Below are 72,089 nucleotides of genomic sequence, written 5' to 3'. Positions count from 1 at the left end.
CAACACCATTTATGTTAGCATATGGGGTAGAAGCGGTCATTTCAGTGGAGATATCACATTCATCTCCAAGAATCCAAGCGTATAATGCTGAAGAGAATGAAGAGGGACAAAGTTTTGCCCTGGAGTTGATAGATGAAGTGCGGGACAAAGCACACGCAAGGATTGAGGAACATCAAAAAAGGCTTCTTTCTACTATAAATTAAAGGTAAAAGAAAGGTTTTTTAAACAAGGTGACTTGGTTCTAAGGAAGGTGGAAGCTTCCGGTGTGGGGTAAAAGGGAAAACTCGCCCAAATTGGGAAGGACCATACAAGATTAAAAGTGTTCAAGGAAGAGGATCCTAGAAGCAAGAAACTATGGACCGTTTTGATGTCCAAAGAACTTGGCACACTCAAAACCCGAAAGTCTATTTTGTATTAGTCTGATTGGAAAGATCTTCATTTGTCAAAGTGGCAAATAGGTTGAAAAGCACCTTAAAGCTTTGATTGCTTAGAATTTTATGTTTTATAAGACTATTATTTTCAAGTTTTAGTTTTAGCAAGACTTGTGTAAGGGATGAATCCCAAGAGATTATGGAATTTATAAAATTTCCAATATGTGGTATTGAGTTCCTACAATACACAAAGTTATAATAAATAAAACTAAGTGCATAAATTCGGATATAAAAATGTAGTGTTCGATAAATAAAGAGACTATTACAAGTTCTAATCATAAATAACAAAGCCACGCAGGGCCAATAAAAACTTTTAGGAGCAGAGGTGCCATCGGCATCCATGTTATCGCCTCCTTCTCTCTCATCAGAAGTCTCTATAGTAGCGGTCTTACTAGAAGAAGGGGCGACATCGTCCTATGCGGGTCGATAAAAGGACTTAGGGGGAGGAAGAAGCTAGTCCTGAGGGATATCATCTAAGATGACTACGCAAGTACGGAACCTCTGTAGTAAGGTGTCATCATCGGGGCACATGTAATCCATCGGGTTAACATCAGGACAAGTCTCGTTCACGGTCCCGAGGGCCGTGTCCCATCCAGTCCTGAAAAATCCAGGGAACACCATGTTCTTCCTAACCTCTCATGGACTGAGCAAACTCATCCGTGTCCAAGTAAGCATCAATGATTCTGTCCTTCACAGCCTTCAGAGTAACTAGCTCAGCATTGGCATCCCCTAACTCTTATGCCTTGTGCTTCATCTTGTTCTCCAGCGCAACATACTTCCTCTGTTTCCTTCTGAGGGCATTAGTCGCGTTATCCGAGGCCTTCTTCCAGGACTCAGCTTGTCTCACAACTGCTTGGAAATAAGCATTAGACTGAAAGGAAGAAGAAAAATAAAAGGACGTAAGGAAAGGGGATAAAGTAGCCATAAGAACAAAGAAATTTTAAAAATATATATATAAAATGGTTAAAAGGGGAAGACCCTTACCGAGGCTAGAGAATGGGCACCCATAAGCTTTACCCTCTCCAAGTCTGGACCATCCACAATATCAGTGAAGTCCTTAGGGGTCACATAGTGATAAGACCAATCTCATGCGCGCTTCCTGGAACCAACCACGGAATCCCCTCGATGGAATCCCCGGAGAGACTGGAAAACACTAGTAGCTATAGTAGCAGGAGCATCTGGGGTTTCAGTTCCCCCCAGAAGGAGCCTCCACTATGGGCTCTTTATGCTTCTTCAGAAAGATAGGCTCCGTTGAATTACCACAGGGATCCAACCCCGTAAGCCGGGCCTTTTTCATTCTTGGTGTTTTCTCAATGACAGGAAAGTTCTTATTATTGATTTCCTTGGCGGCTGCAAATACAAGGGAAAAAAAATAATTGGTGTCAATAATGCATGAAGAAAATAAAAATAAGAAGGGAAGAAAAAATACCCTACAACGAGATTGAGGAAAGCCCACTTGGATGAAAGAAAACTCCTCTAAGAGAGTCCAGCTGGGAGTTTCACCATTATTATTTATAAAATCATTATATATGGCATTCTCTTCGGGAGTTAGGTGAATGGATTTGGGGCTATCATCACTGACCTTCCCCAAGGGGGATCTAAAAACTGTGCCCCGGTCTTCATTCTCCCAATTAATCCCGACAAAACTGTCTCTTCAGTGTTGGTTATTATCAGGAATTGAAGCACTGTTAAAAATTTGTTTACACTTGGGCCTTTGCATAATATAAACTCAACCATAAGAGTTTTGGGCACTGTTATAGCACTGGAAAATTTTCCTAAACACAGCAACTGAAAGAGGGAAACCACACAAAACCATGAAATAAAGAATATTTTTATAGGCATTGGGAGGAAGCTAACAAAGTGTAAATAAACTCGTGGAAAGGAAACCTAAGCTCCGCAGTAAGGGCGTCTGTATAAACAAACAAATTATCGGGCTTTCAATGGCATGTACGGTCACCACTTTCTGCAGGAACTATTCTAAGAGGGGGACGAACGTTCTAGATTTCGTTGAGTTTGTTAATAGCATTTGAATTATACCACTTATTACAATAATCAAAGGAGTCTAAATGAGTTTCGAATGGATATTCATCCCCCTTAATATTAATTATATCTATCAACGACATATAAGAATAGCGAATTTTAATGTCCTTACCTATCTTAGAAGCTGGAGCAATCTTCGTTGCCATTTCTGAACCTTTTCCAGCCATTAATGGAGGTTGGAGTAGAGCTTGAAGTGGAGGAAGGAGGAAGAAGGTGGCCGGAAAAGGCTGATTTCCCCGGAAAAAGCTTTAAGGATGGGGAAGGAGATTTTGAAAGGAGAGTTTAGAAATGAAAAAGTGAAGTGTGAGAAACCACTTCACTCCCCCCACTCTTATATAGGACTCCCAACAGGTCATTGGGCCAGTAAAAAGGGCAGACCAGCCAGTCATAACAGGTTAAAAGCCCAGCCCAAAATCAAGAAAGTTCCAGAAATTTCCTGGATAAATCAAATATAATAATAATAAATATATATTTATAGTTTCCAGAATATTCTGGAATAGTGGGCCAAAAGAAAAGTCCAGATAAATAATGAGCCAAAAGGAAATCCCAGGTAGAGATGGGCCAAAAGGAAAGCCCCTTAACAACGCCCATAGACGCATCCTGATTGAAGATGAAAAAATTTAATCAAAAATCTCGACCTAAAAAATTATGGTCAAAAATCAAAAAAATCATGACCTAATTTCGGTTAGGAGTTCTGATCGAATGATCCTAGTCGAAATAACCCATGATCAGGAATTTTTGGCCAATAATTCGGTTAGGATTCTGTTAAAAATAAGAAATTCTGACCTAAATTAATACCAGGATCGTGATCGAAAGGTACTGGTCGAATAAACTTTCGATGAAGAATTAAAGACCCTTAATTTGATCAGAAAGCCCAAAGTCAACGTTAAATCCTGACCAAATTCGGTCAGGATTCCTGGTCGAATGATCCTGGTCGAATTACTCCATGAGCAAGGCAAAAAGGGAGCATAATTCGGTCATATTTGAATTGTTCCTGACCGAATTCGGTCAGGATTCTGATCGAACCAACCTGACCGAAAGTAGCTTCGACCAGGGCTTTTGGGACCATAATTCGACTAGGATCCCGATCGAATGGATTCCTCGTCGAAATTATATATTAAAAAAAAAGAAAAAAGAAATAGAAAATTCTTGAAAATTATAAATATTTTCTGGAAATTAAGGAATATTCCTAAAAATTCCTTAAAATTATAAATATTTCCTGGAAATTAAGGAAAATTTCTAGAAAATTCCTGAAAATTAAATGAACTTAAATTCAGCAAAATCCAATACGATTTCCCAAAAGTTAGGGGGCAAATGATAGGGGATAAAATAAACCTCGATTATGTCTTTAATACATAATTAATTACACCTGACTTGGGCTGCTTACAAGGCCCATTTATGAATGCCCAAAATACGCTGAATATTAATTAATTTAATAATTAATTAATATGGGAAAAATCAACTGATAACTAAAGCCTAAATAAGGACACAACTTCTTGGAGATATGCTTTCAAGAAATCTCATAGGATAAGGATTTAATTTCATTCATCATAGGACTCCAAAGTTCACTCTAAATTTGAGACTTGTTCACCAAGTCTCCTAACCTTAATCTAATTTTAAGGCATCTCATGCCTATATAAGGGGTCTCCCCTCATAAATTAGAACTACGTTTTTACTTGATCCTTGGCATACAAAAAGGTACGTAGGTATCTTGTTAAGGCAGATCGAGTCAAGAAGCACAACTGCAGTCAAATCGAGCCTCAAAGCTCACGAACACTAGCAATAATTACATCCTAAATTTTTATCTAAAACAATATGGTTATAATTATATATTAATTTAATTTTAGTATTTATTATTTATATCAAAACTATAAATAATATAAAATTTAAAATTTATTAAATATTAATTAAATTCTAAAGTCAGTACCATTAAAAAGGGTTGGTAGGTACCAAACTAAACCACACCCGTATAGACGGACAACGTATTGCACGACAACATCGTAAGTGACAGATGCATATACAAATTGTACATTGGAAATTTAAGAATTTAAGAATCCAGAAAAATCATGAATTTAAAAATATTTACCTTTCACCGTAGAAAAATCTAGTACATGTATACAATATTGACAAATGATTAGAAATTTACAAAATTTCCATAGAAGTCTTCATGCAAGAACTTGACCATTTCAAATTTTGATAACTTTGATGGATTGCAAGGTTAAATACGTAAAGAAAAGAGATACATCTATAGTGAATTAAAGTTTTCAAATATTGAAATCCCTATCATGATGACAACTGCTTTTCCATGCGTGTACTAAAATAGAGAAGATGGATGGGTTTCCTCAACAAGTCTTTGATATTGATGGGTATCGACGAAACGAAGAGTATTATCATTCTTAAGATGACAAGCCGCAGATATATCATTTACCCGCTGTGTATAATGTAACCAGAAGCGTACAAAGCATTCTTTTACACATCCTCGCTTCACTCCCTTTTCTTAGTTAGTTTGCTTTCTATCAATTATATTTGTTCGAACATATTAATGATTCGCTAAGTTCTCCCTTCTATGGCATGTTTCGCAAATTTCTTCCCTTTGTGGAATTTATTAACCGATAAAATTGATCGTCGTTCGTCCTCGTTTGATATGTTAACATAAATCATTTTTGCAGCCGTCCGCTATGTAAAATGCGTACAAGACTAATAACGTCTTTGTCTTATAGAATTATTAGCTTTTGTCTAATAAACAAACTGAAGTCTATAAGTCCTATTAGATTCTCGTAAATATAAGGAATATAATAATGATCGGAGATTAAGAATAGTAATAATAATATTTTGAAAAATGAGAGGGTTGTGATGGATCGTTCAAAATATATTGGCTTAAACTCTGGTATATATATAAACACAAAACTCAGAAAGTAAATTTTGTATATACAGAAGAAGAGAAGATATAGTAATGCAAAATATTGCATTACTTCTTTAACGAAAAGCTGAATACAAATTACTCTATAATGGAAATAGTAGCTAGCTAGAAATAAGCATCAGACTCATAAAATGATACCACTTACTAAAACTAAGTCCTGAAAAACTTAACTATGCTAAGACTTATTCTCATGTGCTCTAGTGAATATTCTACAAATAACAATTATTAATTGAACCTAAGCTTAAATTATATTTTCAACAGACAACCCCGTAATCTGAACTCCAGACTGCAGATTTTTAATGCTAAGCAAATCTCTCATTCTCTCAACTTTACAGTAGCCACGTGGATTTGCTTAGAATATCTGCACGCTGTCTCCTAAACTAATATGTCTGATTATAATTTTTCCATGTTCCATACAATATCACATAAAGATATATTGAATATCGATATGCTCACTCCTCCAATGGAACACATGATTTTTGGTCAATTATTTCAACGATTTATTGTCTATATTAATTACCAATCCAACGAAGTAAATTACTAAGCTACACCTTATGACACACAACACCTGTAGCGGCCATAAACTCAGCTTCGCACAAACTCAAAGACACACATTAACATTTCTGAGATACCCAAGTGATCAGACTATCTTTCAAAAAAAATGCCATTTCACCAAGGCTCTTTTAATCCTTAGTGTTACATGTTAAGTCACTATCTTAGTATCTTGAAAGTAAGTAATTTCCGGTCCCCTTTGCGTAGCACAAACCACAATCGACATTTCCCTTCATGTATCTTAAAACTCAATTTAGTAGATTCATGTGGAGAGTCGTGGAACGCTTTATGTACCTACTAACGATACTAACATGGAACGCTATATTATATTTGGGATGAACAAAATACCTAAGACTATGAAGCTCTTAAAAATAATAAACTTTACCGCCTTCCCCACGTTTGCTCAGTTGAATATTAATTTCCATTGGATATTTGATAATTTTGCATTCACTAAGTAAAGCCTTATTGAGAAGAATTTTTTATTTATGTTGCTTGCTTTAACTCTATAAATATCTTTTATAGGTCCACTTTAAAACCCAATTAGTACGATAATATTCCAAGGTAATTCGTTTCAAAATTCTAGTTCATATGCCTCTTGAATTTGTTGATGTTACTAACATTATTACCCGTAATCATCAGATCAACATCTCCCTTGACATTTAGTATAAACTGTATGCTCATATGAACATTTTGCTAGTTTCAAGCAAAATCTTATAAGGTCTACTAGTTTATCGTCTTTTTTACCTTCATAAGTAACCTTCCTACTCTATCATATACCTACAAATAGCTGACATTTAACACCGTTGTTCCCATTTTGTAGTAATTGACTAAGACTTACAATGTTTCTAAAATGTTTCTAAATTTCTTCTCCATTTATGCTGGTACTGAATGAAGGAGGTCTTCACCACATATTTTTCCTCGATTGTCTCCCAAAGTTTTGATATTAGTCACAAATCCATTCAATTTGAACCAGAAAATTTATGGGTGCACACCTGTTTAAGGAGAATATCAAGGAATTAAGGAAGCGATAGTTGATCCTAAAATCAAAATTAATTTCATCCTACTATGAATTTTGCTATTGATCAAAAATCGGGGCTCATGAATTTTAGTTGCAACGCATGAATTGGTACATGGATTTCTAGTTGTAACTTGCACGATAGTTTATGATTATAGACTACGTCATAGATGGCCATATGCTATATTTTTATAATGCAAAGATAACTTTCTGTTATAATTGCCCAAATTTTTAAGTAACTGCAATACTATAAAAATGATGTTACAATAGACACAAATCTTGTGTTACAGCTCAGTTGTAGTGTTGCAATGTGCAACACTATTGAACAAGGCTGATGGAGTAGAAGTAGGAGTAGTTCCATGTTTTTAGGTGCCACCTCTATAGCTTTAGGTGTTTAAATTCAGGCAAGTAGTAAGTATTTTTTTTATTTTTTACGAAAAATATTTAGCATTCCGGGGGCTGAGTTGTTTTATATTTTTTTATAGTTAACGAAAAATCGATAAAATTCCATTTTTTTTAGTTTTCCACATTTTCAATTTTTAGCATTATATCCGTTTACTATAAATTAAAAATTGATAAACTAAATTGGACAAGTACAAGAAAAATAATAAAACATAACACTCACAATACTAAAAAAAACTTAAAACTCAAAATAATCCCTTATAATAAAAATTCGAAAATACAGTTTCGAACAAATAATTAAAAAATACATTTTCACTCAAAAATTTTAAATTCAATATTAAATTTAAATATTTTAGTTTAAAATATTAATTCAAAAATATCAAAATATAACTTCGAAAAAATATTTAAAAATTCATTTTTAAAAAAAAAATTAGAAAAATAAAACGAGGAAGAACTGTTACATTTAAAACAACGTCCTCCAGTTTCATTGCACTAGTCGCAATGAAACAATGTTGTAGGTGGCAGAAAGTATTTTTTTTATTTGTTACGTAAAATATTTAGCATTCCGGGGCTGAGTTGTTTTATATTTTTTTATAGCTAACGAAAAATTGATAAAATTTCATTTTTTTTAGTTTTCTACATTTTCAATTTTTAGCATTATATTCGTTTACTATAAATTAAAAATTGATAAGCTAAATTGGACAAGTACAAGAAAAATAAAAAAACATAAAACTTACAATATTAAAAAAAACATAAAACTCAAAATATTCCCTTATAATAAAAATTCGAAAATACTATTTCGAACAAATAATTAAAAAATATATTTTCACTCAAAAATTTTAAATTCAATATTTAAATTTAAATATTTTAGTTTAAAATATTAATTCAAAAATATCAAAATATAAGTTCGAAAAAATATTTAAAAATTTATTTTTAACAGAAAAAATAAAATTAAAAAAATAAAGCGAGGAATAACCGTTACATTTAAAACAACGTCCTACAGCAATGTTTCATTGCACTAGCCGCAATGAAACAATGTTGTAGGTGGCAAAGGATATTTTTTTAATTTTTTACGAAAAATATTTAGTATTCCGGGGGCTGAGTTGTTTTATATTTTTTATAGTTAACGAAAAATCGATAAAATTCTATTTTTTTTAGTTTTCCACATTTTCAATTTTTAGCATTATATCCGTTTACTATAAATTAAAAATTGATAAACTAAATTGGACAAGTACAAGAAAAATAAAAAAACATAACACTCACAATATTAAAAAAACATAAAACTCAAAATAATCCCTTATATTAAAAATTCGAAAATACTATTTCGAACAAATAATTAAAAAATACATTTTCACTCAAAAATTTTAAATTCAGTATTTAAATTTAAATATTTTAATTTAAAATATTAATTCAAAAATATCAAAATATAAGTTCGAAAAAATATTTAAAAATTCATTTTTAACAAAAAAAATAAAATTAAAAAAATAAAGCGAGGAAGAACCATTACATTTAAAACAACGTCCTACAACAATGTTTCATTGCACTAGCCGCAATGAAACAATGCTTTTTTTATTTGTTACGAAAAATATTTAGCATTCCGGGGCTAAGTTGTTTTATATTTTTTTATAGTTAACGAAAAATCGATAAAATCCCATTTTTTTTAGTTTTCCATATTTTCAATTTTTAGCATTATATTCGTTTACTATAAATTAAAAATTGATAAACTAAATTGGTCAAGTACAAGAAAAATAAAAAAACATAAAATTCACAATATTAAAAAAAATATAAAACTCACAATATTTCGTTATAATAAAAATTCGAAAATACAGTTTCGAACAAATAATTAAAAAATACATTTTCACTCAAAAATTTTAAATTCAATATTAAATTTAAATATTTTAGTTTAAAATATTAATTCAAAAATATCAAAATATAACTTCGAAAAAATATTTAAAAATTCATTTTTAAAAAAAAAATTAGAAAAATAAAACGAGGAAGAACTGTTACATTTAAAACAACGTCCTCCAGTTTCATTGCACTAGTCGCAATGAAACAATGTTGTAGGTGGCAGAAAGTATTTTTTTTATTTGTTACGTAAAATATTTAGCATTCCGGGGCTGAGTTGTTTTATATTTTTTTATAGCTAACGAAAAATTGATAAAATTTCATTTTTTTTAGTTTTCTACATTTTCAATTTTTAGCATTATATTCGTTTACTATAAATTAAAAATTGATAAGCTAAATTGGACAAGTACAAGAAAAATAAAAAAACATAAAACTTACAATATTAAAAAAAACATAAAACTCAAAATATTCCCTTATAATAAAAATTCGAAAATACTATTTCGAACAAATAATTAAAAAATATATTTTCACTCAAAAATTTTAAATTCAATATTTAAATTTAAATATTTTAGTTTAAAATATTAATTCAAAAATATCAAAATATAAGTTCGAAAAAATATTTAAAAATTTATTTTTAACAGAAAAAATAAAATTAAAAAAATAAAGCGAGGAATAACCGTTACATTTAAAACAACGTCCTACAGCAATGTTTCATTGCACTAGCCGCAATGAAACAATGTTGTAGGTGGCAAAGGATATTTTTTTAATTTTTTACGAAAAATATTTAGTATTCCGGGGGCTGAGTTGTTTTATATTTTTTATAGTTAACGAAAAATCGATAAAATTCTATTTTTTTTAGTTTTCCACATTTTCAATTTTTAGCATTATATCCGTTTACTATAAATTAAAAATTGATAAACTAAATTGGACAAGTACAAGAAAAATAAAAAAACATAACACTCACAATATTAAAAAAACATAAAACTCAAAATAATCCCTTATATTAAAAATTCGAAAATACTATTTCGAACAAATAATTAAAAAATACATTTTCACTCAAAAATTTTAAATTCAGTATTTAAATTTAAATATTTTAATTTAAAATATTAATTCAAAAATATCAAAATATAAGTTCGAAAAAATATTTAAAAATTCATTTTTAACAAAAAAAATAAAATTAAAAAAATAAAGCGAGGAAGAACCATTACATTTAAAACAACGTCCTACAACAATGTTTCATTGCACTAGCCGCAATGAAACAATGCTTTTTTTATTTGTTACGAAAAATATTTAGCATTCCGGGGCTAAGTTGTTTTATATTTTTTTATAGTTAACGAAAAATCGATAAAATCCCATTTTTTTTAGTTTTCCATATTTTCAATTTTTAGCATTATATTCGTTTACTATAAATTAAAAATTGATAAACTAAATTGGTCAAGTACAAGAAAAATAAAAAAACATAAAATTCACAATATTAAAAAAAATATAAAACTCACAATATTTCGTTATAATAAAAATTCGAATATACTATTTCGAACAAATAATTAAAAAATACTTTTTCACTCAAAAATTTTAAATTCAATATTAAATTTAAATATTTTAGTTTAAAATATTAATTCAAAAATATCAAAATATAAGTTCAAAAAATTATTTAAAAATTCATTTTTTAAAAAAAATAAAATTAGAAAAATAAAGCGAGGAAGAAACGTTACATTTAAAACAACGTCCTCCGGCAATGTTTCATTGCACTAGCCGCAATTAAACAATGCTTTTTTTATTTTTTACGAAAAATATTTAGCATTCCGGGGTCTGAGTTGTTTTATATTTTTTATAGTTAACGAAAAATCGATAAAATTCCATCTTTTTTAGTTTTTCATATTTTCAATTTTTAGCATTATATTCGTTTACTATAAATTTAAAATTGATAAACTAAATTGGACAAGTACTAGAAAAATAAAAAAACATAAAACTCACAATATTAAAAAAAACATAAAACTCAAAATATTCCCTTATAATAAAAATTCGAAAATACTATTTCGAACAAATATTTAAAAAATACATTTTCACTCAAAATTTTTAAATTCAATATTTAAATTTAAATATTTTAGTTTAAAATATTAATTCAAAAATATCAAAATATAAGTTCGAAAAAATATTTAAAAATTCATTTTAAACAAAAAAAATAAAATTAGAAAAACAAAGCGAGGAAGAACCGTTACAATTAAAACAACATCATACTGCAATGTTTCATTGCACTATCTCCAATGAAACAATGTTGTAGGTGACAATGGATATTTTTTTATTTTTTACGAAAAAGATTTAGCATTCCGGGGGCTGAGTTGTTTTATATTTTTTTATAGTTAACGAAAAATCGAAAAAATTCCATTTTTTTTAGTTTTCCATATTTTCAAATTTTAGCATTATATCCGTTTACTATAAATTAAAAATTGATAAACTAAATTGGACAAGTACAAGAAAAATAAAAAAACATAAAACTCACAATATTAAAAAAAATATAAAACTCAAAATATTCCGTTATAATAAAAATTCGAATATACTATTTCGAACAAATAATTAAAAAATACTTTTTCACTCAAAAATTTTAAATCCAATATTAAATTTAAATATTTTAGTTTAAAATATTAATTCAAAAATATCAAAATATAAGTTCAAAAAATTATTTAAAAATTCATTTAAAAAAAAATAAAATTAGAAAAATAAAGCGAGGAAGAAACGTTACATTTAAAACAACGTCCTCCGGCAATGTTTCATTGCACTAGCCACAATGAAACAAAGTTGTAGGTGGCACAGGGTATTTTTTTTATTTGTTACGAAAAATATTTAGTATTTCGGGGCTAAGTTGTTTTATATTTTTTTATAGTTAACGAAAAATCGATAAAATTCCATTTTTTTTAGTTTTTCACATTTTCAATTTTTAGCATTATATTCGTTTACTATAAATTAAAAATTGATAAACTAAATTGGTCAAGTACAAGAAAAATAAAAAAACATAAAACTCACAATATTAAAAAAAATATAAAACTCACAATATTTGGTTATAGTAAAAATTCGAATATACTATTTCGAACAAATAATTAAAAAATATTTTTTCACTCAAAAATTTTAAATTCAATATTAAATTTAAATATTTTAGTTTAAAATATTAATTCAAAAATATCAAAATATAAGTTCAAAAAATTATTTAAAAATTCATTTAAAAAAAAATTAGAAAAATAAAGCGAGGAAGAAACGTTACATTTAAAACAATGTCCTACAGCAATGTTTCATTGCACTAGCCGCAATGAAACAATGCTCTAGGTAGCAAAGGATATTTTTTTTTATTTTTTACGAAAAATATTTAGCATTCCGGGGGCGGAGTTGTTTTATATTTTTTTATAGTTAACGAAAAATCGATAAAATTCCATTTTTTTTAGTTTTCCACATTTTCAATTTTTAGCATTATATTCGTTTACTATAAATTAAAAATTGATAAACTAAATTGGACAAGTACGCGAAAAATAAAAAAACATAACACTCACAATATTAAAAAAAAACAAAAACTCAAAATAATCCCTTATAATAAAAATTCGAAAATACTGTTTCGAACAAATAATTAAAAAATATATTTTCACTAAAAAATTTTAAATTCAATATTAAATTTAAATATTTTAGTTTAAAATATTAATTCAAAAATATCAAAATATAACTTCGAAAAAATATTTAAAAATTCATTTTTTAAAAAAAAAATTAGAAAAATAAAACGAGGAAGAACCTTTACAATTAAAACAACGTCCTACAGCAATGTTTCATTGCACTAGCCGCAATGAAACAATGGTGTAGGTGGCAAAGGATATTTTTTTTATTTTTTACGAAAAATATTTAGAATTCCGGGGGCTAAGTTGTTTTATATTTTTTTATAGTTAACGAAAAATCGATAAAATTCCATTTTTTTTAGTTTTCCACATTTTCAATTTTCAGCATTATATCCGTTTACTATAAATTAAAAATTGATAAACTAAATTGGACAAGTAGAAGAAAAATAAAAAAACATAAAACTCACAATATTAAAAAAAATATAAAACTCACAATATTCAGTTATAATAAAAATTTGAATATACTATTTCGAACAAATAATTAAAAAATACTTTTTCACTCAAAAATTTTAAATTCAATATTAAATTTAAATATTTTAGTTTAAAATATTAATTCAAAAATATCAAAATATATGTTCAAAAAATTATTAAAAAATTAATTTTTGACAAAAAAAATAAAGTACAAAAAATAAAGCGAGGAGAAACTGTAAATTTAAAACAATGTCCTACAACAATGTTTCATTGCACTAGCCGCAATGAAACAATGTTGTAGGTGGCAAAAGATATTTTTTTTTATTTTTTACGAAAAATATTTAGCATTCCGGGGGCTGAGTTGTTTTATATTTTTTTAATAGTTAACGAAAAATTGATAAAATTCCATTTTTTTTTAGTTTTACATATTTTCAATTTTTAGCATTATATCCGTTTACTATAAATTAAAAATTGATAAACTAAATTGGACAAGTACAAGAAAAATAAAAAAACATAACACTCACAATATTAAAAAAAAAATAAAACTCAAAATAATCCCTTATATTAAAAATTCGAAAATACTATTTCGAACAAATAATTAAAAAATATATTTTCACTCAAAAATTTTAAATTCAATATTAAATTTAAATATTTTAGTTTAAAATATTAATTAAAAAATATAAAAACATAAGTTCGAAAAAATATTTAAAAATTCATTTTTAACAAAAAAAATAAAGTAGAAAAAATAAAGCGAGGAGGAACCGTTACATTTAAAACAACGTCCCCCGGCAATGTTTCATTGCACTAGCGGCAATGAAACAGTGGTGTAGGTGGCACAGGGTATTTTTTTTATTTGTTACGAAAAATATTTAGTATTCCGGGGCTAAGTTGTTTTATATTTTTTTATAGTTAACGAAAAATCGATAAAATTTCATTTTTTTTAGTTTTGCACATTTTCAATTTTTAGCATTATATCCGTTTACTATAAATTAAAAATTGATAAACTAAATTGGACAAGTACAAGAAAAATAAAAAAACATTAAACTCACAATATTAAAAAAATATAAAACTCACAATATTCCGTTATAATAAAAATTTGAATATACTATTTCGAACAAATAATTAAAAAATACTTTTTCACTCAAAAATTTTAAATTCAATATTAAATTTAAATATTTTAGTTTAAAATATTAATTCAAAAATATCAAAATATAAGTTCAAAAAATTATTAAAAAATTAATTTTTGACAAAAAAAATAATGTAGAAAAAATAAAGCGAGGAGGAACCGTTACATTTAAAACAACGTCCTACACCAATGTTTCATTGCACTAGCCGCAATGAGCACTAGCCGCAATGAAACAATTTTGTAGGTGGCAAAGGATATTTTTTTTATTTTTTACGAAAAATATTTAGCATTCCGGGGGCTGAGTTCTTTTATATTTTTTTATAGTTAACGAAAAATCGATAAAATTCCATTTTTTTTAGTTTTACACATTTTCAATTTTTAGCATTATATCCGTTTACTATAAATTAAAAATTGATAAACTAAATTGGACAAGTACAAGAAAAATAAAAAAACATAACACTCACAATATTAAAAAAACCATAAAACTCAAAATAATCCCTTATATTAAAAATTCGAAAATACTATTTCGAACAAATAATTAAAAAATACATTTTCACTCAAAAATTTTAAATTCAATATTAAATTTAAATATTTTAGTTTAAAATATTAATATAAAAAATATCAAAACATAAGTTCGAAAAAATATTTAAAAATTCATTTTTAACAAAAAAAATAAAGTAGAAAAAATAAAGCGAGGAGGAACCGTTACATTTAAAACAACTTCCCCCCACAATGTTTCATTGCACTAGCCGCAATGAAACAATGCTGTAGGTGGCAGGGTATTTTTTTTATTTGTTACGAAAAATATTTAGCATTCTGGGGCTAAGTTGTTTTATATTTTTTTATAGTTAACGAACAATCGATAAAATTCCATTTTTTTTAGTTTTCCACATTTTCAATTTTTAGCATTATATTCGTTTACTATAAATTAAAAATTGATAAACTAAATTGGACAAGTACAAGAAAAATAAAAAAACATAAAACTCACAATATTAAAAAAAAATATAAAACTCACAATATTCCGTTATAATAAAAATTTGAATATACTATTTCAAACAAATAATTAAAAAATACTTTTTCACTCAAAAATTTTAAATTCAATATTAAATTTAAATATTTTAGTTTAAAATATTAATTCAAAAATATCAAAATATAAGTTCAAAAAATTATTAAAAAATTAATTTTTGACAAAATAAATAAAGTAGAAAAAATAAAGCGAGGAGGAACCGTTACATTTAAAACAACGTCCTACACCAATGTTTCATTGCACTAGCCGCAATGAAACAATGTTGTAGGTGGCAAAAGATATTTTTTTTTATGTTGTACGAAAAATATTTAGCATTCCGGGGGCTGAGTTATTTTATATTTTTTTATAGTTAACGAAAAATCGATAAAATTCCATTTTTTTTAGTTTTACACATTTTCAATTTTTAGCATTATATCCTTTTACTATAAATTAAAAATTGATAAACTAAATTGGACAAGTACAAGAAAAATAAAAAGACATAACACTCACAATATTAAAAAAAACATAAAACTCAAAATAATCCCTTATATTAAAAATTCGAAAATACTATTTCGAACAAATAATTAAAAAATACATTTTCACTCAAAAATTTTAAATTCAATATTAAATTTAAATATTTTAGTTTAAAATATTAATTCAAAAATATCAAAACATAAGTTCGAAAAAATATTTAAAAATTTGTTTTTAACAAAACAAATAAAGTAGAAAAACTAAAGCGAGGAGGAACGTCCCCCGGCAATGTTTCATTGCCGCAATGAAACAATGCTGTAGGTGGCAGGGTATTTTTTTTATTTGTTACGAAATATATTTATCATTCCGGGGCTAGTTGTTTTATATTTTTTTATAGTTAACGAAAAATCGATAAAATTCCAATTTTTTTTGTTTTCCACATTTTCAATTTTTAGCATTATATTCGTTTACTATAAATTAAAAATTGATAAACTAAATTGGACAAGTACAAGAAAAATAAAAAAAACATAAAACTCAAAATATTAAAAAAAAATATAAAACTCACAATATTCCGTTATAATAAAAATTCGAATATACTATTTCGAACAAATAATTAAAAAATACTTTTTCACTCAAAAATTTTAAATTCAATATTAAATTTAAATATTTTAGTTTAAAATATTAATTCAAAAATATCAAAATATAAGTTCAAAAAATTATTTAAAAATTCATTTTTAAAAAAAAATAAAATTAAAAAAATAAAGCGAGCAACCGTTACATTTAAAACAACCTCCTACAACAATGTTTCATTCCACTAGCCGCAATGAAACAATGCTCTAGGTGGCAAATGATATATTTTTTTATTTTTTACGAAAAATATTTAGCATTCCGGGGGCTGAGTTGTTTTATATTTTTTTATAGTTAAAGAAAAATCGATAAAATTTCATTTTTTTTAGTTTTCCACATTTTCAATTTTTAGCATTATATTCGTTTACTATAAATTACAAATTGATAAACTAAATTGGACAAGTACAAGAAAAATAAAAAAAAACATAAAACTCACAGTATTAAAAAAACCATAAAACTCAAAATATTCCCTTATAATAAAAATTCGAAAATACTATTTCGAACAAATAATTTAAAAATACATTTTCACTCAAAAATTTTAAATTCAATATTTAAATTTAAATATTTTAGTTTAAAATATTAATTCAAAAATATCAAAATATAAGTTCGAAAAAATATTTAAAAATTCATTTTTAACAAAAAAATAAAATTAGAAAAATAAAGCGAGGAAGAACCGTTAAATTTAAAACAACGTCCTACAACAATGTTTCATTCCACTAGCCGCAATGAAACAATGCTGTAGGTGGCAAATGATATTTTTTTTTATTTTTTACGAAAAATATTTAGCATTCCGGGGGCTGAGTTGTTTTATATTTTTTTATAGTTAACGAAAAATCGATAAAATTCCATTTTTTTTAGTTTTCCACATTTTTCAATTTTTAGCATTATATCCGTTTACTATAAATTAAAAATTGATAAACTAAATTGGACAAGTACAAGAAAAATTAAAAAACATAAAACTCACAATATTAAAAAAAATATAAAACTCACAATATTATGTTATAATAAAAATTCGAATATACTATTTCGAACAAATAATTAAAAAATACTTTTTCACTCAAAAATTTTAAATTCAATATTAAATTTAAATATTTTAGTTTAAAATATTAATTCAAAAATATCAAAATATAAGTTCAAAAAATTATTAAAAAATTAATTTTTAAGAAAAAAAATCAAGTAGAAAAAGTAAAGCGAGGACGAACCGTTACATTTAAAACAACGTCCTCCGACAATGTTTCATTGCACTAGCCGCAATGAAACAGTGTTGTAGGTGGCAGATGGTATTTTTTTTATTTTTTACAAAATATATTTAATATTCCAGGGCTGAGTTGTTTTATATTTTTTTATAGCTAACGAAAAATCGATAAAATTCCATTTTTTTTTAGTTTTCCACATTTTCAATTTTTAGCGTTATATTCGTTTACTATAAATTAAAAATTGATAAACTAAATTGGACAAGTACAAGAAAAATAAAAAAAACATAAAACTCACAATATTAAAAAAAAACATAAAACTCAAAATATTCCCTTATAATAAAAATTCGAAAATACTATTTCGAACAAATAATTAAAAAATACATTTTCACTCAAAAATTTTAAATTCAATATTTAAATTTAAATATTTTAGTTTAAAATATTAATTCAAAAATATCAAAATATAAGTTCGAAAAAATATTTAAAAATTCATTTTTAACAAAAAAAAATAAAGTAGAAAAAATAAATCGAGGAGGAACCGTTGTAGGTGGCAGAATGTATTTTTTTATTTGTTACGAAAAATATTTAGCATTCCGGGGCTAAGTTGTTTTATATTTTTTTATAGTTAACGAAAAATCGATAAAATTCCATTTTTTTTAGTTTTCCACATTTTCAATTTTTAGCATTATATTGTACTATAAATTAAAAATTGATAAACTAAATTGGACAAGTACAAGAAAAATAAAAATAACATAAAACTCACAATATTAAAAATACATAAAACTTATAATATTCCCTTATAATAAAAATTCGAAAATACTATTTCAAACAAATAATTAAAAAATACATTTTCACTCAAAAATTTTAAATTCAATATTAAATTTAAACATTTTAGTTTAAAATATTAATTCAAAAATATTAAAATATAAATTCAAAAAAATATTTAAAAATTCATTTTTAACAAAAAAAATAAATTAGAAAAAATAAACAATAAATTAATATTTAATTAATTAGAAAAAAATAAATTAGAAAAAATATTTAATAAATTCATTGTACTAGCTGCAAGCAATGAAACAATGGGTTGCCCCAATGTTTCAATGCGGCAACCACCTGGGGCTGTGGAAGGGCACTCATGTACTAATTACCTGGCAAACCTAGTAACGTGGAATAATTGTTATCAAGTATCATATCAGGTTTTGTTAATCAACAATGAATTTATGACTAAGAATCTACGGATAGAGCACCATTAATGGCCATCACTCCTATGTGGCTTGACTATCTTGAGTGTTTTCCAAATTTGAGTAAAAAAGATGTCCATCCAGTGCCAAGTAAATTTGCAAAAATATTTGTAATAAAAGTCTATATTAATCATACCTATTATATAATATCCAAATAGTTTTTTCAATATATGTTTGGGAATCATCTATGAAATCTTATATAGGGTGCAGGTCAACTATTCGACTTAAAAGGGTGCCAAATACGACATATATGAAGTAGATTTTTTTAATTATTATTTATGATGTGTTGAGCATGATTGGCACCTCTCATGGTGCCTCTATTGTAGACGCTCTTATTGTAGATATATATTCTTAATGAAGGTGACAATTTATGTGTATGTATTTAAATATGAGCCTCAGATGATATGGACTTCATGTCCGATATATGTTGACCTTGTTAGTTGACCGATTCTTTTTTATGATTACTGCTCATGGCGTTGTCTTTGCTCTTTTGATGTCTGGTGTTTGTGTTGCATTTAGCCGAGGTAATCTTTTTTCTTAGATGATCATCATGAGATACATGTTAAAAAAGATGTTAAAAAAGACCTGTTCATTTTAAACTTTTTATGCATGGCATGGCTTCAGAAACCAATCAAAGGATATGTATTCTGAATTTGAGTTCAGAAGAATATATTGGGAGAATATTTTACAATAAGTTCAATGATTCGGTCATCACTGCCTCAGCTTTCAAATCAGATAATTACATCTCCTTGAAATGCAGGACCACAAGAATTGAGTGCGTATATTACTTGTACTCTCAGAAGTTTCCATGTATTTTTAGTTTTTTACTTCCTCAGTAATTTCTTTACTCATGCAATCCCATCAAATGGTGTCAGATACATTCAAAATGGTCACCCAGATACTGGCTTCCTTGTTTTTGAATCAGAGTTACTGAAATGGTGCAGTTCTCTCCAGATTGATAATGTAAATGCTAAAGCAGTAACTTTTTGTGCCCAACATAGGCAAGAATACAACTTATTTTTGTTTATTCTTAAAAAAGGAAAATTAAGACTATAATTCTAAACATAGAATGATCCTTAATTCTGATATGAATTTTTTTTTATTTCCCTTGTCGAGATCAGCATCTACAAGGTCTTTGAACTGAGAAACTACAGCATGTTGTACTCCATTTCTGGTACAGATGTGCAAGGCATAAAGACCAGCTATATTATTAAAGATAGATGATAATCCCTCAGAATATTTATTTAAATTTATTTAAATTAACTATAATACAATCATTGTATCATTTTTTTAATAATTACAACATCATGGTCATTATATATATGTTTAATTTTTTGGTGATTGATTTTAATTTTAGTGATTTTTAGTAAGTTATTTGTTCTGATTTTAATTAAGGGGTGTCACTAAGTAACCCATAAGTAACCCCTAAATATATATCATTTCACATTTTTTATTAAAATGAGTCAATGTACAACGTCTCTGTACTGCAAATATATATCCCTTATATCCAAGTATACTAGGGTATACCTTGGTAAAACTGAAAAAATGTCACACACAACTACATGGAAATAAATTAAATTCAAATAACAAGTTAGGAATATGTAATTAAAATTAATTAAAGAATTTAATCATGAAGGCAACAACTTGTATAATCAATAAAAGTAATATTATACCCCAATAAGAAATAAAGGTTACTTATATGTCTCTAAAATATAAGATAGGGTGATCATATAAGGGACACTGTTGTTATTCAAGAGAAATTTGCTCCCCTACACGTTGTGCTAGGATAGTGCGAATTCACTTCGAGGATAAAACATAAACAAGAAATCTAACATGACCGGAAAACTTGAACGGAGGCCACACCTCAATTCGCACGGAAAATCATGTTGACGTGTATATATAGGCCTAACAAATTGTATGGAGATTCGAAGAACTGATGGAAATTCATAAAACTGAGATCTGAATTTATATTCAATATAGATTATACGATATTGATCCAAAATTCAATCTCATCCACATTCTAAAAATTATCTAAACCAAAAATTTAACAGAAAATAATCGAAAATAATATTATATCTAGTTGTAATCAGAAATCGATCAAAACCAAATAATAAATTGTTTGAACAGAATATTACTCAAAGTATGAAATCGAATATGTATCTATATCTAAAATTTAAAAATTGAATTTTAGTTTAGTTGTTATAATTTCAAAAAGTCATAACTTATATTTCATATTAATTAAACTATATTTAAGTTAATAAATTATATATTCATCATAAACTTTTATATCTAAGATGATGTTTTTGTATAAAATTAACTTAATCCGAATTTTTTCTGATAATTTTGTTTCCCAATTAAACCGGAACTTAACCAAATTCAATATAATATGAACTTGATATAATTATATGATAATCGAAAATTGATCTGATCTTCATGTCTAAGTTTGCATGTGTGAGAAAAACTAGAAAAAGAGGTTATAATCTCGGTTTTTTCACTGAAAACCATAGATTATGTGAATTGTCATGTTTATGTTAGTAAATGGGATAAAAAAATAAAAGAAAAGGTTAGCTAGCTAGGTCTTTTTCACTGACATTCTCTATCTATCTATCTGCGAGTATATATGTAGAGCCTAATTGGCTAGCTTTGGATGGCTTGTGTCTAAGACATGGACTCTGCTGTTCAAGCCCTTTAAAATGCATGACCTTGAACGTCTAACTTAAAGTCCTTGATCTTTATCTATACAGTACACAAGTCATACAAGTCATAGACACCATTAATTTATATAAAAATATAGTAATTGACTCAATAAAATTAATAAATTGTCCAGGTCAAAGATATTAACTTGGTTTAAATGTACTGCCCTACCCTATGTATTCTCACCGTATCAAACAGCTTGTTTAATAACACCTTGGATGAACTTTATAACAACAACTTGCAGTTGTCTAACACCTATTTTCAAGAGATATTTCTTAGAATATAAATGTTTACACTTTTTTGAATAATATTGTGGGGCACTTAAGTTTCATTCAATAGAGGATGGATGTGTTCTTAAATCCTTCAGTTATCCCCTACATCACACAAGAGTGAATTTTATTGAACTGTTCCATGAAAAGGTGCTGGTCAAGCAGGAGAATGAAAATCTTCAAATTCTTGATGTATGTACTTATTTCCTTTATAATAATATGCATGTTCTTTATAATAGTTGAAATTTTTGTTTACAGGTTCTGACGTCTGAGCTGATAGAGGTGAATAGAACTAAATCTATGGTTCTTATTATGTTTTTCTACAAGGCTCATTTAGATGACCTATGGTTGGGACAAAATGGTAAACATCCTTTTCAAAACCTGATGCTAAATATTATTACACCACGTTCGCACGTGCACACACTGTGGATTAATTCTTAACATATGAATTATATATATTGCATTTCATGTGTCTTTGTGCAGCTGGTTCAATAAAGATCAGCAGTATCTTGATCGGTAAATGCCTTGCCAAGATCAATGCTCGTAACACCAGCGTGATAAAAGAATGCAAGTGCAGTGGTAGAAGGTGCAACTTAAGCAAGCCAATCAAAGGTACTAAAATCAAGAGCACTCTTGAAGATGCACTAAAAAACATCACTTCTATCTTTTATGATGAAGAACGCGGTGAGATATACACTGGTCAACGGCTTGGCTTGGTCCATGTTTGGTCGAAATAAAGCAGCTCGATCTCATTGCTTTGAAAACTACATGGCCAAATCTAGACATGTGCAACTAAAGGATCTCATTAGCTTAAAGACTACAATTGGTGTACTATATTTACTTAATTACAAATACATCATGGTAAAATGTAATTGTTGCTAAAACTCAATTATCATGGGTAAGATGATATTAGGCCGGTACTCGGTGTTTTAAACTTGCAGCAGCGTGGCATGTCAAACGGCCTAGTACTCTTACTTCCTAAAATCTTGAATCCACCTGTTCTTATTAATATTCTAATGCTTATCAATATTTTCCCTACAAATTGAGCTAACATAGATAAACTTTTTGAAACATAAGCACTTTCCATTGCATTATGATTCTTATATTTATATTGTTAGAAATATGTACATATATTTTTATGTAAAATTTAACTGGCTCTAGGCCTCATTTCTTTCAACTAAGTAACTTAAAATTCCTTATATTGAAAGTGAGTGTTACTTTTAGATTTGCTCTATGTTAGGTTTGCTGTATTTCATACCCGGTAAACTAACTTCAAGTTCCATACCTTTTCCAGTTAAAAAGGTGTTACCAAACTCCACAGTGATTATTACAAGTTAAGTAGCTATTTAATATAAAAATATTAATTACATACCAAAATTAACAACATAACCTCTAGATGCATATGAATAAACCAAACACATATATTTTTTTTTGCCAAGAACCAAACACATATATTTAGTTATCTTGAAACTTGTAGTTTTAATTGAGGAAGTTAAGTTCTATATAATTATAAAAGTGAAATAGTCTTTTGTGTAATTCACCTAAATACCATATTTCTTCTTTTTTGTTTTATATTATATCCACTACTAGAAAAAGTAGAATAGACACTGCCTCTTTGAGATCGGTTGCTTGTGGAGCCTATGTAAAAGGTGTTTTATACATTGATTTTGGGAAACCGATGTCTTTTGTTGTTATAAACATAAGTGTTTTAGCCCAACCGATTTTATATGTCTTTTTTAAAAAAATTAATCAACGCACCTTCCCCTGTTTTCCCCCTTAACCAAATAATTCATTCCCTCCATGTGTTTCCCCCCTTGTTTTTTGACTTGATAAAATTCTCCCCCCTTTTTTTCACACAAATCTTCCCCCTCTGTTTTATTAAAAAAAAACTAAAATTAAAATCAAAAACAAAACACAAAAAACAAAAAACGTATTCTCTCATCTCTCATAAAAAACTTCATTTCACCAAGAACAGGTTGCTCATTGTGCTCTCATTTCCCTCTCTATGCTCTCATTTCCCTCTCTGTTCTCTCATATTCTCATATTTTTGGGGGTTGCTCTCATCAAGGTTGCTCTCATTTTCTCCTAAATTTGGGGGTTTCATTGCATTAAGTTGAAGTCGAAGTTGAAGTCGGAGTTGGAGTTCAACTCGGAGTTTAAGTTTGGAGTTTAAGTCCGAGATTGAAGTTAAGTTGGAGGTTAACATTTTTATTAGGTAAGTTTTAAACCCTAATTTCAGAATTGGGGGTTTCAATTTGAAACGCTAATTTTTTAATTTTTAATTAGTTTAAGCATTTGCATCTGCTTGTTTGAGTTGCTTGTTACATAATGTAAGTAAATGAGTTGCTTGTCATATAGAAAACCCTAATTTTATTTTATTTTGTTAAATGATAGGATTTTTGTTGAAATGAGTTGCTTGTCTTTTCTCTGTTTTCTCTAGGAAATGCATGTTATTTTGAGTTAAATACTTGGATGATAGACGAAATCCTCTTTTTGTTCTATATATGCCATTACAGCATATAGTTTACATATAATTTTTGTGTAAACATATATAAAATGACAAGAAGATGGTTCTGTGTAGAATTTATAGTATATAGTAAACATCTTTCATCTATTTGCAGTATAATGTAGATATTAAAATGCATGCCCTGTTTTGATCATCCCAAGATTTATGTGGTAATTTCTGATCATCCCAAGATTTAAACAGATGTTTAAATCCCAGCAAAAATTATGTGGTAATTTCTGATCATCCCAAGATTTAAACAGATGTTTAAATCTTCTTTGACAGCTGATTTATTGACATGGCATTCCAACCAAAGAATCCATGATGCCCAGATGCGCCACCCTGCCGACTCTCCTTCTTGGCGGAATATCGATTGCAGGTGGCCTACCTTCGGAAGTGAGCCAAGAAATCTTCGACTAGCTTTGTCAGCTAATGGTATTAACCCAAATAACAATGGGATGACCAAATCAGTATTCTTGTTAGCCGGTAGTATTGGTAATATATAATATTCCTCCGTTGTTATGTTTGAAGAAGAAATTTATGATGTTAACTATATTGGTCTCCGGTCCACATGAACCAGGTAACAACCTTGATGTGTTCTTACAACCGTTAGTTGATGATTTGAAAAAGCTTTAGGAATAAGGTGAACCGAATGTATATGATGCCTTCACAAAAGCATTTTTCACTTTAAGGGCGACTTTGTTATGGACGATTAATGATTTCCCGGCATATGGTAATTTGTCTGGCTCTGTCAACAAGGGTTATTTGGGTTATCTAGTGTGAAGTGATGATACCGTTGCTAACTATTTACCTTATAGTGGGAAAATATGTTACCAAGGTCATCGTCGGTATTTGCCTAGGAATAATCCATACAAGAGGAAGAAGGCAGCCTTTAATGGTGAACAAGAGTTTGGACTGCCAATGCAACCCCTTTCCGGACAAGAGGTGTTAGCACAACAAGAAAACATTAAATTTTCATATGGAAAGGAAGTAAAGAAGTCAAAGAAGATGGACTGTGCTTGGAAGAAGAAGTCGGTATTTTTTGAGTTGGAAAACTGGAAATTCCATCACGTTTGTCACTGCCTCAATATTATGCATGTTGAGAAAAATGTGTGCGATAGTCTAATTGAGATGCTACTAAATTTAAAGTTCAAGATAGTGAGGCATCTCGGCTTGATATGATGGATATGGGGGTTATAACTGATTTAGCTCAAGAAGTAGGAGAAAAATGAACTTATATGCCTCCTTCCAGTTTTACTCTAACAAAAACTGAAAAAAGAAAAGTGTTGAAATCCCTCTAATCAATGAAGTTGCCATATGGGCATTCGTCAAACATACGATATTGTGTATCCATGGAGAATTTAAAGATATTTGGGATGAATTCTCATGATTTCCATGTATTTCTTCAACAATTACTCCCGGTCGTAATTCGTTATGTACTTCCGAAGAATGTTAGAGTTAGCATAATAAGACTCTGCTTCTTTTTCAACACTTTGTGCAACAAGACTGTTGACATATCAAAACTTGATAAATTGCAACCTGGTGTGGTATTAACCTTATGTGAGCTTAAAAAAATATTTTTACTTTTTTTTTGATATAATGATACATCTAATAGTGCACTTGGTCAGGGAATTGCGTTTATATGGACCAGTTTTCTATAGATGGATGTATCCATTTGAGCGTTTTAATAAAGTGTTGAAAGTTACGTGCAAAACCGTTATTTTCCAGAAGGTTGTATAGCCGAAGCATACTTGAAAGAAGAATCTGTAGAATTTTGCATAGAGTTTTCTAGAAATAGTTTCACAACTGCCGGTCTTTCGAAGGACCAAGGCAAACTTTCTGGTCCATTATCGGTTACAACAGTAAAATATGTTGAAGAGAAAGAACGAGATGAGGCGCATCTACACGTCCTCTTAAACAATAGTGAAGTGTTTCCATATATTAAGTAAGTCACTTTTCTTTTCCTTTTCTTGATTAATTTTGTAATAAGCATTATTTTAGTTTGTAACCAAAAAATTTATGCGTTTTCAAAGGATGCATAAGGAGTTGCTTAAAAATAATTATGAAGGAAAAAAACACTATTCAGTGGATGATTAGGGAGCATAATAGGCTATTTGATGATTGGTTTGGGAACAAAGTTATGACTAAATTGAATGACAAAGTCGAAGGTATTTCTGAAACTATAAGTGGCTACCAGGAAAACCATCGTGACTGTTTTGACTTTTGATGGTTATCTAGTTGACGGGATCCGATACTTGACAAATGAGCGAGACGATGCTGGGGTTGTTCAAAATAGTGTAGTCTCTTTAGTTGTTAAGACTGTCCAAGTTTGTAGTGCTAAGGATTTAAATCACGTAGAGAGTGATATGGCATTTTATGGTAGGATTGAAGAACTATGGGAATTGGATTACAACTTATTCAAAGCCCCGTTGTTCTTGTACAAATGGGAAGAATGTGACAGAGGCGTCAAGGCTGATGAACTTGGATTCACACTTGTGGACCTTAATCGACAAGGCCACAAGAATGACAAATATGTGTCTGTTGATCAAGTGAAACAAGTTTTCTATGTCGAAGATCCTGTTGATTCTAACTGGTCAGTCGTATTGACCTCAACAACCAGAGACTATCACGAGATATACAATGATGATGATCTTGGAGATACAATTCTAGAAAACCCTTCATTCTGCTCTAACATCCCCATAGTTGATTCTAGTGTTGATGACGACGAAGAGTCTAATGTTGGCAATAAAAGCAAGGATGGCGAGGAAATCTGGCTGAAGAAGCGATCCAAGGCTTAAAAATCATATTCACTTGATTTATAGTTTTGTTTAAAAATAGGCTTCTCAAATTATATATATTTAAGTGATGTATTGTAGAATTATGGATGTTATCGAAAAAACTTGGAGTATATTTGTCAACTTTTTATGTAGAAATATATGATATAATTACTTGGAGTTTTTTTTTTGCTAAGTGGTTTTAAGTAGTTTTACGGTAATAAATATAAATTTTTGTGATTATCTGATTTAATATCTGATATAATTATTGATGTTGACTTGAGATTATCGATAAGTTTTTGTGAATTTTGATTGTAGATTGTTAAGTAGTTTTATGGGAATAAATATAAAATTGAATCTTTTTGTGTGCCTACATCATTGTCGTGTTTTTCATTGTTAATAGCATTATTCAATTTATATTGATGGTATACATTCTGTATATTCATCGGTAATCTTATCTCTTATTCCTACTCTATTTGGTTAATACAGAAAATATGGTAAAGAAAGGAAAAAAAATCTAAAAAATAGTGTAAAGAATAATTGGATGAGAAGCACATAAATGACTCCCCAGTACCGGAAGATGCACCATGTGTACCAGATCCTGACCCGGTTCCTCCAACGGACAATATTGTTCCCCAACAGACAGCTCCACAACCCACTGAAAGTAGTACACAATCTACCAAAAGCAAGACATCTGGAGCAGCCCGAGGTGTTTTAATTGAGTTGCAGTTCCAGTTGGAGACGAATGACATAAACTACATTTCTACATAGGTATGCTGGCAAGGACAATGGTGCTAATTGACATTCCGACTTGGCCAAAGGTTGACCCTAACTTCAAAGAGGGAATATGGAATGAATTTAAGGTACATCAGTTACAATCGCAATTGACATTAATCTCATGGTTTTTATATAAAAAAAGTTATACTATATGAACTTGTTAAACTTGTGCTTCAAGATACTTACGAACTGATTCCTGAAAGTCGGAAGAGGTTTCTACAGTCGAAAGGCGCAAAATGGAGAAATTTTAAGGCTAAATTGACAGCGGAACATGTGATGCCCTATGTTGGAAAAAAGAAGAAGCTACAGAAGCCACCAAAGTAATATGCTTTTGTCGGCAAGAAAGCGTGGAGACGATTTTTTTTATTTTTTTGAGTAGATTTAATTGTAAAAATTACAGTAATTAACAAGATTTATTTGTATAAAGGAAGAGAATAAAAAATAGAGTGAAAGAGTGGGACAACGAAAATATCCACACCGACTGTCAAGAAAACGATACATTGGATTGGAAGAAGAAGAAGAAGTAAGAGTCGGATCATTTTTCTTGTAGTATTCACATTTTTATTTTTATGAATGTGTCTTAATTTTTTTGTAGATACGCTCGGGGAGGTTGGAGCCTGATGAAAGGCCAGATAGGGCAATTATGTGGAAAAATGCCGGTATGACAAAGGATGGGACTCTTGACCCAGAACTGGCAGAAATAATTCAATAAATTGTAAGACTTATTATAATTTTTTTCTTCTAAAATTTTCCAAATTATACCTAATTACTCTAATGGTTTTAATAGGATTCCTTACTCGAAAAGCAAAGAAATGGTGAATTCAAGCCGGATGGAACTAATGATGTACTCACCACTATATTGGAAACTTCAGAGCATGCGGGAAGGGTTCGAAGAGCTGTTTCATAATCTTGAGTTGCAAATTGGTGAGTTGAAAGCTTTGGTTGCTGGGGAAAAACTACACTCACCAATGTCTGAAAAAGCAAGATGTCCTGCGGTGAAAGAACAAGAACAAAAGAACAGAAGGAAAGTTGGAAAAGATTTGATGATGAATTGATGAACGATGAGGATAAAGAGGGTGTATATTTTGTTGTTATTATTCCTCCTAGTGGTCCACCGGGACAAAAGGTATACAATTACAGTGTATACTTGATTCATTTCTATGATAATGTTGCATGTTATTAAATTGTTTGAGCCGGTAATGTCTATTTGTCCTCACAAATGTGAAATGGCAGTGAAGAGCATTGATAACAAGGTAGCTTTTGGTGTTATTTTTGATGAGGGGGATGGAATGAGTAGATCGGTTCATGGATTGCCTCTAGAACCAGGATTTATTCGTGTTGGGGTGGACGGAAGCATCCAGGATGATACTTTGGTGCCTGTTCCTGTGGTTGGTGAGATAGAGACCGTCCAGCAAGCCATTGGTTCTCATTTAGAATGCCCTAAAGACATGATCATATACACCTCCAGTACTTGTTCCAAGGTATATAAATTTAATTATAAACCAAGTGTCATTTTTTTAGGAGATTACAAATTTACACTAAAGTGAATAATACGGGGTATATGCTTAAATATTTATTTACGGAAAAAGAAAAATGCGCGGAATGTGAGTGAGGTGCAGAGAATGCATAATGCATTTAATTCTGTGCAGGACAATGTGCCTCCTCGCTTTAGGCTGTTGTATAGATTTGTATCGACGGTGATGAAGAAAAGTGGAAAATTGATACCGGTTTCATGTGATTTTAAAATCTTTGGAATTAAAAGAACTATATATTTACTTCATGAGAACGTACTTGAATTGCTAGAGTTTAAAATGATTGGGTAGTCTGCTATATCAACATACATGGCGTAAAGTTCTTTTTATACTATTTTAAAATCTGGTCTCATTTTATATAGTAACGATCTATTTAAACAAAATGTAATTTTTTATTTTTTTTATTTTTAGGTATTTGTATTTAGTGTTTCGGGATACGCCGAGTAGAGATTTATCAGCGATGTTTGCTTTTCTTCATCCGTCCACATACAAGCTGAATGATGAATTTAATGAATATGTTGTGCAAAGGCTAAAAGGTGAAGTTCTTCGGATGAACTTTATGCCTTATAACTACAAATACGTCTCTTTTTACGTGTCCATTTTTAAAATATTGTATGGCCTTGATTAGTCATATAGTTGTTGGTAAATTAATTATAATATATGTAAAATTGTCGGATATGTAATTTAAATGCTCACTTTAATTTATTTATAATGAAAACAGTTTATATTGGATTTTGATCGTGCTTTGGAAATCAGAAGCTTTCATCCTTAATCCATTGCCTCATCATCCTTATCCCCAGGATCTTGAAAAGGCTTTAATGCGGTAATTTTTTACTTCAATTTATAATTATATATAGAATATAATCGGTAATTTTTGGATTTGACACTATATTTTATAATTATAACATTTACAAAGCAGTGAGATCTTATAATGCTCACGAAGGACGGGTAAATAAGAATCCCAAAGTTAAAAACCTTGTTGTGCGTATTTAGTCAATTTTTTAATTTTTCATTTTTGTAAATTATAGAATTATGGTTAATCTTCGATGTCATTAATTGTCAACAATTTTTTGGAATGTATAGGGATGCCCTAAACAACCAGGTGGCCCAAAATATGGATATGTTGTCAGGCGATATATGAAAGATTTAATTGAGGACCAGGAGATGAAGCTGCTAGACAAGGTATATATTTTTTACCTTTCAGTTGGTTAAGGAATGACATAGGTTTATTCTGTTCGAGTGGGCCTCCAAGAGTCGTAGGTCTTATACAAAGGAGGACCTTGACGTTGTTCCCTATGAGACGCTTGATTATATCCAATCCATCATGTAGCTGTTTGCGACTCTAGCTTGGTGACTCTAGCTTATCAACTGTTATTTATATTACAAACTGAAAAACACCTTTATTTTGGTTGCATGTATTTGGATTGTAACTAGTAATTAGAAAAGATTATGGATTTCTAGTAGTTCAAGTTTGGTGGTTTAGATTTGAAACTATGTAGCTAGTATTATATCAGGTTGATAATTTAGATGTTAGGAGATTGGGATGTTAATTTGGATGTTTGAAGATTGGAATGTTAATTTAGATGTTTGGAAGGAAATGATAGTTTGGTAAATATTAGAAGCTGAATTTGGTTGTTAATTCACAATTTCTTGTTTTTCTGGCAATTTTTTGGCATCTGTGTTTTTAAATTTTGCATGGATAAAACAGGTGATCAGATATCATTTTATACAAAGCAACTGATTTTAAAACAAAGCCATTTATCATCGTTCTTTTACATAAAACTGATGTTAATTTAACACTCTAAACATCTGTTATAAAATAAAAAAATGATGTATGTCAAAACTTAATTCATCAATTTTAGTTAAACATTGACATAGTAAGACCAATGTTAAATACTACAACAAAAAAATCTTAAAATAGAAAACTGATGTTGTTAAGCTTTATAGACATGAGTTGATCACCAATAGACATCGGTTTCCAATAAAGAACTGATGTCAAACGTTATGTTTACATCGGTTTTAGATGAAAACTGTTGCTACTGGTATTAGTAACATCAGTTTAATGGTTAAATGGAAAGATTTTTCTTAGCTTGCATATATTTAAATTGATAAAAATATCATATTATGATAATATATGAAGATTATATGCATGAGAAATTTAATATCAAGTTACAGAAATAAGTTTTAACAAGGAACTGATGTTATATGTCATATTTAACATCTGTTTAAAAGGAATATTAAATGGGGGGGGGGGTCTTTAACATAACTCAAGAAGACATGATATTTTTTCATTCATAGACATCGGTTTTTAGGCGATGTCTATTGACGTTTTTCTAATAGTGATCGTTTAGATCTAAATCATAATTAGTCTTACATATAGATATTGAAATTAACTAATTTAAATATTTAATAGACATAGAAATGCACTTAATTTTTATATACTTTAAAAGTTATTAATAGAGTATTCTACAACACATTTTGTACATTTATGATTAACAAATTTAAAATGTATTTTATATTAAAATTTATGCATACACACTAATATATTTTTATTATTATTATTATTATTATTATTATTATTATTATTATTATCATTTTTAAATCAAAATTTCCTATTATTTTTCTTAAAAAGAACTTTAAGAATAATATATATAATATATATGTTGGAACGTAAATGGGCTTCACTCTATTTTTAACCCAAAACACAAGGTTTAAGAGCATCTCCGATGCTAACAATATGTTATGTATAATATCTACGTGTCAGTCTATTATACCTAATGTGTAAAATATATACCTGTCATGTCCATGTTTGTATATGTGGGAAAGAAACTAGAAAGAGTGGTTGTCTAGTTTTTTTCACTCACATTCTGTATGTGTTTATCTTCGAGTATGTATGTATTATATCATATGTTGTAAATCTCACTAACAAATATAGCAACATAGAAGCAAGTGTATAAAGAATTTAGCAAGTTTAGGCCAAGACCACAATTAACAAAACAAAACATGCAGGTAAACAAAATCAGTAACTGAAATAACGAAGAGAGAAATAAAGATGTACCCGAAACCATAGCTTTTAACAGTGAATGAAATAAAGGTTCACAGATACAAAATGCCAAGAAAAATGATCACAGCTGAGTCACCAGGCCTTGCTCGAAGTCCTGGCTGCTCTTGAAGAGAATATTGCCCCTACCTGCTGTGTTTGGGATGTGCACAATATCTCCACCAGGATAAAACAGCTCAGAGTTTATGTTAACAGCAGCAACAAAAGCTCCACTTCGACCAGCACCTCAGTCGCCGGAAAATATCAGCACTTCAGGACTTTTGGGAGAGAAATGCAGAGAGGTTGAAGAGAAGAGAAGAAAATGTTGTGTATATAATACATTCACTTTAACCTCTATTTATAGGAGAGGAAAAAATGAAACTGTCCACACACTTAATGTATGAATTAAACTGCTTCATTAATAAAAAAATCAAAACTGATCAGATTTTGAATTTAAATTACTTGTAACACCTTTTCACATTAACACCCATTAAAACCCACATTATTATCAGAACTTAAGTTAATTTCTGATTTGATATCAGAACTTAAGTTAAGTTCTGATATCAGAACTTAAGTTAAGTTCTGAGATATTATATCAGAACTTAAGTTCTGATTTTATTCATCAGTTACAGATCAGATTATATTATTTGTCCAGGTTCAAGGTATTTAGACTAAGCCCAACAATTTATAATAATCCAATCACTGATAAATAAATTCGAATTAAAATTAATTCTCAAATAAATAAAATCCTCGCCCAGGTCGCCTCGCGTACGCGAGACACCGAGACATTCGCCCAAATCGCCCTTCGACCCGACCCGGTACAGTCCGGTGCGTGGCGTGGCATGGCGGGGCGGGGCGCGCGTGTGTGTGTGCGTGTGAAGCACACAACAACATAATGGACCATCACACACCTTAGTAGTTGTATACTACTCATGTGGGTAATACCATATAAAGCACACAACCTCCTTTATTTATTTCAATGTGGGACAAACATTCTCAAATTTTTCCAAGCTTTTCCAAGCTACTTTCAACTCTCATTTCATATGGATTTCATTAAGAAAATTCTTAAAACCATACATGAAAATTTAAGTTCAAATATCATTGAACAATTTCCAATCATTAGATTTTAGGATTAACATCAAGAACATAATTAAATTAAGCTCTAAAATCCTAATTTTCTAACAATCCCCCACAAATCCATACAGAAATGCGATCAATTTCCCATCATGACTTGTTTTTCAGAGTCGGTACCCTTCCGGGTTTGAACCCTCATAATTCATCTACTTCAATGGCTATCGGACTCAGATGGAATGTTTCACCTTGAATCTTAATCCGTTTAGTATAACCATATTCCATAGACGACGACAAGTCAAAGGTTATGGTGCCAATCTACGGCTTTGAGACATTAATGGTCATGTCTCGATCCTGTTCATCGAATGCTTCAAGGATTAACCCTATCCTCTAATTGCGACCACACAATTACATTCGCTTAGCTGGGCATCTCCAGAGATATACTGCCTCTATCTCATCAAATGACTTGATCCCATTCAGAGTTTTACCACTCTTGCTTTTCTGGAAGTGTCAGTACCTTCTAGGTTTACAGGGGATAGACTCAGATACTATAGTATCATCTATGTAGCAAAGGTACTACCAACTCATCCTTACAGCTTGTTATTACCCATTGAATACACTTCGAGGGATCTCCTCTCATGTGTATTGGGTTCCCACTGTTGATGAATTATGATGGGTGGACAGTCCCATCCCCAACCTTGACTTAAGGACCACTGCAGGTTCCAGTCCTTTAGTAAGAGGATTAGCTACATTATTCTGAGTTCCTATGAACTCTATAGCTATGATCCTATCAGTCACTAAACCCCTTATAGACTTGAGTCTAACTTGGATGTGTCTCTTAGTTTTAGCATTATGCTTTTTACTGCTAATCTTGTCGATAGTTGTTCGACTATCACAGTGAATAGCAATAACAGGAAGCGGTCTGCTTACTACAGGTATTGCAGACATAAGTCCGTGTAACCATTCAGCCTCCGTCCCTGTGGCGTCAAGTGCACACAACTCAGCCTCAAGAGTAGACCGAGTAACAATAGTCTGTCTGCTTGACTTCCAGGATATTGCTCCACCAGCCAAGGTGAACACGTATCCAGTCACTCCATTGGAACCAGACTTCTTAGCTATCCAACTTGCATCACTGTACCCTTCAAGCATACCAGGAAATCTCCTGTAGTATGAACTAAGGTACATTGTGCCTTTTAGATATCTAAGTACTCTATCAAGAGCATCCCGATGAGTTCTGTTTGGACAACTTGTATATCTAGCCAATTTAGACACAGAATATGAAATATCTGGTCTAGTACAGTTAGCAAGATACTGCAAGCTCCCAATAATCTGAGATTACTTTAACTGAGACACAGGCACTCCTGAAGTATACTTGACAAGGGAAACTTTCGAATCATAAGGTGTACTAGCGATTCTACACTGTGAATAACCATATTTCTCAAGTATAGATTTCTCTATATAATGAGATTGAGTCAAGGTTATTCCTTCAGTGGACTGAATCAGTTTGATTCCAAGAATCACACTTGCCTCACCCATATCCTTCATTTCAAAATGCCTTTTCAAGAATTCTTTAGTCTCGTTAATAATCTCAATATTGGTTCCAAACAATAAAATGTCATCCACATATAGGCATAAAATAACACACTCATTACATTTAACTTTAGTGTAGACACACTTATCACTTTCATTAATCTTATAACTAAAAGGCAATATAGTTTCATCAAACTTTTTATGCCAATCTCTGGGAGCTTGTTTCAAGCCATAGATGGACTTGATCAACTTACATACTTTCCTTTCATTGCCTGATGTAACAAATCCATCAGGCTGATCCATATAAATCTCTTCTTCAAGTTCACCATGAAGGAAAGCCGTCTTTACATCCATCTGATGGATGATAAGACCATGGACTGAAGTCAATGCTATAACCATTTGGATTGTTACCATTCTTGCAACCGGAGAGTATGTATCAAAATAATCAATTCCTTCCTTTTCCTTAAAACCCTTAGCTACCAATCTAGCTTTGTACTTATCTATTGAGTCGTCAGGGTTCAACTTCCTTTTAAAAACCCATTTACACCCAATAGTAGAACACCCAGGAGGGAGATCAACCAACTCCCATGTTCCATTAGAAATAATAGAGTCAATTTCACTCTTGATAGCGCCCTTCCAGTGCCTTGACTCAGAAGAATCCATTGCTTGCCGGAAAGTTAAAGGTTCGTCCTCGATATTGTAAGTGATGAAATCACCTCCAAAATCCTTGACTACCTTTGCACGCTTACTTCTCCTTGGTTCCTCTATTTCCTTAGGACTAGAGCTACTACTAGGTTCCGCCCCCACATTTGTCATCTTTTCCACATGATCAGGAATAGAACTTGATGTGTGAGTAGGATCTTCATCAGAAATCATTTCAGGTATTCCAGTTTTCATAGGGTAAATATCCTCAAATAATGTCGCATCTCAAAATTCAACTATCGTATTTACCACTATACCATCTATGTCAGATTTTAACACTAAAAATCTCATAGCTGTAGTGGTTTCAAGATAGCCCAGAAAGATACAGTCAATAGTCTTTGGACCTAGTTTCTTTCTCTTGTGTTCAGGAACAAGCACCTTAGCAAGGCACCCCCACACACGAAGATACTTAAGACTAGTCATCCTGCCTTTCCATAACTCCAAGGGTGTTTTATCCATGTGTTTCAGAGGGACTCTATTCAAAATATGGCAAGCCGTATTTAGAGCCTCTCCCCACATGTATTTAGGCAACCCAGAGTTAATAAGCATACTATTAATCATATCTTTAAATGTTCTGTTCTTTCGCTCAGCAACCCCATTAGACTCAGGTGTGTATGGTGGAGTAACTTCATGAACTATACCATTGTTTGCACAAAATTCATTAAAAGCATTACTCGTATACTCACCACCTCTATCAGATCTCAATCTTTTAAGTAGCTTACTAGTTTGTTTTTCTACTTCAGTTTTATATATAATGAATTACTAAGTGCTTCATCCTTATGTCTAAGTAAATAAACATAACAGTATCTACTACTATCATCTATAAAAGTAATGAAGTATCTAAACTGGTCCTTGGTCAATACACCACCAAATTCACAAATATCATTGTGTACTAAATCTAACAAGTCTGAATCCCTAACAACGTTATGAAAAGGTTTCCTTATCTGTTTAGCAGACACACATACTTGACATTTAGAATTCTTTTCTATGGTATATTTTGGAATCAACTCTAAGTTCATCATGGTCTTAAGAGCACCAAAGTTTAAATAACCTAGTCTAGCATGCCATATATTTGAGGATTCAATACAGTTAACAGTAGGAATAACATTATTATTCAAATTTCCCAAAACGGGATCCGCATTAATAACAAATAAACCATTTGACAAGTAACCCTTGCCAAAGAATGTACGAGTGTGAATAAGAACTACTTTATTACACTTGAACGAAATTTCAAAACCACTAGAAACTAAACAGCTTCCACTTATTATATTTCTACGCATGTTGGGAACATGATGCACTCTCGTCAGAGATAGAATACATCCTGGAGGGAACTTCAGATCCACGTTTCTAACTCCATGTACTTGAGCAACACTAGCATTCCCCATCTTCACAGTCAGGCTATGACTCTGTTGATAAGATACAAATAAACTAATATCAGCACAAATATGTACATTAGCTCCAGTATCTATCAACCATTCATTTGACAGATAGGTAGAAAATATCACAGGGTTGTAGGATACATACCGGTCAACGTCGGTTTCAGAAGCCGTAGCCTCACCAACAACCATGTTCACTACAGGCCCACTTGTGGTTCCAAGCACAACATTTGCTTGTGCTACCTCGGTTTTCTTCGCTTTCTTCGTAGGGTAGTCCTTACTCCAGTGCCCAACCTGCCCACAAGACCAGCATGGTTTGTTTGCCTTGGGTTTCTTGGCCTTGTCCTTGTCACTCTTAGGTTTATTACTATTAGCTTTCTTAGCAAAAGCCTTCCTCTTCTGTCCTATAGTTGCTATGTTTACCTTCGAGGTACAGTGTTCAGTTGGCATCACATGTCCCTATTTGGACTTGTGTTGTTCTTGCACCGAGATGTCCAGCATAAGGTTGGTCCAGGTGATCTCTCCTTTCTGTCTTTTCAGGGAGAGAGAGAACTCTTCCCAAGACTTCGGGAGTTTTTCAATCACACTCATCACCTTGAACTTTTCCGGGAGATTCATTCCAGACTCCTTCAAAGCATGCACTATCATCTCGAACTCATGCACCTGCTCAGTCATGGACTTATTGTCCACCAGTTTGAACTCGAGGAACCTTGCCACATAATACTTTTCTAGACCTTGTGAGTCAGTATTATGTGTCTGGTCCAACTTCTCCCATAAGAGTTTTGCGGAGTAGGCATCAAAAGAATAGACATCAAACAAAGTGTTTGTTAGTGCCGCCAGAATTGCTGCCCTAGCCACTCCATCCTTCTCAGCCCACTTCGCAAAAGCCTTAACTGTGTCAGCCTTCTCTTGATCCACTTCTGGTTTCTCATATTCCACAACCGGCCACAGACCTTTTATAGTCAACCACAACTTCATCCTTTTCTGCAAGCGAGAAAAGCCAATGCCACCGTTGAATTTCTCCGGTAAACCGGTTAGTTCAACAGCCTGTGGGAAACTATAGGTGGTCCAATCAATGGCCCCAGCAGTTGCACCCGAACTGCTACCACCACCAACGATAACCTCACTTTCGTTAACCATTATGCTAAATTCTATATAACTAATATTCTCTTCAAGAATGTTGTAAATCTCACTAACAAATATAGCAACATAGAAGCAAGTGTATAAAGAATTTAGCAAGTTTAGGCCAAGACCACAGTTAACAAAACAAAACATGCAGGTAAACAAAATCAGTAACTGAAATAACGAAGAGAGAAAGAAAGATGTGCTTGAAACCATAGCTTTTAACAGTGACTGAAATAAATGTTCACAGATACAAAATACCAAGAAAAATGATCACAGCTGAGTCACCAGGCCTTGCTCGAAGTCCTGGCTGCTCTTGAAGAGAATATTGCCCCTACCTGCTGCGTTTGGGATACGCACAATATCTCCACCAGGATAAAACAGCTCGGAGTTTATGTTAACAGCAGCAACAAAAGCTCCACTTCGACCAGCACCTCAGTCGTCGAAAAATATCAGCACTTCGGGACTTTTGGGAGAGAAATGCAGAGAGGTTGAAGAGAAGAGAAGAGAATGTTGTGTATATAATACATTCACTTTAACCTCTATTTATAGGAGAGGAAAAAATGAAATTGTCCAGACACTTAATGTCTGAACTAAACTGCTTCATTAAAAAAAAATCAAAACTGATCAGATTTTGAATTTAAATTACTTGTAACAGCTTTTCACATTAACACCCATTAAAACCCACATTATTATCAGAACTTAAGTTAATTTCTAATCTGAGATCAGAACTTAAGTTAAGTTCTGATATCAGAACTTAAGTTAAGTTCTGAGATATCATATCAGAACTTAAGTTCTGATTTTATTCATCAGTTACAGATCAGATTATATTATTTGTCCAGGTTCAAGGTATTTAGACTAAGCCCAACAATTTATAATAATCCAATCACTAATAAATAAATTCGAATTAAAATTAATTCTCAAATAAATAAAATCCTCGCCCAGGTCGCATCGCGTACGCGAGACGCCGAGACGTTCGCCCAAATCGCCCTTCGACCCGGTCCGGTCCGGTGTGTGGCGTGGCGTGGCGGGGCGGGGCGCGCGCGTGTGTGTGTGCGCGTGAAGCACACAACAACACAATGGACCATCATACACCTTAGTAGTTGTATACTACTTATGTGGGTAATACCATATAAAGCACACAACCTCCTTTATTTATTTCAATGTGGGACAAACATTCTCAAATTTTTCCAAGCTTTTCCAAGCTACTTTCAACTCTCATTTCATATGGATTTCATTAAGAAAATTCTTAAAACCATACATGAAAATTTAAGTTCAAATATCATTGAACAATTTCCAATCATTAGATTTTAGGATTAACATCAAGAACATAATTAAATTAAGCTCTAAAATCCTAATTTTCTAACATCATATACACATATATTTTAGAACCAAATTTTTAGATAAGTATATTTACATAAGTATTATTTATATATGTATATATATTTATATAGAAGTTTTATTTATATATTTATATAAGTATATGTAGAGCCTAATTGACTCATTTTAGATGGCTTGTGTCTAATACATTGACTCTGATGTTAGAGCAAGTCCAAGAGTGGTCTAAATTGTTGTCCTAAACTAAATTTTGAGGCATTCTCCAACAATGTCCTAGTGGTGCCTTAAAATACTAGGACATTTATGATGTGCCTTATTTATAAAGCATTACTTTGCATGCCCTCTACTATTTCTATCAATAAAATATTTGTTTCTCTCTTTTTTTGAACATTACTTCCTCCTCACCAATTTCATTTTTCCCCAATTATTATTTATATATATTGTTTTTAATAGTAAGGAAAAAAATAAGGCATGTTGTTGGATTTGATGTGCAAAAATCTTGCCTTAAATCACGAAGACATTATATTTTGTAATATTTATATGATATCTTCTAGGACATTCTTGAACTTTCTCTTAATCCCTTTAAATATGACCTTGAACCAATAACTTCAAGTCCTTGATCTTGGAATACACAAGTCATAGACACCATCCATTTATGTATAAATATAGTAATAAACTCAATGAAATTAATATATCGTCCAAACCGAAGGTATTAACTTGGTTTATATGTACTGCACTACGTGTTGACACCCTATCAAATAACTTGTTTAACAATAACTTGGATGAACTTTATAACAACACCTTATAGTTGTCTAACACCTATTTTCAACAGATATTGCTTAGAATATAAATGTTATGTATATGTACTAATACAATACACTTTTTTGAATAATTTGTTGCGGTAACTGCCATCAATAACACTTTGACACATCTTCTTGACATACAGCTGGGGATTAATGATGTTAATTTATACCAAAGCCATAAGACATGTCCCTCTTAAGTTTCATTTCATAGAGGATGGATGTGTTCTTAAATTCTTCAATTATCCCCTACTTCACAAAAGAGTGAATTTTATTGAAGTATTCCGAGAAAAGGTGATGGTCAAGAAGGAGAACAAAAATTTATGAATTCTTGATGTATATACTTATTTCCTTTATAATAATATGCATGTTCTCCTCTTTATTTCCCTTTGTAACTTCTAATAGCTGGAAATTTTTATGTACAGGTTCTCACGTCTGAGCTGATAGAGGTGAAGAGAACTAAATCTATGACGCCATCAATGTTCATTATTCGTCACAACACCATATTATTCCTGACATTAAGGAACGAAACAATAAGTGTGTGGACCTTACACACATTATTTATTTATTAAAAACTGATGTATTTCACCTTAAATAAGGTTTTTATAGCTTTTTAATTGTGCATAGTTAAGAGATTATAAACAATTTAAACATATCATACACACTGTGATTATAACCTGTTACATGGTATATTTCAGAAAAATGATATTTATAATAAGAATTCACGTCATGCCCATAGAGAGCCGATATGAAATGGCTATATAGACATCAGTTTCCTAAAAAATGTGATGTATATATTGGTCTTTTACAACAGTTGTCTAATATGAGCGATGTTATATTGATTATAATAGACATCGGTGCATGACTGATGTAAAAAAGATTGGATTTTTTTTAATTAACAAAAACATCGGTTCAGAGCCGTAGTCTTTTAGCTTTAACATCAATCTGTAATTCTTTTACCCGATGTTATTGATTATTACTTACATCCGTTTTCGGCACAAAATAACACATTGTAATTGTTGTTTTTTCTTATCATAGACATCGGTTTGCACATTTTAAGTGATGTGTAATATTTAAATATTCAACTAGCCAAATTAACAAATGATCCATACCAAAACTGAAATTCACCAATCATAAACCAAAACTTTCCAAAGATACAAAAGTACAAAAAAATTTAAAGCTAACAAGCTCCAAAACTAGCACTAACATAAAACAAAAGTTAAAACATTGCAAAGTATCCATAATATGGTCGCATATATCTCAAAAGCATAATTAGCGCGTTAACTATCATTTCAACAATACCTTACATACTTCATCTTCCATAACTAGTCCAATTACGTAAATTATTTCTTACATATCAACAATCCATCCATAATGTGTCCATATCAAACACCAACCAACAATACGTAGTAGAAGACTAAAGAAGCAAATCAAGACTACAAGTACCAGATCAAGACTACAAGTACCAGACTACAAGTACCTGCAAAACAGTAACCAGCCAAAAGACCAACTATCCAACAATGTACTGATCAAATATTGTTCCCTTGTCACAGATGAAAATTAAACAAACTCTTGGACATATTGAAGAGCCTCGAATTGCACTTCATCACCCGGTTGTTTCGGGGATCCCTAATTCAACAAAAAATTAACAATCAATCATTCTCAAAATAGAAAGAATTTACACAAAAACCCTACTAAATAGAAATGTGCATAAATTAATAGTTAAACTAAGGTTCTTAACCTTGGGGTTATTGTTGACCAATCCCTTTTTAGCATTATAAGATCTAACCGCCTTGGAATTAGTATGCAGTAGCGTCAAATCTAAAAAATCCTAAATAAAATAGACATCATACATATATAAAAAATAGTTTAATAAATATTACCGCGTTAATGCTGCTCCAATTTTGGAAAATTTGTCAGATGAGCCAAGGGTTGAGAATGAAGATTTCCGATTCCCAAATCATTATCAAAATCCAATGATAATTGTTTTAATTTTAAATAAATAAAAATTAGAATTTAAAAAATATAGAGACATGTTCTACTAATATAATATGTACTTATGAAAACGCTAGAACTTACTTATTATTATGAGACATTTTGAATATGCGAAAATATAAGCTTGAAAATCATCATTGAGCTTACAAATGGCCGCTGGATCAATAAATGCATACATTATATAATCCTTTCTTCTTTTTTCTCTTACGAACCTCGGTATACAAATACCTACAAATAAAATTACTGATCTTTTTATTATTTTACATTATATAATCCTTTCTTCTTTTTTTGTGTCAAGGAAAGAAATAACAGAGTCGAAATGAAGAAGCGAAATGTATTTGTTCTCGAGAATTTATTTAGATCAGGTAAAACTCATATACACCTAAAATTGCAGTCGCGCACTCAACTGTATTTCAGAAATTACACAACTACCTCATAAATTAGTCCTCATAAATCATTTAAAACAATATTACTAAAAGATTTGCGAGAATATTAGCACAAATATATCGGCAAAACCACATATCACATAAATAACGAACAAATACACACACACATGAATCAAAAGATGAAAAAACTCAAATTTAATTGAAAATATAGTTACAAATTTAGGGTTCAATTTGTGTAAAATAAGGCTCGGTTGGTGTAAAACTTGGCTGGATTCGAGTTGTATAACACTTTTGAGGGCTACAGGTTAATCTTTCTTGCTCGATTAAGAAGTTGTTTAATGGTTGCCTAAATTAGGGCTTGTATCGGCCCTTATTTATAAATCACCATTTTACATGCCCTATACTATTTCTATCAATAAAATATTTGTTTCCCCCTTTTTTCGAACATCACTTCCTTCTCACCATTTTCATTTGCCCCCCATTATTATTTTAATATATTGTTATTTTAATAATAAGGCAAGAAAGAAGGCATGTTGTTGGATTTGATTTGCAAAAACCTTGTTTTAAATCATCAAGAGATTATATTTTATAATATTTATAGGATTTCTCCTAGGACACTCTTGAACTTTCTCTTAATCCCATTTAAAACACATGACCTTGAACGAGTAACTCCAAGTCCTTGATCTTGGAATACATAAGATATACACTATCCATTTATATATAAATATAGTAATAAACTAAATGAAATTAATAAATTATCCACGTGGAAGGTATTAACTTGGTTTAAATCTACTGCCCTACCCTAAGTATTATCACCGTATCAAACAGCTTGTTTAACAACATCTTGGATGAACTTTATAACAAGACCTTTTAGTTGTCTAACGCCTATTTTCAACAGATATTTCATAGAATATAAATGTTATGTATATGTACTAGTAAAGTACACTTTTTTGAATAATTTGGTGCTGTAACTGCCACCAATAACACTTTGACACATCTTCTTGACATACAACCGGGGATTAATGATGTTGATTTACACCAGAGCCAGAAGACATGCCCCTCTTAAGTTTCATTCACTAAAAGATGGATGTGTTCTTAAATCCTTCAATTATACCTACTTCACAAAAGAGTAAATTTTATTGGAGTGTTCGAAGAAAAGGTGCTGGTCAAGCAGGAGAACGAAAATCTGCTAATTCTTGATGTATATACTTATTTCCTTTATAATAACATGCATGTTCTCTTCTCTATTTCCCTTTGTAACTTGTAATAGTTGGAAATTTTAATGTACAGGTTCTGACGTCTGAGCTGATCTATGACACCATCAATGTTCATTTTTCTTCACAACACCCGATTATTCCTGGTAAAAACTTTAAGAACATTTATGTCACACATTCCAGGATCTTATTATTTTTTCTGCATGGCTAGTTTGACCTATGGTCGGCACAAATTGGTAATAAAAATCCTTTTAAATACTTGATGTTAAATATGAATACACCACGTTCGCACACACTGCCGATTCTTAACATATAAATTCTGGTAACACCAGTGTTGTAAAAGAATGCAAGTGCAGCGGTAGAAGGTCTAGCTTAAGCAAGCCAATAAAAAACTGAAATCAAGAGCACTGTTAAAGATGCACTAAAAGACATCACTTCTATCTTTTATGATGAAGAACGCAGTCGTGAGATATACACTGCTCAACGTTGTAGCTTGGTCCATGTTTGGTCGAACTAAAGAAGCTTAGTGATATAAACACACTACTGACTTGTAACAATGCTTTCATCTGAAGCTTCGGTCATGGTCTAACTTGTGTTGATCACCATCTTTTATTAAATCATATATAAAATTTTAATAAATACGAAAAATTTCAAAAGAAAATATATTTGTAAAATTTTATAATCTATTATATTTGTCAATAAGTGAAAATCAAGTCTAATTTTTCCTAAAAATATTGCTTTCAGTCAATATATAACTATAAACGGCTAAATCCAAGTAAAATTCTATTTCATAATATAATCAACTAGAATTATAATTAATTTTCCAATTCATTACCCCTCCTAAATATATTAAAAAGAGTTTCCCACCCACCTCAAGAACATAATAAGCACAATCAATAAGTAGAATCATATTTAACCAATAAATACTACCTAATTCCTCAATTATGAAATTAGTTACTAACAACAAATTCCATTGGATGGGCTGGTGATTAAATAAAAATCAATATTATAACTCAAACTAACAACCGAGATCGGTATAGGTATAATTATTGATTAATATTAAATAATGCACTTACATATATATTTATGACAACACACTCATTTACTCATTTAGTGATCACATTATATAATTTTACGACTCTCGGTAATTTAGTAATTATTTATGTGTAACTTATTGATAGGCCCTAAATAGTTATAATATAATTTATTGTTATGTGTAGGTCAGAGAACCCTCTTTTACAGAATTTCATCGAGAACCCATATAATTCTATCCATGTTTCCTTCTTATAGAATGCAATCCCAAAATGTAAAAATTTATTCAAAATTTATAAAATTTCATAGTACTGTATAATGATAATTATATTAGAATATTATAAAATATTTATCACTTAAAATCTGATAAAAAAAACTATTGATTTTAACTTTAATACCATTGTAGAATAATTTTGGATAAATGTGATTCTACTACATAATCATTTTAAACTATTTCATTAATGTTAAATGATTTTTAAATAAAATTTTTGTGTAACTTAGGTATATATATATTCTAATCAAATTTGTCATGTCTAGAATTAGTATCAAGTGCACATCAACATCAAATTTAAATATTTATTTTTACATCACCTCTAACCTTCATTTCATCTCATCATATATATAATACATATGTGTAAATTTACGTATATTGTTTCTTCACATTCATCTCCCAACACCACAAATTGCGCAAAATGTCATTCAAAATCGTCATTTTTCCAGAGTTCCGAAAAAGTCATCATTATTTTATAAATACACCATATATATCTTATATTCATTAAGGGCATAAATATACGGTTATTTTTATTTTATGATGTGGTTTCATCATTATAGTATGATAAATTTAGTGACTTGCACATAAAATTTTGTAATTTGGATAAATTTTTTATGATTGACATTTATTTTAGTGATTCAACAACTTGTGATGTGGTATAGTTTAATTAAATTTGGTAATTTTCGTGGCAGTGGGTGGTAGTTATGGTGGTTTGATAGTGGTGAACGGGGTGGTGATGGTGGCATGTTGACGGATGGGTAGGTGGGGTCGACATTGATATCATTGATAGTATTAATAGTGGTTGTGGATGGTCATTATCTATGTTTAATTTTTTGGTGTTTGATTTTAATTTTAGTGACTTTTAATAAGTTATTAGTTCTGATTTTAATTAAGGGGTGTCACTAATTAACCCCTAAATATATATCATTTCACATTCATTTTTTTAAAAAATGGGTTAATATTCAATATCTCCATACTTCAAATATATATATCCCTTATATCCAAGTATACTAGGGTATACCTTGGTAAAACTAAAAAAAATGTCACACACAACTAGATGGAAATAAATTAAATTTAAATAACAAGTCAAGAATATGCAATTAAAATTAATTAACGAAATTAATCATGAAGGTCAAACAACTTGTAGAATCAATAAAAGCAATATTATAACCCAATAAGAAATAAAGGTGACTTATATGTGTCTAAAATATAAAATAGCCTCATCATACAAGAGACAGCGTAGTTATTGAAGAGAAATTTGCTCCACCTGCATGTTGTGCTAGGATAGTGCGAATTTACTTAGAGGATAAAACATAAACAAGAAATTTGTTAGGAGGAAAAGTTCAATGGAGCCCACACCTCAATCCACATGGAAAATCATGTAGGCGTGTATAAATAGGCTTAACAAATTATGTCCAGATTTGAAGAACCAGATGAAAATTCATAAAACTATTCGATATATATTATACGATACTGATCCAAAATTCAATCTGATCCACAATCTAAAAATTATCTAAACCGAAAATTTAAGAGAAAATAATTTGAAGTATTATATGTAATTGTAACCAGAAACCGATCAAAACCAAATAATAAATTGTTTGAACAGAATATGACTCAAAGTACGAGATCGAATATGTATCTATATCTGAATTTTAAAAATTGAATAAAACTGAATTTTAGTTTAGTTGTTATAATTTTAAAGAGTCATAACTTATATTTCATATTAATTAAACTATGTTTAAGTTAATAAATTATCTTTTCATCAGAAAATTTTGTATTTAAGATGATATTTCTGTATAAAAATAACTTAATCGAAATTTTTTCTGATAATTTTGTTTACGAGTTAAACCTGAACCTAACCTAATTCAATATAATATGAACTTGATGTAATTATACGATAACCGAAAACTGATGTGATCCGAAAGTAATTCAATTTTATAAATATTTTTGTCTATGTTTGTATATTCGAGAAAAAAACTAGAAAAAGAGATTATCTAGGTTTTTTCACTGAAATCATTCAGATTATGTGAATTGTCATATTTATGTTTGTATATGGGAGAAAAAAATTGAAGAAGAGGTTAGCTAGCTAGGTTTTTTTCACTGCCATTCTCTATTTGTCTATCTTGGAGTATATATGTAGAGCCTAATTAACTTGCTTTGGATGGCTTGTGTCTAAGACATTGACTCTGCTGCTCAAGCCCTTTAAAATGCATGACTATGAAGGTGCTACTCAAAGTCCTTGATCTTTATGTAGACAGTACACAAGTCATAGACACCATTCATTTATATAAAAATATAGTAATGAACTTTATAACAATACACCTTGCAGTTGTCTAACACCTATTTTCAAGAGATATTTCTTAAAATATAATTTATGGGTCTCCTGGTAGAAGCTTTAAGAACATTTATGTCACAGCTAGCCAGGATCTTATTATATTTTTCTGCAAGGCTCATTTAGATGACCTATGGTTGGGACAAAATGGTAAACATCCTTTTCAATACCTGATACTAAATATTAGAGTAATTGGCAGTTTGTACCCTACTATTATTTTCATTTTTTCGATTTGGGCCTATATTATTTTTTCTGTCAGTTTGCACCCCGAACAATTATTTTCGCTTCTTTTTGCACGCCATGGGCGCTTTTCCATCCAACTGTGCCGTTAACGTTAACGGGAATGAGGGCATTTTAGTCAATTACTAATTAAAAACAAAAAACAGAGTAAAATAAACCAAAACAGGAAACCAAACTCCATATCAATTAAACCTAACCACTCTCTCATTTACGTTAATTTGTGAACCCCTAATTGAAACCCCTAATTTGTGAACCCTAGACATCTGTGAGAAAATGCGAGGCCGTATGCGAGTAGTAAGTGATGATAACTTGAGAACAATAAGTTGGAATGAAGTTCCAGAGGATTATTGGCTACAAGTGTTGGACAAAGGAGTTGAAATCCCGGTGATTGAAGCACCAATAATGGAAGATGATGCTGAAATACCAGAATATGGGGGTTAATTTCTATTCCAAGTCTGGTTATAGTGTTTGTATGGTATCGATTAAACCCAATATGTTTGCATGCATGATTTTTAGGGTTTCTATTGTTTATTGAACAATTGGTGGTCCCTAAATACTTTGTCATCTAGCAATTTCAGTTATAAGTTATACAAGTGGGGTTACTTTGTCATCTGAGTTTTTAGGGTTTTTTTTGTCCAATTCGTGGTCTTTTTTAACTGTGACAATGTGTTTATGTTGTGATATTATTGTTTACATGTATACAAAATTGGTTTTATTTCTGATTATTCACTTAATTTCTCCATTAAACTGTTATATGGGGGAGAGTTTAGTCAAGATTTTACTGCGTACATTGACGGGGAATGCAAATTTTTTGATATGTGCTCTCTTAGAAATTTTAGAATAGTTGATTTGGACTCAATGTGTAAGGAAATAGGCATAGGAGAGGGTTCATATGATCTGTGGTTTTCCCTTCCTGAGAGAGAGTTATGTGTTGATACTATAAATCCATTAGATTTCGATGATGATGTTGGGACCATGTTGGATATGTTAGTTTACACTAAGTGCCTTCAAGTTTATACCACTGCCAAAGATAATTACAGTGACTTGCTTGACTTTGATTTCACTCAATTTAACACTGATGAGAGAATACAAAGAGTTGAGTGTATGATTGAAGAGTGTCAAGCAAAAGGAAAACATGAAGAAGTGGGGAAAGATGACTGTGAGGGGGATGAAGAGAAAGATGATGTGAGTTTTAATGGAGATAGTTCAAATATGGATTCCAGTGAGAGTGAGGTTGAAATTAGTCCTAAAAAGAAGAAGAAGAGAATACCACCTCCCAATCCTCCTTTCAGAAACAGGAAAAGAGGAAGATACTCAATGCTAAGGGTAATATCTAACTCTCCTTATCAATTTTTAATTATTGCATTTTCATAAATTCTGCTTGATGGTGCATTTTCAAATATGGTGCATTGTTTCCTAACAGGGCTTGTTCAAGAATACTGTTGACACTCCTGTAGTGCTTGATGAAGATGAAGATGATGGTCCACCACGTTCGCACGCACACACTGCGGATTAATTCTTAACATATGAATTATATATATTGCATTTCATGTGTTTTTGTGCAGCTGGGTCAATAAAGATCAGCAGTATCTTGACCGGTAAATGCCTTGCCAAGATCAATGCTCGTAACACCAGTGTGATAAAAGAATGCAAGTGCAGTGGTAGAAGGTGCAACTTAAGCAAGCCAATCAAAGGTACTAAAATCAAGAGCACTGTTGAAGGTGCACTAAAAGACATCACTTATGTCTTTTATGATGAAGAACGCGGTGAGATATACCCTGGTCAACAGGGTGGCTTGGTCCATGTTTGGTCGAACTAAAGCAGCTCGATCTCATTGCTCTAAAGACTACAAGGCCAAATCTAGACATGTGCAACTAAAGGAGCTCTCATTAGCTGAAAAAGTACAACTGGTGTACTATATTTACTTAATTACAAATACATCATGGTAAAATGTAATTGTTGCTAAAACTCAATGATAAGATGATATAATTAGGCCGGTACTTAGTGTTTTGACCTTGCAGCAACGTGTACTTATTAATATTCTAATGTTTATCAATATTTTTCGTACAAATGCAGGAAATATATAGATAGACTTTTTGAGAAATAAGCACTTTGAATTACATTACTATTTTTATATTTAGATTGGTAAAAATATATATGTATTTTTAATTTAAATTTAACTTGCTGTAGGCCTCCTTTCTTTCTACTAAAGTAACTTAAAGTTCTTTGAATTTAAAATAAGTTATAGTGTTAGATTTGGTGTATGATAGGTTTACTGTATTTTAAACTACTAACTTCAACTTACATAACTTTTGTAGTTAACACAAAAAGGGTGTTATCAAACTCCAAAGTGATTATTACAAGTTAACTAACTATTTAATATAAAAATATTAGTTACTTACCAAAATTAATAACTTAACCTCTAGTTGCATATCAATAAACCAAACACATATATTTAGTTATCTTGAAACTTGTAATTTGAACTCACAAAGTTAAGTTCCTACATAATTATAAAAGTTGATGAAACTAATAGTATTTTGTGTAAATTTACCTAAATACCATTCTTTTTCTTTTTCGTTTTATATTATATAGTTTATATCTGAATCATAATTAGTGTCACGTATAGATTTTTAAATTAACATAATTTAAATATTTAATAGACATAGAAATGCACTAAATTTTTATGTATTTTAAAAGTTATTAAAAAAGTATTCTTCAACACATTTTATATATTTCTCATTAACAAATTTGAACTGTATTTTATATTAAAATTTATGCATACACGCTATATTATTATTATTATTATTATTATTATTATTATTATTGTAATTATCTTTTTTGAATCAAAATGTCTTATTATTATTCTTAAAAACATTTGAAATATATATTATTATTTCTGATATCAGAACTTAAGTTAAGTTCTGAGATATCATATCAGAACTTAAGTTCTGATTTTATTCATCAGTTACAGATCAGATTATATTATTTGTCCAGGTTCAAGGTATTTAGACTAAGCCCAACAATTTATAATAATCCAATCACTAATAAATAAATTCGAATTAAAATTAATTCTCAAATAAATAAAATCCTCGCCCAGGTCGCATCGCGTACGCGAGACGCCGAGACGTTCGCCCAAATCGCCCTTCGACCCGGTCCGGTCCGGTGTGTGGCGTGGCGTGGCGGGGCGGGGCGCGCGCGTGTGTGTGTGCGCGTGAAGCACACAACAACACAATGGACCATCATACACCTTAGTAGTTGTATACTACTTATGTGGGTAATACCATATAAAGCACACAACCTCCTTTATTTATTTCAATGTGGGACAAACATTCTCAAATTTTTCCAAGCTTTTCCAAGCTACTTTCAACTCTCATTTCATATGGATTTCATTAAGAAAATTCTTAAAACCATACATGAAAATTTAAGTTCAAATATCATTGAACAATTTCCAATCATTAGATTTTAGGATTAACATCAAGAACATAATTAAATTAAGCTCTAAAATCCTAATTTTCTAACATCATATACACATATATTTTAGAACCAAATTTTTAGATAAGTATATTTACATAAGTATTATTTATATATGTATATATATTTATATAGAAGTTTTATTTATATATTTATATAAGTATATGTAGAGCCTAATTGACTTATTTTAGATGGCTTGTGTCTAATACATTGACTCTGATGTTAGAGCAAGTCCAAGAGTGGTCTAAATTGTTGTCCTAAACTAAATTTTGAGGCATTCTCCAACAATGTCCTAGTGGTGCCTTAAAATACTAGGACATTTATGATGTGCCTTATTTATAAAGCATTACTTTGCATGCCCTCTACTATTTCTATCAATAAAATATTTGTTTCTCTCTTTTTTTGAACATTACTTCCTCCTCACCAATTTCATTTTTCCCCAATTATTATTTATATATATTGTTTTTAATAGTAAGGAAAAAAATAAGGCATGTTGTTGGATTTGATGTGCAAAAATCTTGCCTTAAATCACGAAGACATTATATTTTGTAATATTTATATGATATCTTCTAGGACATTCTTGAACTTTCTCTTAATCCCTTTAAATATGACCTTGAACCAATAACTTCAAGTCCTTGATCTTGGAATACACAAGTCATAGACACCATCCATTTATGTATAAATATAGTAATAAACTCAATGAAATTAATATATCATCCAAACCGAAGGTATTAACTTGGTTTATATGTACTGCGCTACGTGTTGACACCCTATCAAATAACTTGTTTAACAATAACTTGGATGAACTTTATAACAACACCTTATAGTTGTCTAACACCTATTTTCAACAGATATTGCTTAGAATATAAATGTTATGTATATGTACTAATACAATACACTTTTTTGAATAATTTGTTGCGGTAACTGCCATCAATAACACTTTGACACATCTTCTTGACATACAGCTGGGGATTAATGATGTTAATTTATACCAAAGCCATAAGACATGTCCCTCTTAAGTTTCATTTCATAGAGGATGGATGTGTTCTTAAATTCTTCAATTATCCCCTACTTCACAAAAGAGTGAATTTTATTGAAGTATTCCGAGAAAAGGTGATGATCAAGAAGGAGAACAAAAATTTGTGAATTCTTGATGTATATACTTATTTCCTTTATAATAATATGCATGTTCTCCTCTTTATTTCCCTTTGTAACTTCTAATAGTTGGAAATTTTTATGTACAGGTTCTCACGTCTGAGCTGATAGAGGTGAAGAGAACTAAATCTATGACGCCATCAATGTTCATTATTCGTCACAACACCATATTATTCTTGACATTAAGGAACGAAACAATAAGTGTGTGGACCTTACACACATTATTTATTTATTAAAAACTGATGTATTTCACCTTAAATAAGGTTTTTATAGCTTTTTAATTGTGCATAGTTAAGAGATTATAAACAATTTAAACATATCATACACACTGTGATTATAACCTGTTACATGGTATATTTCAGAAAAATGATATTTATAATAAGAATTCACGTCATGCCCATAGAGAGCCGATATGAAATGGCTATATAGACATCAGTTTCCTAAAAAATGTGATGTATATATTGGTCTTTTACAACAGTTGTCTAATATGAGCGATGTTATATTGATTATAATAGACATCGGTGCATGACTGATGTAAAAAAGATTGGATTTTTTTTAATTAACAAAAACATCGGTTCAGAGCCGTAGTCTTTTAGCTTTAACATCAATCTGTAATTCTTTTACCCGATGTTATTGATTATTACTTACATCCGTTTTCGGCACAAAATAACACATTGTAATTGTTGTTTTTCTTATCATAGACATCGGTTTGCACATTTTAAGTGATGTGTAATATTTAAATATTCAACTAGCCAAATTAACAAATGATCCATACCAAAACTGAAATTCACCAATCATAAACCAAAACTTTCCAAAGATACAAAAGTACAAAAAAATTTAAAGCTAACAAGCTCCAAAACTAGCACTAACATAAAACAAAAGTTAAAACATTGCAAAGTATCCATAATATGGTCGCATATATCTCAAAAGCATAATTAGCGCGTTAACTATCATTTCAACAATACCTTACATACTTCATCTTCCATAACTAGTCCAATTACGTAAATTATTTCTTACATATCAACAATCCATCCATAATGTGTCCATATCAAACACCAACCAACAATACGTAGTAGAAGACTAAAGAAGCAAATCAAGACTACAAGTACCAGATCAAGACTACAAGTACCAGACTACAAGTACCTGCAAAACAGTAACCAGCCAAAAGACCAACTATCCAACAATGTACTGATCAAATATTGTTCCCTTGTCACAGATGAAAATTAAACAAACTCTTGGACATATTGAAGAGCCTCGAATTGCACTTCATCACCCGGTTGTTTCGGGGATCCCTAATTCAACAAAAAATTAACAATCAATCATTCTCAAAATAGAAAGAATTTACACAAAAACCTACTAAATAGAAATGTGCATAAATTAATAGTTAAACTAAGGTTCTTAACCTTGGGGTTATTGTTGACCAATCCCTTTTTAGCATTATAAGATCTAACCGCCTTGGAATTAGTATGCAGTAGCGTCAAATCTAAAAAATCCTAAATAAAATAGACATCATACATATATAAAAAATAGTTTAATAAATATTACCGCGTTAATGCTGCACCAATTTTGGAAAATTTGTCAGATGAGCCAAGGGTTGAGAATGAAGATTTCCGATTCCCAAATCATTATCAAAATCCAATGATAATTGTTTTAATTTTAAATAAATAAAAATTAGAATTTAAAAAATATAGAGACATGTTCTACTAATATAATATGTACTTATGAAAACGCTAGAACTTACTTATTATTATGAGACATTTTGAATATGCGAAAATATAAGCTTGAAAATCATCATTGAGCTTACAAATGGCCGCTGGATCAATAAATGCATACATTATATAATCCTTTCTTCTTTTTTCTCTTACGAACCTCGGTATACAAATACCTACAAATAAAATTACTGATCTTTTTATTATTTTACATTATATAATCCTTTCTTCTTTTTTTGTGTCAAGGAAAGAAATAACAGAGTCGAAATGAAGAAGCGAAATGTATTTGTTCTCGAGAATTTATTTAGATCAGGTAAAACTCATATACACCTAAAATTGCAGTCGCGCACTCAACTGTATTTCAGAAATTACACAACTACCTCATATATTAGTCCTCATAAATCATTTAAAACAATATTACTAAAAGATTTGCGAGAATATTAGCACAAATATATCGGCAAAACCACATATCACATAAATAACGAACAATTTATACACCTAAATTCACAAAGATACATAAGTGCACAAATAATCTGTCAAATACACACACACATGAATCAAAAGATGAAAAAACTCAAATTTAATTGAAAATATAGTTACAAATTTAGGGTTCAATTTGTGTAAAATAAGGCTCGGTTGGTGTAAAACTTGGCTGGATTCGAGTTGTATAACACTTTTGAGGGCTACAGGTTAATCTTTCTTGCTCGATTAAGAAGTTGTTTAATGGTTGCCTAAATTAGGGCTTGTATCGGCCCTTATTTATAAATCACCATTTTACATGCCCTATACTATTTCTATCAATAAAATATTTGTTTCCCCCTTTTTTCGAACATCACTTCCTTCTCACCATTTTCATTTGCCCCCCATTATTATTTTAATATATTGTTATTTTAATAATAAGGCAAGAAAGAAGGCATGTTGTTGGATTTGATTTGCAAAAACCTTGTTTTAAATCATCAAGAGATTATATTTTATAATATTTATAGGATTTCTCCTAGGACACTCTTGAACTTTCTCTTAATCCCATTTAAAACACATGACCTTGAACGAGTAACTCCAAGTCCTTGATCTTGGAATACATAAGATATACACTATCCATTTATATATAAATATAGTAATAAACTAAATGAAATTAATAAATTATCCACGTGGAAGGTATTAACTTGGTTTAAATCTACTGCCCTACCCTAAGTATTATTACCGTATCAAACAGCTTGTTTAACAACATCTTGGATGAACTTTATAACAAGACCTTTTAGTTGTCTAACGCCTATTTTCAACAGATATTTCATAGAATATAAATGTTATGTATATGTACTAGTAAAGTACACTTTTTTGAATAATTTGGTGCTGTAACTGCCACCAATAACACTTTGACACATCTTCTTGACATACAACCGGGGATTAATGATGTTGATTTACACCAGAGCCAGAAGACATGCCCCTCTTAAGTTTCATTCACTAAAAGATGGATGTGTTCTTAAATCCTTCAATTATACCTACTTCACAAAAGAGTAAATTTTATTGGAGTGTTCGAAGAAAAGGTGCTGGTCAAGCAGGAGAACGAAAATCTGCTAATTCTTGATGTATATACTTATTTCCTTTATAATAACATGCATGTTCTCTTCTCTATTTCCCTTTGTAACTTGTAATAGTTGGAAATTTTAATGTACAGGTTCTGACGTCTGAGCTGATCTATGACACCATCAATGTTCATTTTTCTTCACAACACCCGATTATTCCTGGTAAAAACTTATTATTTTTACACATTCCAGGATCTTATTATTTTTTCTGCATGGCTAGTTTGACCTATGGTCGGCACAAATTGGTAATAAAAATCCTTTTAAATACTTGATGTTAAATATGAATACACCACGTTCGCACACACTGCCGATTCTTAACATATAAATTCTGGTAACACCAGTGTTGTAAAAGAATGCAAGTGCAGCGGTAGAAGGTCCAGCTTAAGCAAGCCAATAAAAAACTGAAATCAAGAGCACTGTTAAAGATGCACTAAAAGACATCACTTCTATCTTTTATGATGAAGAACGCAGTCGTGAGATATACACTGCTCAACGTTGTAGCTTGGTCCATGTTTGGTCGAACTAAAGAAGCTTAGTGATATAAACACACTACTGACTTGTAACAATGCTTTCATCTGAAGCTTCGGTCATGGTCTAACTTGTGTTGATCACCATCTTTTATTAAATCATATATAAAATTTTAATAAATACGAAAAATTTCAAAAGAAAATATATTTGTAAAATTTTATAATCTATTATATTTGTCAATAAGTGAAAATCAAGTCTAATTTTTCCTAAAAATATTGCTTTCAGTCAATATATAACTATAAACGGCTAAATCCAAGTAAAATTCTATTTCATAATATAATCAACTAGAATTATAATTAATTTTCCAATTCATTACCCCTCCTAAATATATTAAAAAGAGTTTCCCACCCACCTCAAGAACATAATAAGCACAATCAATAAGTAGAATCATATTTAACCAATAAATACTACCTAATTCCTCAATTATGAAATTAGTTACTAACAACAAATTCCATTGGATGGGCTGGTGATTAAATAAAAATCAATATTATAACTCAAACTAACAACCGAGATCGGTATAGGTATAATTATTGATTAATATTAAATAATGCACTTACATATATATTTATGACAACACACTCATTTACTCATTTAGTGATCACATTATATAATTTTACGACTCTCGGTAATTTAGTAATTATTTATGTGTAACTTATTGATAGGCCCTAAATAGTTATAATATAATTTATTGTTATGTGTAGGTCAGAGAACCCTCTTTTACAGAATTTCATCGAGAACCCATATAATTCTATCCATGTTTCCTTCTTATAGAATGCAATCCCAAAATGTAAAAATTTATTCAAAATTTATAAAATTTCATAGTACTGTATAATGATAATTATATTAGAATATTATAAAATATTTATCACTTAAAATCTGATAAAAAAAACTATTGATTTTAACTTTAATACCATTGTAGAATAATTTTGGATAAATGTGATTCTACTACATAATCATTTTAAACTATTTCATTAATGTTAAATGATTTTTAAATAAAATTTTTGTGTAACTTAGGTATATATATATTCTAATCAAATTTGTCATGTCTAGAATTAGTATCAAGTGCACATCAACATCAAATTTAAATATTTATTTTTACATCACCTCTAACCTTCATTTCATCTCATCATATATATAATACATATGTGTAAATTTACGTATATTGTTTCTTCACATTCATCTCCCAACACCACAAATTGCGCAAAATGTCATTCAAAATCGTCATTTTTCCAGAGTTCCGAAAAAGTCATCATTATTTTATAAATACACCATATATATCTTATATTCATTAAGGGCATAAATATACGGTTATTTTTATTTTATGATGTGGTTTCATCATTATAGTATGATAAATTTAGTGACTTGCACATAAAATTTTGTAATTTGGATAAATTTTTTATGATTGACATTTATTTTAGTGATTCAACAACTTGTGATGTGGTATAGTTTAATTAAATTTGGTAATTTTCGTGGCAGTGGGTGGTAGTTATGGTGGTTTGATAGTGGTGAACGGGGTGGTGATGGTGGCATGTTGACGGATGGGTAGGTGGGGTCGACATTGATATCATTGATAGTATTAATAGTGGTTGTGGATGGTCATTATCTATGTTTAATTTTTTGGTGTTTGATTTTAATTTTAGTGATTTTTAATAAGTTATTAGTTCTGATTTTAATTAAGGGGTGTCACTAATTAACCCCTAAATATATATCATTTCACATTCATTTTTTTAAAAAATGGGTTAATATTCAATATCTCCATACTTCAAATATATATATCCCTTATATCCAAGTATACTAGGGTATACCTTGGTAAAACTAAAAAAAATGTCACACACAACTAGATGGAAATAAATTAAATTTAAATAACAAGTCAAGAATATGCAATTAAAATTAATTAACGAAATTAATCATGAAGGTCAAACAACTTGTAGAATCAATAAAAGCAATATTATAACCCAATAAGAAATAAAGGTGACTTATATGTGTCTAAAATATAAAATAGCCTCATCATACAAGAGACAGCGTAGTTATTGAAGAGAAATTTGCTCCACCTGCATGTTGTGCTAGGATAGTGCGAATTTACTTAGAGGATAAAACATAAACAAGAAATTTGTTAGGAGGAAAAGTTCAATGGAGCCCACACCTCAATCCACATGGAAAATCATGTAGGCGTGTATAAATAGGCTTAACAAATTATGTCCAGATTTGAAGAACCAGATGAAAATTCATAAAACTATTCGATATATATTATACGATACTGATCCAAAATTCAATCTGATCCACAATCTAAAAATTATCTAAACCGAAAATTTAAGAGAAAATAATTTGAAGTATTATATGTAATTGTAACCAGAAACCGATCAAAACCAAATAATAAATTGTTTGAACAGAATATGACTCAAAGTACGAGATCGAATATGTATCTATATCTGAATTTTAAAAATTGAATAAAACTGAATTTTAGTTTAGTTGTTATAATTTTAAAGAGTCATAACTTATATTTCATATTAATTAAACTATGTTTAAGTTAATAAATTATCTTTTCATCAGAAAATTTTGTATTTAAGATGATATTTCTGTATAAAAATAACTTAATCGAAATTTTTTCTGATAATTTTGTTTACGAGTTAAACCTGAACCTAACCTAATTCAATATAATATGAACTTGATGTAATTATACGATAACCGAAAACTGATGTGATCCGAAAGTAATTCAATTTTATAAATATTTTTGTCTATGTTTGTATATTCGAGAAAAAAACTAGAAAAAGAGATTATCTAGGTTTTTTCACTGAAATCATTCAGATTATGTGAATTGTCATATTTATGTTTGTATATGGGAGAAAAAAATTGAAGAAGAGGTTAGCTAGCTAGGTTTTTTTCACTGCCATTCTCTATTTGTCTATCTTGGAGTATATATGTAGAGCCTAATTAACTTGCTTTGGATGGCTTGTGTCTAAGACATTGACTCTGCTGCTCAAGCCCTTTAAAATGCATGACTATGAAGGTGCTACTCAAAGTCCTTGATCTTTATGTAGACAGTACACAAGTCATAGACACCATTCATTTATATAAAAATATAGTAATGAACTTTATAACAATACACCTTGCAGTTGTCTAACACCTATTTTCAAGAGATATTTCTTAAAATATAATTTATGGGTCTCCTGGTAGAAGCTTTAAGAACATTTATGTCACAGCTAGCCAGGATCTTATTATATTTTTCTGCAAGGCTCATTTAGATGACCTATGGTTGGGACAAAATGGTAAACATCCTTTTCAATACCTGATACTAAATATTAGAGTAATTGGCAGTTTGTACCCTACTATTATTTTCATTTTTTCGATTTGGGCCTATATTATTTTTTCTGTCAGTTTGCACCCCGAACAATTATTTTCGCTTCTTTTTGCACGCCATGGGCGCTTTTCCATCCAACTGTGCCGTTAACGTTAACGGGAATGAGGGCATTTTAGTCAATTACTAATTAAAAACAAAAAACAGAGTAAAATAAACCAAAACAGGAAACCAAACTCCATATCAATTAAACCTAACCACTCTCTCATTTACGTTAATTTGTGAACCCCTAATTGAAACCCCTAATTTGTGAACCCTAGACATCTGTGAGAAAATGCGAGGCCGTATGCGAGTAGTAAGTGATGATAACTTGAGAAAAATAAGTTGGAATGAAGTTCCAGAGGATTATTGGCTACAAGTGTTGGACAAAGGAGTTGAAATCCCGGTGATTGAAGCACCAATAATGGAAGATGATGCTGAAATACCAGAATATGGGGGTTAATTTCTATTCCAAGTCTGGTTATAGTGTTTGTATGGTATCGATTAAACCCAATATGTTTGCATGCATGATTTTTAGGGTTTCTATTGTTTATTGAACAATTGGTGGTCCCTAAATACTTTGTCATCTAGCAATTTCAGTTATAAGTTATACAAGTGGGGTTACTTTGTCATCTGAGTTTTTAGGGTTTTTTTTGTCCAATTCGTGGTCTTTTTTAACTGTGACAATGTGTTTATGTTGTGATATTATTGTTTACATGTATACAAAATTGGTTTTATTTCAGATTATTCACTTAATTTCTCCATTAAACTGTTATATGGGGGAGAGTTTAGTCAAGATTTTACTGCGTACATTGACGGGGAATGCAAATTTTTTGATATGTGCTCTCTTAGAAATTTTAGAATAGTTGATTTGGACTCAATGTGTAAGGAAATAGGCATAGGAGAGGGTTCATATGATCTGTGGTTTTCCCTTCCTGAGAGAGAGTTATGTGTTGATACTATAAATCCATTAGATTTCGATGATGATGTTGGGACCATGTTGGATATGTTAGTTTACACTAAGTGCCTTCAAGTTTATACCACTGCCAAAGATAATTACAGTGACTTGCTTGACTTTGATTTCACTCAATTTAACACTGATGAGAGAATACAAAGAGTTGAGTGTATGATTGAAGAGTGTCAAGCAAAAGGAAAACATGAAGAAGTGGGGAAAGATGACTGTGAGGGGGATGAAGAGAAAGATGATGTGAGTTTTAATGGAGATAGTTCAAATATGGATTCCAGTGAGAGTGAGGTTGAAATTAGTCCTAAAAAGAAGAAGAAGAGAATACCACCTCCCAATCCTCCTTTCAGAAATAGGAAAAGAGGAAGATACTCAATGCTAAGGGTAATATCTAACTCTCCTTATCAATTTTTAATTATTGCATTTTCATAAATTCTGCTTGATGGTGCATTTTCAAATATGGTGCATTGTTTCCTAACAGGGCTTGTTCAAGAATACTGTTGACACTCCTGTAGTGCTTGATGAAGATGAAGATGATGGTCCACCACGTTCGCACGCACACACTGCGGATTAATTCTTAACATATGAATTATATATATTGCATTTCATGTGTTTTTGTGCAGCTGGGTCAATAAAGATCAGCAGTATCTTGACCGGTAAATGCCTTGCCAAGATCAATGCTCGTAACACCAGTGTGATAAAAGAATGCAAGTGCAGTGGTAGAAGGTGCAACTTAAGCAAGCCAATCAAAGGTACTAAAATCAAGAGCACTGTTGAAGGTGCACTAAAAGACATCACTTATGTCTTTTATGATGAAGAACGCGGTGAGATATACCCTGGTCAACAGGGTGGCTTGGTCCATGTTTGGTCGAACTAAAGCAGCTCGATCTCATTGCTCTAAAGACTACAAGGCCAAATCTAGACATGTGCAACTAAAGGAGCTCTCATTAGCTGAAAAAGTACAACTGGTGTACTATATTTACTTAATTACAAATACATCATGGTAAAATGTAATTGTTGCTAAAACTCAATGATAAGATGATATAATTAGGCCGGTACTTAGTGTTTTGACCTTGCAGCAACGTGTACTTATTAATATTCTAATGTTTATCAATATTTTTCGTACAAATGCAGGAAATATATAGATAGACTTTTTGAGAAATAAGCACTTTGAATTACATTACTATTTTTATATTTAGATTGGTAAAAATATATATGTATTTTTAATTTAAATTTAACTTGCTGTAGGCCTCCTTTCTTTCTACTAAAGTAACTTAAAGTTCTTTGAATTTAAAATAAGTTATAGTGTTAGATTTGGTGTATGATAGGTTTACTGTATTTTAAACTACTAACTTCAACTTACATAACTTTTGTAGTTAACACAAAAAGGGTGTTATCAAACTCCAAAGTGATTATTACAAGTTAACTAACTATTTAATATAAAAATATTAGTTACTTACCAAAATTAATAACTTAACCTCTAGTTGCATATCAATAAACCAAACACATATATTTAGTTATCTTGAAACTTGTAATTTGAACTCACAAAGTTAAGTTCCTACATAATTATAAAAGTTGATGAAACTAATAGTATTTTGTGTAAATTCACCTAAATACCATTCTTTTTCTTTTTCGTTTTATATTATATAGTTTATATCTGAATCATAATTAGTGTCACGTATAGATTTTTAAATTAACATAATTTAAATATTTAATAGACATAGAAATGCACTAAATTTTTATGTATTTTAAAAGTTATTAAAAAAGTATTCTTCAACACATTTTATATATTTCTCATTAACAAATTTGAACTGTATTTTATATTAAAATTTATGCATACACGCTATATTATTATTATTATTATTATTATTATTATTATTATTGTAATTATCTTTTTTGAATCAAAATGTCTTATTATTATTCTTAAAAACATTTGAAATATATATTATTATTTCTGATATCAGAACTTAAGTTAAGTTCTGAGATATCATATCAGAACTTAAGTTCTGATTTTATTCATCAGTTACAGATCAGATTATATTATTTGTCCAGGTTCAAGGTATTTAGACTAAGCCCAACAATTTATAATAATCCAATCACTAATAAATAAATTCGAATTAAAATTAATTCTCAAATAAATAAAATCCTCGCCCAGGTCGCATCGCGTACGCGAGACGCCGAGACGTTCGCCCAAATCGCCCTTCGACCCGGTCCGGTCCGGTGTGTGGCGTGGCGTGGCGGGGCGGGGCGCGCGCGTGTGTGTGTGCGCGTGAAGCACACAACAACACAATGGACCATCATACACCTTAGTAGTTGTATACTACTTATGTGGGTAATACCATATAAAGCACACAACCTCCTTTATTTATTTCAATGTGGGACAAACATTCTCAAATTTTTCCAAGCTTTTCCAAGCTACTTTCAACTCTCATTTCATATGGATTTCATTAAGAAAATTCTTAAAACCATACATGAAAATTTAAGTTCAAATATCATTGAACAATTTCCAATCATTAGATTTTAGGATTAACATCAAGAACATAATTAAATTAAGCTCTAAAATCCTAATTTTCTAACATCATATACACATATATTTTAGAACCAAATTTTTAGATAAGTATATTTACATAAGTATTATTTATATATGTATATATATTTATATAGAAGTTTTATTTATATATTTATATAAGTATATGTAGAGCCTAATTGACTTATTTTAGATGGCTTGTGTCTAATACATTGACTCTGATGTTAGAGCAAGTCCAAGAGTGGTCTAAATTGTTGTCCTAAACTAAATTTTGAGGCATTCTCCAACAATGTCCTAGTGGTGCCTTAAAATACTAGGACATTTATGATGTGCCTTATTTATAAAGCATTACTTTGCATGCCCTCTACTATTTCTATCAATAAAATATTTGTTTCTCTCTTTTTTTGAACATTACTTCCTCCTCACCAATTTCATTTTTCCCCAATTATTATTTATATATATTGTTTTTAATAGTAAGGAAAAAAATAAGGCATGTTGTTGGATTTGATGTGCAAAAATCTTGCCTTAAATCACGAAGACATTATATTTTGTAATATTTATATGATATCTTCTAGGACATTCTTGAACTTTCTCTTAATCCCTTTAAATATGACCTTGAACCAATAACTTCAAGTCCTTGATCTTGGAATACACAAGTCATAGACACCATCCATTTATGTATAAATATAGTAATAAACTCAATGAAATTAATATATCATCCAAACCGAAGGTATTAACTTGGTTTATATGTACTGCGCTACGTGTTGACACCCTATCAAATAACTTGTTTAACAATAACTTGGATGAACTTTATAACAACACCTTATAGTTGTCTAACACCTATTTTCAACAGATATTGCTTAGAATATAAATGTTATGTATATGTACTAATACAATACACTTTTTTGAATAATTTGTTGCGGTAACTGCCATCAATAACACTTTGACACATCTTCTTGACATACAGCTGGGGATTAATGATGTTAATTTATACCAAAGCCATAAGACATGTCCCTCTTAAGTTTCATTTCATAGAGGATGGATGTGTTCTTAAATTCTTCAATTATCCCCTACTTCACAAAAGAGTGAATTTTATTGAAGTATTCCGAGAAAAGGTGATGGTCAAGAAGGAGAACAAAAATTTGTGAATTCTTGATGTATATACTTATTTCCTTTATAATAATATGCATGTTCTCCTCTTTATTTCCCTTTGTAACTTCTAATAGTTGGAAATTTTTATGTACAGGTTCTCACGTCTGAGCTGATAGAGGTGAAGAGAACTAAATCTATGACGCCATCAATGTTCATTATTCGTCACAACACCATATTATTCCTGACATTAAGGAACGAAACAATAAGTGTGTGGACCTTACACACATTATTTATTTATTAAAAACTGATGTATTTCACCTTAAATAAGGTTTTTATAGCTTTTTAATTGTGCATAGTTAAGAGATTATAAACAATTTAAACATATCATACACACTGTGATTATAACCTGTTACATGGTATATTTCAGAAAAATGATATTTATAATAAGAATTCACGTCATGCCCATAGAGAGCCGATATGAAATGGCTATATAGACATCAGTTTCCTAAAAAATGTGATGTATATATTGGTCTTTTACAACAGTTGTCTAATATGAGCGATGTTATATTGATTATAATAGACATCGGTGCATGACTGATGTAAAAAAGATTGGATTTTTTTTAATTAACAAAAACATCGGTTCAGAGCCGTAGTCTTTTAGCTTTAACATCAATCTGTAATTCTTTTACCCGATGTTATTGATTATTACTTACATCCGTTTTCGGCACAAAATAACACATTGTAATTGTTGTTTTTCTTATCATAGACATCGGTTTGCACATTTTAAGTGATGTGTAATATTTAAATATTCAACTAGCCAAATTAACAAATGATCCATACCAAAACTGAAATTCACCAATCATAAACCAAAACTTTCCAAAGATACAAAAGTACAAAAAAATTTAAAGCTAACAAGCTCCAAAACTAGCACTAACATAAAACAAAAGTTAAAACATTGCAAAGTATCCATAATATGGTCGCATATATCTCAAAAGCATAATTAGCGCGTTAACTATCATTTCAACAATACCTTACATACTTCATCTTCCATAACTAGTCCAATTACGTAAATTATTTCTTACATATCAACAATCCATCCATAATGTGTCCATATCAAACACCAACCAACAATACGTAGTAGAAGACTAAAGAAGCAAATCAAGACTACAAGTACCAGATCAAGACTACAAGTACCAGACTACAAGTACCTGCAAAACAGTAACCAGCCAAAAGACCAACTATCCAACAATGTACTGATCAAATATTGTTCCCTTGTCACAGATGAAAATTAAACAAACTCTTGGACATATTGAAGAGCCTCGAATTGCACTTCATCACCCGGTTGTTTCGGGGATCCCTAATTCAACAAAAAATTAACAATCAATCATTCTCAAAATAGAAAGAATTTACACAAAAACCTACTAAATAGAAATGTGCATAAATTAATAGTTAAACTAAGGTTCTTAACCTTGGGGTTATTGTTGACCAATCCCTTTTTAGCATTATAAGATCTAACCGCCTTGGAATTAGTATGCAGTAGCGTCAAATCTAAAAAATCCTAAATAAAATAGACATCATACATATATAAAAAATAGTTTAATAAATATTACCGCGTTAATGCTGCACCAATTTTGGAAAATTTGTCAGATGAGCCAAGGGTTGAGAATGAAGATTTCCGATTCCCAAATCATTATCAAAATCCAATGATAATTGTTTTAATTTTAAATAAATAAAAATTAGAATTTAAAAAATATAGAGACATGTTCTACTAATATAATATGTACTTATGAAAACGCTAGAACTTACTTATTATTATGAGACATTTTGAATATGCGAAAATATAAGCTTGAAAATCATCATTGAGCTTACAAATGGCCGCTGGATCAATAAATGCATACATTATATAATCCTTTCTTCTTTTTTCTCTTACGAACCTCGGTATACAAATACCTACAAATAAAATTACTGATCTTTTTATTATTTTACATTATATAATCCTTTCTTCTTTTTTTGTGTCAAGGAAAGAAATAACAGAGTCGAAATGAAGAAGCGAAATGTATTTGTTCTCGAGAATTTATTTAGATCAGGTAAAACTCATATACACCTAAAATTGCAGTCGCGCACTCAACTGTATTTCAGAAATTACACAACTACCTCATATATTAGTCCTCATAAATCATTTAAAACAATATTACTAAAAGATTTGCGAGAATATTAGCACAAATATATCGGCAAAACCACATATCACATAAATAACGAACAATTTATACACCTAAATTCACAAAGATACATAAGTGCACAAATAATCTGTCAAATACACACACACATGAATCAAAAGATGAAAAAACTCAAATTTAATTGAAAATATAGTTACAAATTTAGGGTTCAATTTGTGTAAAATAAGGCTCGGTTGGTGTAAAACTTGGCTGGATTCGAGTTGTATAACACTTTTGAGGGCTACAGGTTAATCTTTCTTGCTCGATTAAGAAGTTGTTTAATGGTTGCCTAAATTAGGGCTTGTATCGGCCCTTATTTATAAATCACCATTTTACATGCCCTATACTATTTCTATCAATAAAATATTTGTTTCCCCCTTTTTTCGAACATCACTTCCTTCTCACCATTTTCATTTGCCCCCCATTATTATTTTAATATATTGTTATTTTAATAATAAGGCAAGAAAGAAGGCATGTTGTTGGATTTGATTTGCAAAAACCTTGTTTTAAATCATCAAGAGATTATATTTTATAATATTTATAGGATTTCTCCTAGGACACTCTTGAACTTTCTCTTAATCCCATTTAAAACACATGACCTTGAACGAGTAACTCCAAGTCCTTGATCTTGGAATACATAAGATATACACTATCCATTTATATATAAATATAGTAATAAACTAAATGAAATTAATAAATTATCCACGTGGAAGGTATTAACTTGGTTTAAATCTACTGCCCTACCCTAAGTATTATTACCGTATCAAACAGCTTGTTTAACAACATCTTGGATGAACTTTATAACAAGACCTTTTAGTTGTCTAACGCCTATTTTCAACAGATATTTCATAGAATATAAATGTTATGTATATGTACTAGTAAAGTACACTTTTTTGAATAATTTGGTGCTGTAACTGCCACCAATAACACTTTGACACATCTTCTTGACATACAACCGGGGATTAATGATGTTGATTTACACCAGAGCCAGAAGACATGCCCCTCTTAAGTTTCATTCACTAAAAGATGGATGTGTTCTTAAATCCTTCAATTATACCTACTTCACAAAAGAGTAAATTTTATTGGAGTGTTCGAAGAAAAGGTGCTGGTCAAGCAGGAGAACGAAAATCTGCTAATTCTTGATGTATATACTTATTTCCTTTATAATAACATGCATGTTCTCTTCTCTATTTCCCTTTGTAACTTGTAATAGTTGGAAATTTTAATGTACAGGTTCTGACGTCTGAGCTGATCTATGACACCATCAATGTTCATTTTTCTTCACAACACCCGATTATTCCTGGTAAAAACTTATTATTTTTACACATTCCAGGATCTTATTATTTTTTCTGCATGGCTAGTTTGACCTATGGTCGGCACAAATTGGTAATAAAAATCCTTTTAAATACTTGATGTTAAATATGAATACACCACGTTCGCACACACTGCCGATTCTTAACATATAAATTCTGGTAACACCAGTGTTGTAAAAGAATGCAAGTGCAGCGGTAGAAGGTCCAGCTTAAGCAAGCCAATAAAAAACTGAAATCAAGAGCACTGTTAAAGATGCACTAAAAGACATCACTTCTATCTTTTATGATGAAGAACGCAGTCGTGAGATATACACTGCTCAACGTTGTAGCTTGGTCCATGTTTGGTCGAACTAAAGAAGCTTAGTGATATAAACACACTACTGACTTGTAACAATGCTTTCATCTGAAGCTTCGGTCATGGTCTAACTTGTGTTGATCACCATCTTTTATTAAATCATATATAAAATTTTAATAAATACGAAAAATTTCAAAAGAAAATATATTTGTAAAATTTTATAATCTATTATATTTGTCAATAAGTGAAAATCAAGTCTAATTTTTCCTAAAAATATTGCTTTCAGTCAATATATAACTATAAACGGCTAAATCCAAGTAAAATTCTATTTCATAATATAATCAACTAGAATTATAATTAATTTTCCAATTCATTACCCCTCCTAAATATATTAAAAAGAGTTTCCCACCCACCTCAAGAACATAATAAGCACAATCAATAAGTAGAATCATATTTAACCAATAAATACTACCTAATTCCTCAATTATGAAATTAGTTACTAACAACAAATTCCATTGGATGGGCTGGTGATTAAATAAAAATCAATATTATAACTCAAACTAACAACCGAGATCGGTATAGGTATAATTATTGATTAATATTAAATAATGCACTTACATATATATTTATGACAACACACTCATTTACTCATTTAGTGATCACATTATATAATTTTACGACTCTCGGTAATTTAGTAATTATTTATGTGTAACTTATTGATAGGCCCTAAATAGTTATAATATAATTTATTGTTATGTGTAGGTCAGAGAACCCTCTTTTACAGAATTTCATCGAGAACCCATATAATTCTATCCATGTTTCCTTCTTATAGAATGCAATCCCAAAATGTAAAAATTTATTCAAAATTTATAAAATTTCATAGTACTGTATAATGATAATTATATTAGAATATTATAAAATATTTATCACTTAAAATCTGATAAAAAAAACTATTGATTTTAACTTTAATACCATTGTAGAATAATTTTGGATAAATGTGATTCTACTACATAATCATTTTAAACTATTTCATTAATGTTAAATGATTTTTAAATAAAATTTTTGTGTAACTTAGGTATATATATATTCTAATCAAATTTGTCATGTCTAGAATTAGTATCAAGTGCACATCAACATCAAATTTAAATATTTATTTTTACATCACCTCTAACCTTCATTTCATCTCATCATATATATAATACATATGTGTAAATTTACGTATATTGTTTCTTCACATTCATCTCCCAACACCACAAATTGCGCAAAATGTCATTCAAAATCGTCATTTTTCCAGAGTTCCGAAAAAGTCATCATTATTTTATAAATACACCATATATATCTTATATTCATTAAGGGCATAAATATACGGTTATTTTTATTTTATGATGTGGTTTCATCATTATAGTATGATAAATTTAGTGACTTGCACATAAAATTTTGTAATTTGGATAAATTTTTTATGATTGACATTTATTTTAGTGATTCAACAACTTGTGATGTGGTATAGTTTAATTAAATTTGGTAATTTTCGTGGCAGTGGGTGGTAGTTATGGTGGTTTGATAGTGGTGAACGGGGTGGTGATGGTGGCATGTTGACGGATGGGTAGGTGGGGTCGACATTGATATCATTGATAGTATTAATAGTGGTTGTGGATGGTCATTATCTATGTTTAATTTTTTGGTGTTTGATTTTAATTTTAGTGATTTTTAATAAGTTATTAGTTCTGATTTTAATTAAGGGGTGTCACTAATTAACCCCTAAATATATATCATTTCACATTCATTTTTTTAAAAAATGGGTTAATATTCAATATCTCCATACTTCAAATATATATATCCCTTATATCCAAGTATACTAGGGTATACCTTGGTAAAACTAAAAAAAATGTCACACACAACTAGATGGAAATAAATTAAATTTAAATAACAAGTCAAGAATATGCAATTAAAATTAATTAACGAAATTAATCATGAAGGTCAAACAACTTGTAGAATCAATAAAAGCAATATTATAACCCAATAAGAAATAAAGGTGACTTATATGTGTCTAAAATATAAAATAGCCTCATCATACAAGAGACAGCGTAGTTATTGAAGAGAAATTTGCTCCACCTGCATGTTGTGCTAGGATAGTGCGAATTTACTTAGAGGATAAAACATAAACAAGAAATTTGTTAGGAGGAAAAGTTCAATGGAGCCCACACCTCAATCCACATGGAAAATCATGTAGGCGTGTATAAATAGGCTTAACAAATTATGTCCAGATTTGAAGAACCAGATGAAAATTCATAAAACTATTCGATATATATTATACGATACTGATCCAAAATTCAATCTGATCCACAATCTAAAAATCATCTAAACCGAAAATTTAAGAGAAAATAATTTGAAGTATTATATGTAATTGTAACCAGAAACCGATCAAAACCAAATAATAAATTGTTTGAACAGAATATGACTCAAAGTACGAGATCGAATATGTATCTATATCTGAATTTTAAAAATTGAATAAAACTGAATTTTAGTTTAGTTGTTATAATTTTAAAGAGTCATAACTTATATTTCATATTAATTAAACTATGTTTAAGTTAATAAATTATCTTTTCATCAGAAAATTTTGTATTTAAGATGATATTTCTGTATAAAAATAACTTAATCGAAATTTTTTCTGATAATTTTGTTTACGAGTTAAACCTGAACCTAACCTAATTCAATATAATATGAACTTGATGTAATTATACGATAACCGAAAACTGATGTGATCCGAAAGTAATTCAATTTTATAAATATTTTTGTCTATGTTTGTATATTCGAGAAAAAAACTAGAAAAAGAGATTATCTAGGTTTTTTCACTGAAATCATTCAGATTATGTGAATTGTCATATTTATGTTTGTATATGGGAGAAAAAAATTGAAGAAGAGGTTAGCTAGCTAGGTTTTTTTCACTGCCATTCTCTATTTGTCTATCTTGGAGTATATATGTAGAGCCTAATTAACTTGCTTTGGATGGCTTGTGTCTAAGACATTGACTCTGCTGCTCAAGCCCTTTAAAATGCATGACTATGAAGGTGCTACTCAAAGTCCTTGATCTTTATGTAGACAGTACACAAGTCATAGACACCATTCATTTATATAAAAATATAGTAATGAACTTTATAACAATACACCTTGCAGTTGTCTAACACCTATTTTCAAGAGATATTTCTTAAAATATAATTTATGGGTCTCCTGGTAGAAGCTTTAAGAACATTTATGTCACAGCTAGCCAGGATCTTATTATATTTTTCTGCAAGGCTCATTTAGATGACCTATGGTTGGGACAAAATGGTAAACATCCTTTTCAATACCTGATACTAAATATTAGAGTAATTGGCAGTTTGTACCCTACTATTATTTTCATTTTTTCGATTTGGGCCTATATTATTTTTTCTGTCAGTTTGCACCCCGAACAATTATTTTCGCTTCTTTTTGCACGCCATGGGCGCTTTTCCATCCAACTGTGCCGTTAACGTTAACGGGAATGAGGGCATTTTAGTCAATTACTAATTAAAAACAAAAAACAGAGTAAAATAAACCAAAACAGGAAACCAAACTCCATATCAATTAAACCTAACCACTCTCTCATTTACGTTAATTTGTGAACCCCTAATTGAAACCCCTAATTTGTGAACCCTAGACATCTGTGAGAAAATGCGAGGCCGTATGCGAGTAGTAAGTGATGATAACTTGAGAACAATAAGTTGGAATGAAGTTCCAGAGGATTATTGGCTACAAGTGTTGGACAAAGGAGTTGAAATCCCGGTGATTGAAGCACCAATAATGGAAGATGATGCTGAAATACCAGAATATGGGGGTTAATTTCTATTCCAAGTCTGGTTATAGTGTTTGTATGGTATCGATTAAACCCAATATGTTTGCATGCATGATTTTTAGGGTTTCTATTGTTTATTGAACAATTGGTGGTCCCTAAATAC

The 72,089-nt window shown here is 30.3% G+C and overlaps 1 pseudogene; it reads left to right on the top strand.

Annotated features, from left to right (window-relative positions):
• The first annotated feature begins 18,768 nt into the window (after positions 1-18,768).
• On the top strand, positions 18,769-49,747 carry LOC141703352 (uncharacterized; annotated as a pseudogene).
• Positions 49,748-72,089: the final 22,342 nt, after the last annotated feature.

This window comes from Apium graveolens, chromosome 2, assembly GCF_009905375.1.
Source record: "Apium graveolens cultivar Ventura chromosome 2, ASM990537v1, whole genome shotgun sequence".
NCBI lineage: Eukaryota > Viridiplantae > Streptophyta > Magnoliopsida > Apiales > Apiaceae > Apium > Apium graveolens.
The sequence above is the reverse complement of the archived record's forward strand: the minus strand, read 5'-3'. Positions and strand labels throughout refer to the sequence as shown.